This window comes from Protopterus annectens, chromosome 7.part0 (genome assembly GCF_019279795.1).
Source record: "Protopterus annectens isolate FY-2018-M chromosome 7.part0, PAN1.0, whole genome shotgun sequence".
Classification (NCBI taxonomy): Eukaryota; Metazoa; Chordata; order Ceratodontiformes; family Protopteridae; genus Protopterus; species Protopterus annectens.
Window position 1 is genome coordinate 151,604,811 of NC_056739.1, and position 72,089 is coordinate 151,676,899.

Sequence of the window (72,089 nt, forward strand, 5' to 3'; positions counted from 1 at the left end):
CGGTGTACTCTGGTTTCCTCCAACATTACAAAGACATGCATCTGAAGCGTTTCTCCCTGGGCCTCTGCTGAAAATTGGCTTGTTCCAAGTTGAACTTTCCCAGTAAACAAATGTTAAATAAAAAATAAAATATAACAAAGGGGAAAGAGGACAAGACTACCTGGTTCCAGTATTCAAATACAACTTATTAGAGAGGAGCCCTCCAATTTTAAACATCGCTTCTGATCCTTCATATCCTCCTAATTAAACTTATTATTGTGTCAGGAAATTAAATGCTTCCTTTGCCAGTCCCAGGTTACTCTGTAGAATACTTTATCTGCATCAAGGCCTACCAACAACAACAGTATTTTCTTGGATTCTGCTTCCTTGTGGGTCATCATTGTTCTGTTAATGTTGTCAAATGTTTGCCTTCCCTCCACAAAACCACACTGCTCCATATCTATCAGTTTTGGTAACACCTTTACCATTCTTTTCACTAATCTAGTCATGAACACTTTATAATCACAGTTTAAAATTGAAATGGATCTACATCAAGCTAGATCTGTTACATCTTTACCATCTTTAGGTCATACAGCCACCACAGCTTTCTTTCCAGATGTTGGTGCTTTCCCTCCTTTTCAAATGAAGTTAAATAAAGTCTTCCAGCTATTTATCGCTTATTTCCCTCTGAACTTCCAAATATCCACTGGAATATTACCCATTCCTGGAGACTTTTCTGAAGATTGATTATACAACACTACTATTATCTCATGTCCTCCTACCTTGATTATTAGTTGTTGAGCCTTATCTATCTCTAACCTTCACATAAATATTTAAATTTGTGCTCTTTCTTTATTTCCATATTTCTTTGCTTCATACAAATTTTCATAAAATTTCTGAAATATGTTTAATACCACAAGATCTATGGTTATTTTTCTGATTATAGGCTCCCTAAGTTTAGCAACAACCCTTTCTACTTTCTGTAACTTAATCCCGGGATTCATGAAGCTCGGCGAAGGACGGCATTAGCCTTGTGCCGACCGTGCAGAGTAGAGATGGTGCAGTAGCACCACATGCATATTAATGAAGGTGCGCTGCCACAATGTCTACGTGCACAGGAAACGTGCATGAGTGCAGAGGGCATGTCTAAGCACTGCACGGATGCGTGGACATGTTGGCTGTAGACGCTCAATCTAAAATGCTGACTAGTACAGCCTGCCTCTAATAATAATCACTCCTGTCAGTGTCCGTGGATACTGAAATGTATGCAAAGCATACAAGACAGTTTTGCGAACACCAAAATAATAAAGGCACATAGCTGAATATTGAGTCCCCGTCCCTCGAACAAATAACATTGAAAACCTCGTGCCCATATTCCATTGTAGTGTTGATTGTTATACCAAGTGGAAGCAAAATGCAGCGTGTTAGCGTGCCACTGCCCTTTGCTAAGCCTAGCCCAATGGTTAGGGTTACCACCTGTCCCACTTTGTGAGGGACAGTCCCTCTCTGGGCAGTTGTGTCCTTAACAAAACTATTAAAAATGTTAAATGTCCTGCGATTGTAGGAGTTAATTATGTCCCATATTTTATGTAATAGTTCCATAAAATACTTAATTCTGTATGTAAAATACCTAAATGTTACAAGAAACAGAATAAGCAACTAAACTGCTACAACAATAAGCTTTCATTTAGGCATAAAACGAAAGTACTGTCCTTTGTACTGACCGTGGGTATGTATTGGCCTGTAAAATCTGATATGTGTCCCGAAAATGTCCCACTTTGGCCATTTGAAAAAGTGTCAACCCTACCAATGGTCAGAGCAGTCGCTCAATATCTGCCCATTCACGGTCCAAGTCGTCCTTGTCTGGATGGCCCAAAGATGAACAGGTATTACCCGGGTCTACCTCCCATGTCATGAAAGATAAGTATTTACGTGTACCTATGTGAGTGAAGTACAGTATGTGGAAGATCAAAAATGCTAGGGTCGTCCCCACAACCATATTGGTACCAGAGATATGTAGTGTACGCAATGTGTTCTGTTGTCTGTGCCATGGGGCATCAACCAGAGAAGGGATGGATGATGTGTGTGTGTGTGTGTGGAATATGGGGGTGTGGGGTGATGGGTAATGTACTAATTTGCCAAGGGGAGACTGGGTCAGATGCACAATAGGTGAACTGGAGGTGTACGAGGGAGCAGTGGGTGAATCGGAAAGAAAACCAAAGAAGCAAACATTCACATCCGCAATACAACCTGACAGGCCATACTGTAGAACACAATCCCACAAACATATGAACATTAAAATGTGCGATACACATGTACAGAAACATTACCGGCTCACACACACATAATGGTCTGGCCTGAACTGAGCCATCCAACCCCAACACACCTGGATACTTAATTGAATACCCATCATCCCCTCCACAGCACACCCCCCCTTCCTGAACATCCACCAAAACCACCCATACTCGGGCTGCTAGCTTGGCTCAGCCATATCTGCACATAGTGACCCCTACCTCATATCTAGTAGGCTGTCTCACCCTAGGCAGTCTCAGGATTGCAATCTATGTATCCCATGCATGTATAACCATACCTCATTTTCGTAAATCCAAAAGAATCGAGGTCACTGGTCCCCAAAAATCTTTGGATATCCCTCATGGGATAAGTATCTGTTCTAAAGATTAGACTTGGTGACATGATATGATGTCCAGTCCCGTAGACATCTGGACACAAGTTGTATGAGCAGTAGTTGCCCACAACCCTGCTCAGCCTCCATCCGGTCCTGCAGAACCTACGACCCGGGATTAAACACCTGACCGTGATGTACATATCCCCACGTGCATTATCGGGACTATATACCTTTCACATTTGCATAGCTACACATCACACATACATGCATATAAGTAGTTGTCAAGTATGTGTCAAGTAGTTGACAAGTAGTTGTCAAGTATGTGTCCAATTCATAAATATGTATACTTGCAAATGTATACATATGCGTCTCAGAAACATATGAATAGTAACATGTACTTTACATATGTACACCACCCGAGTGTCACATTTGTTGCCAGCACTATGGAATGGCTGTAGTAAAGTCATATATCCTAATTACCATCCATAGAGAATGTATCACGGTTGGTTTAGGGGTAAAACCAGTGACTATGGTGTTCTTGTTCCCGGGTCCAAGCCATGCAAGGGCTAATTTTATATGATGGCCAGAATAATAGTAGTAGGATATAGGGTGATTAAGACACTTTAAAGCAGATATAAGTAGGGTTACCACCTGTCCCACTTTGCGACGGACAGTCCCTCTTTGGGCAGTTGTGTCCTGACCAAAAATATTAAAAATGGCAAATGTCCTGAGATTGTAGGACATAATTATGTCCCATATTTCATGTAATAGTTGCATAAAATAGTTATTTCTGTATGTAAAATACCTAAATGTTACAAGAAACAGAATAAGCAACTAAACTGCTACAAGAATAAGCTTTCATTTAGGCAAAAAAGTAAAGTTCTATCCTTTGTACTGACTGTGGGTATGTGTCGGCCTTTTAAATCTGAAGTGTGTCCCGAAAATGTCCCACTTTGGCCATTTGAAAAGGTGCCAACCCTAGACATAAGCATGAATGCATGCGTGTATGCGCGACATTAAGTGGCGGTCATTCAACAGTATGGGAAATGTAAATAAGCATGTAGGTGTATATGCATGTGTATGTACAAACATATATATATATATATATATATATATATATATATATATATATATATATATATATCAAGAATGAACATGGTCACAATATAGCAGTCATAACGAATGTGAAGAGAAACAGCAGCAGAACCCCCTGTAATATATACTGCTGTCATATCAGGTTGGCCAGAGGTGAGCACACCTCTGCATCCCCTACCACAGGTAGGATGCTAACAGTAGAACTAACTATGTCCCTGTGCTAAGTCTGACTTTCAAACAGGTACAGGGCAGTCCCAGTCAAAAGTCAGATGAGCCAAACATTGGAAGACTAATCGAACACCCTGACCATAATATGAACTTATGCCCCAGGACTATAAGCTTGGGACTTCTGAAAATACTTGGAGTGAGCCAACATACGGGGCGTGTCTAAAGCAGTAGGGAATGGCGCATGTGTAGTAGTGCGGTTTTCTCAACAGGAAAATGCATGCCTGCTGTGTTAGTGAAGTGTTGAGGCGTGTGTTCGGGTAACTATGAACCATGGGTATACATATAAATGAAGCAGAACACCAATAGTGTAGTGGTTAGAGCATCCAACTATCGTGCAGACGTTGCCGGTTCGACTGCAGCACACACCATTTATGACGCGTAATCTGTATAGAGCATATCTTACTAATTTTATGCTGTATAACAATATAATACCATTGAAATGTGAACTTGGGTGATGTATCACAGTAAGAATGTAGAAGGTTTTTGCGTGACGTGAATCGGCGGTTAAACGGAAAACCGCAGCTGAAAAGTGTTGTACTCACCCTTTGTCCAACGGCCCTTGTTCTGCCGAGCAACACAATAAACCACGTCGGCCAGGCCTGACAACAGGACCCTACACATCACTATCAATGTGATTTACCACTAAGCCACGACAGTTATACCTAACTTCGATGTTATCACAAACATAGCAGACAGCACAGTCAGTCAACAATATGATCAAAGTAATTAAATCATATAGATGTGTATGCATGCATACGTATACACACACACACACACACACATATATATATATATATATATATATATATATATAGAGAGAGAGAGAGAGAGAGATATAGATATATATATTTATTTTTATTTTATTTATTTTACATTTGTTGACCAGGATCATCCGACTGGTTACATGTCCATTTTCAGCGGAGGCCCGGGGAGAAAAGCTCCACAATGACAGAAGGTTACATACATGTTACAATATTACATATTATTACATTTAGTAGTGCAGTTAAGGAGAAAGATATACAGTATATATCGTAACAAAAACAGTCTAGCAATAGCTATTGTCAGGGTGTTTATATATATATATATATATATATATATATATATATATATATATATATACATATGTATGTATATGTATGCATATGTATATATATCTATATATCTATATCTATATCTATATATATATATATATATATATATATATATGTATATATATATATATATATATATATATATATATATATATATATATATATATATACATATATATACAGGGCAACCACCTGTCCCACTTTGCGAGGGACAGTCCCTCTTTGGGCAGTTGTGCCCTGTACAATTAATGTCAAATGGCAGATGTCCTGAGATTTAATGACAGCATTATTTCCTATATTTATGTAATAGTTGCATAAAACTTTTAGTTATGTACTTACCATAACTTTAGATGTTTGGGATCCATCTCGCCTACATTCTGTACTGATGGGCTCGGAGCCGATCCCTCGGCTCCGACTCGGCACGCTTATGCTATAGAGCGAGGCCTCTTATTGGCTGAGCTATCTTTATCCCAGGATGCACCACCACTAATCCCCCAGATCTTGTTTGTCCGCATTCATGCACACATGCACAACTTGTTTATATAACATTGTTAGATGTTTCAAGATGAAACAACAGGATTCGGACCTTCTGATATCCTCTGATCTCCAAGGAAGGGGGAAGGAGGGTGGGTTATTAGAATGTGAGATGGATCCCAAACATCTAAAGTTATGGTAAGTACATAACTAAAAGATGTTATGTGATCCTATCTCGCCTACATTCTGTACTGATGGGACAGCGTCCCTAGCACCTAAATCCTGGGTGGCTCATTGGAAAACACTCCTGAGCACTGTGGAACCAAATGAAGCTCGTCCTCTAGATGCCACATCCAATTTGTAGTGGGAAATAAAAGTGTGTGGGGAAGACCATGTAGCTGCAGCACAAATGTCACTAATGGCAAGCTTAGAATGAAATGCTATCGAAGTAGCCATAGCCCTTGTAGAATGAGCTTTGACAGAGGTGGTAAGCTCTTTGTTAGAATAAGAATAAGAATAAGCTTGAGTAATACAGTCCCTGATCCATTTGGCAATAGTGACCTTTGTGACAGCTTTGCCCAATTTATTGTCTGCAAAGGATACAAACAACTGATCTGTTTTCCTTGTTTGTTTGGTCCTGTCTAAATAAAAACGTAACTGCCTGTGGACATCTAGTGTGTGGAATATGAATTCCACTTTGTTAGAATATTTTGGAAAAAGGACTGGAAGTTCTAACGATTGTTGTAAGCAGAAACTGGAACAAACTTTAGGGACAAAGGAAGGATTTGGCCTGAGGGATACTCTGTCTTTGTGAAAAACCAAGTACGGGGGTTTTACTGACAAAGCTTGAAGCTCTGAAACTCTTCTGGCAGAAGTAATTGCCACCAGAAAAGCTGTCTTCCATGATAGAAACTTTAGATCACATGTAGCCGGGTTCAAAGGGAAGGAAGTCAAGGCGTAACACTATATCGAGATCCCATGGAGGTGCAGGATGAGAAATCGGAGGTCTTAATAGAGCAGCACCTTTCAAGAAGGTCTTACACAATCTGTTGCTCATTAAAGGTGGGTTTATGGATTCGTGAAAATTGGAAATCGCTGCCAATTGGACCTTGATGGTAGAGACTGAAGAGCCTTGATTGAAAAGAGAAGTTAAAAATTTTAGTACTTCTGCCACGGGAATAGAGATGGGGTCCAGGCCCCGGAGTTGAGCCCAAATAGCAAATATTTTCCATTTGCTAGAATACAGTTTCTTTGTAGCAGACTTATGGGCCGAAGATAATATGTGTACAACCTCTGGATCCAATGTATGACTCCTGACTATAGTTGGAAGAGGAGGAGCCAAGCAGTCAATTTTAAGGTGTGCAGGGACTGGTGGAATAGTCCCGACTGATGAACCAAAAGATCTGGGATCTGATCTAAGGAACCATGGACCTTCCAGAGCATATTTCCGAAGGTAGGGAAACCATACTTGACGAGGCCAGTAAGGAGCAATTAAGATCATTTTGCTCCCCAAGAGAGATGCCTTTTGAATCACCCTGGGAAGGAGAGGAACTGGAGGGAAGGCATAAAGCAAGCCGGTGGGCCAAGGACGGACTAGTGCGTCCATGGGGCTCTTCCCGGAGCCGGGTTAGAGAGAAGAATTCTTTGCACTGCATTCAGAGGAGTCAAGAGATCACAACACGGAACTCCCCATTTGCTGAAAATCTGACTTGCAACTGTCATATTCAGAGACCATTCGTGAGGAGAGAGGATGGTTCTGCTCAATCTGTCGGCTATCACATTGGACTTGCCGGTATGTGAGTAGCCACTAGAAAGCGTTTGGTCGAGACTGCCCATTCCCAAACTCTCATGGCTTCTCTGCAAAGAGGATAGGATCTGGTCCCTCCCTGTTTGTTCAGGTACCAGACAACTGACATGTTGTCTGAGTGAACGGCAATTACGCCCTGAGGGAGATAATCGTGAAGGGCTTGAAGGGACAGAAGTACTGCCCTCATTTCTAGGATGTTGATATGAAGTAGGGTCTCTTCTGGGTGCCATTTGCCTTGGACTGACCTGCCCAGGGAATGCCCCCCCCCACCCCATCTGGGAGGCGTCCGTGGTCAAAGTGGCCGCAGGAGGAGGTAGAACAAATGGTAGTCCCTGATCCAAATTGGAAGGCACTAGCCACCAGCGAAGGTCCCGTTTGCAAGATTCCGTGATCCATATGAGGTGACTGAGAGGGAGTTCCTGAAAGGACCACTGAGCTGAAAGAAGCCACTGGAGAATTCTCATGTGCAACCTTGCCAAGGGGACTAGAAGAACCGTGGCGGACATGGATCCCAATAGCTGCAGGACCATCCTGGCTGGAGCTTTGGACCTGGGAAGTAAGGCTCGAACTTGAGTCTGTATGGTTTGTATTCTGTCTGTAGGTAGATAGACCCGCATTCGGTTTGAGTCTATCTCTACCCCTATGAATCTTATTCGTTGAGATGGCAGCAACACAGACTTTGGCCAATTGAAGGTGATTCCAAGGGAACTGCCCAGTGATATAGTGGCTTGAAGGCTCTGCAGTAGTAGATGCCTGGAGGTGGCAGTTAGGAGCCAGTCGTCCAGATACGGAAACACCTGGAATCCTAGACTTCTCAGGTGAGCAGTCACGACTGCCAAACACTTGGTGAACACCCTGGGGGCTGTGGTGAGACCAAAGGGCAGCGCACGGAACTGAAAATGACTGCCTCCTAGGCTGAAGCGCAGATATCTCCTGGACGCTTGATGTATCATGATATGGTAATAAGCGTCCTTAAGATCTATGGAGCACATCCAAATACCCTTCTCCAGCAATGGGAGAATGGTTTGTAGGATGACCATTCGGAACTTGGACTTTCTGACTGAACGGTTTAGGATGCTGAGGTCCAAAATGGGCCTCAAGTCCCCGGTCTTTTTTGGCACCAAAAAGAATCTTGAGTAAGTCCCTAATCCGATCTGGTCTGCGGGGACCGGTTGGATGACTCCTTTTTGCAGCAGCTTTGAAACTTCTGAGGCTGCAGTATCTCGTTGACTGGGTGGCGGGTCCGGGATTTTTTTGGACTGAGGGGGGGAATGAGAGAATGGGATGGTGTAACCTCCGGCGATAATTCGAAGCACCCATCGGTCCTGAGTGATACCTTCCCAGGCTTTTAGGTGCTTCGAGAAACGACCCCGACTGGCTCCAGAGCTGCACAGTCGGGCAATCCCTCAGGGACTGTGAAAGGCTGAAGAGCCACGAAAGGACTCACTGTCTCCAGTGTTGCGAGGGCCTCTGCCGCCTCTGGGACGGCGCCTTCCGGAAGAATTTCCCCCTCCCCTGCCTCTGGAAGGGGAATCCTCCTGCTGAGAGGGGTAAGGCTTCTGAGATCTACGGAACCACATTTTCCCTCCTCTTTTAGCCTTGGGATAAGGCTGAAAGGGAGTGGAAAATCGTGCCCCTACGGCAGTCAGAGTCTTACCCTCCTGTTCACAGCGGGTCAGTGTGTCCTTTACCTTGGGTCCAAACAGGGAGGACCCATCAAAGGGGGCATCGACAAAGGAAGACTTAAAGGCCTCCGCGAAATGACACAGGTGGAGCCAGGCTTGTCTCCGTAGAGCAATACCTGTACCCGCCGCTCTACTCGCCCCTTCGGCCGCATAAGAAATGAGCCTCATGGACGAGTTTGAGATGGACGACATTGTAGCCAGCTGAGAGCCAACCGTCTGGGCCAGCTCCTCAGGCAGGTTACCCAAGAGGGTATCGGATAGTTCTTTAATCAGATCCCTCTGAAATCTGGTAAAGTGCGTAAGGTAGTTCAAGGACCTCATTGTAAAGGCCGCTGAACTCAGGGTGTGCTTTCGTGCGATCCATGCTCCTAGACTCCTTATTAGGAGGATGGACGGACGTCGAAGCCTCTGCAACATCTTGCTGGGTAGCAGATGCCACCACCAAAGCATCTACAGCCACACCTTTAGTTAGAAACTCTTTTTCAGGGGGTGCCGAGAGGAACTTATTCGGACGAGCAGGCACGGTTCCACAGAGTCTGGGTGTTCCCACGCCTTGACAGATCAAATCCAAGAGCTCATCAAAGGCGGAGACACCCAGGAGGCGGAGGGCTGAGCCCCGAAGGCCTTCAGGAACACCGACTCATCAGCAGAAGGAGGTTTGGACTGCCAGCCGCCTCGTTATTTTAGGGCTTCCAGGATGTCTGCAAAGGAGACATCATCCGAGGACAACTTAGGGGACCCCTCTGCATCATCGAGATCAGTGTCTGATGTAAGAGACTCATCAGGGGAGTCAACATGCTTCCTCTTGCACGATCTCTTCCTGGGGGGTTCTTTTGAAGAGGCTTCAGAAGGACCTCCAGGAGGGGGAGAAACCCCAGTGGGGGTAACCTCAGGCCCCGGGGCTCCGCTATCTAAGGACAGGGGGACTGCCAAAGACCCAGTCTCGGTATGCAGGGAAGGAGCTGGGGAGACCATGGAGGTAGCCAAGGAAGATTTGGCTAACGCACTCCTCATAGCCCTGAAGGCGGGACCACCAGAATCCTGGGAGGGTCCCACCTCTGTGACCACGACAGTGGACGGCACTCCCGCCACCGACGCACCAAGAGGGAGACTTGGGACCGAAAACATCAATCCCGAAGCCTCCCCCCCAGGGCCGACGGAAGAAGTCCGTGTACTGAACTCTGACTCAAGAGCCGGAGTTGGAGCAAGGGTCGGGCCCGACCCTAAAACCTCCACCGGTTCCACCAGCACCGGCTCCAATGGTGCCGAGGCTGTTGGAGGAGGAACCATAGTAGGGAAGTGGACCATCGGCTCCGAAGCCGAATGGGCTGGAGCCAAAACTAGCTTTTGGAACACCGGAGACTGGAAGAGTCTTAGGAGCACCCTGTCGATGTCTGAATCAGACATCTTGGATGATCTGGAGGATACCGATCGGGCCCGAACCGATTTCTCCATCGGCTCCAAAGGACTCGGGGACTGGCTCCGAATGGACTCTACCACTATCGGCTCCGAGGGAGATCTCAAGGCAATTTCCCTTGGTGCAGATAAGGACTTCGGCTCCGAGGGGGAAGAGTCTGAGCTGGTAACCCTTATCGGCTCCAATATCAGTGGAGCCGATGAAGGTGACCCGCCTCTCGATGCTCCAGTCCTCAGCTCCGAGACCAAAGGGGTCGAGGCTGGAGGCATCGAGGCAGACCGTTCCGCCCTCGGCTCCGAAGTCCGTGGAGCCGACGGAGAAGTCTGCCTAGGTTTTTTGGCAGTCAGTTCCGACTGACTGGTCGGAGCCGACGCTTTCTTCTTTTTTGAAGGAGAGGGTGACGAAGATAAAGCTTCCTCGAAGGATGGCTTGATTAATCCCTTAAGGATTAATTTGTTTTTCCTCTCCTGGAGGACCCTTGATGAAAAGGCGTGACACACGCTACAAGATTCTTGTAGGTGCTTGGCGCCTAAGCAGTAAACGCACGAGGAGTGGTCGTCCGTTATGGACATCTTAAAACCACACCTCGTGCATTTTTTAAACCCAGAGGGTTTATGTTCTTTGGACATTTTTTGTTTGTCTAGAGAAAACACAGTTATCAAAATAACAAGAAAAAACTAGCTAGAAGTTCAAAAAGTAAAGTTTTTTTTTTTTTTTTTACACAATAACAAGAAATAACACAGAAAGAGAGGGTCAAGACCCTCTAACTAAAACGGGTACTTGACCCACTAATAAACACTAGCCACAAAAAACGCTAGAATAGCAAAAGGGGAAGGCCCCTCTAACTAAAACGGAAACCTTCCCTTCACAAAAAATAACAATTTTCTCAACAGAAAAAGCAAATACACACACGTATCACAAGAATAGCCGTTAAAACAGCTTTTGGTTTGAAAACTAGGAAATTCCTAACAGGAAAAGTCTAAATAAATAGTACTTAGCCCAGCCAAGTTGAGACCACGTCTAAGCTTGTAAGCGGCAAACGAGATCTGGGGGATTAGTGGTGGTGCATCCTGGGTTAAAGATAGCTCAGCCAATAAGAGGCCTCGCTCTATAGCATAAGCGTGCCGAGTCGGAGCTGAGGGATCGGCTCCGAGCCCATCAGTACAGAATGTAGGCGAGATAGGATCACATAACATCAGTTATTCTGTATCTGAAACACCTAAATGTTATAAGAAACAGAATAAGCAACTAAAATGCTACAAGAATAAGCTGTCATTTAGGCATAAAAGTGAGGTTCTGTCCTTTGTACTGGCTGTGGGTATGTGTCGGCCTGCAAAATCTTTACGTTTGTACCAAAAATGTCCCACTTTGGCCATTTGAAAGGGTGGCAACCCTGCACCCACACACATATATATGTGTGTATATATATACAAGAAAGCAGTCATAACAAATGCGAAGGAAAACAGGAGCGGACCACCTGTATTATCTAGTGCTGACATATCAAGCTGTCCAGAGGCGGCCAAAATCCCTGCATCTCTAACCACAGGTAGGATGCTAACAGTGGGACTGACCTTGTCCATGTGCTAAATCTGACTTTTAAATTTGTACAGGGCAGTCCCAGTCTCCAGTTGGATAAGCCTAAACCAGGATGACCACATGAGCACCCTGACAATTAAGTGCACGTATGTGCCAGAACTATAGGCTTTGGAGGTCTGAATATACTGAGTGAGTCAACATGCGGCATGGGTCCAGAGTAGTAGGGAATGGCGCATGTATAGTAGTGCAGTTTTCCCAACAGGAAAATGGATGCCTGCTGGTAAGTGAAGTGTTGAGGCGTGTGTTCGGGTAACTATGAACCATGGGTATACATATAAATGAAGCAGAGCACCAATATTGTAGTGGTTAGAGCATCCGCCTAACGAACAGGCATTCACGGTTCAAGTTCAACTATAGCATATATCATTTTCCTTGTGGAATGAATGTCATTCTGCTGTAAAGCCGACATTAAAACAAGTAAAAGTGAACGTGAGTATCGCATGGGACTATTAACCAGATCCCTTCAATCAAAGTGGTACTGTCATAATGAATAAGGCACAAGTAAGCACAAATAAGCGGCAGTAAACATATGTAACACACAGTAAGCATATGAAAAGCGCCTGTCGGTGTAAGCAGCGCCCAGCATAGGAAATGTATATATGTATGTACAGATGTAATATATAATATATATATGTATATATATATATATATATATATATATATATATATATATATATGAAGAATGAACATCATAACAATAAAGCATACACAAGGGATGTGAAGGGAATCAAGAGCAAATATGGTATTATATAGTGCTGTCAGCGTATGTCATAACAAGCTGCCTGGGAGTGAGCAGAGCACTGCTACTCACACCACAGGCAGGGTTTTACCAGTGGGAGTAACATCGTTGAATTGCTAAGTCTACTTTACACAGAGATGGAAAGTAGTCCATGCTGGGACCACCAAAAATTGTAAAGGGCAAATGGCCGTAATCCATAACCCCAGGAAAGGCACGTATGTGCAAATATTACATGGCGGGAGAGCCTGTGAATACATGAGGCAGGACAAATATTTGTAGGGCCCCAAATGCTCTGGAGAGGGCAATGTGTAAAGGTGTGTCATGGCTGCGATAACAAGTGGATAATGGAAGTCATGTGTAAATTCAACACGGTGGGGTGGAGGAACTATGGGTATGAAATTATGGATCCAGGCGTGCCAGGGTTGGATGGCCCGGTTCTAATTGGACCGCCCTGTGGAGGTCAGCTACTTCGTAATAGGTATATATGCATACACACATGCAGACAACAATATGTAGCAGTATATTCTCTGTAACACATGCATTCCATTTGTTGACATAAATAATAGGAATGTGCACATACAAACATCAACAGTAGATGGAATAATAGGCTGTGCAGAAGAGGGACAGGACGAAACTGCTAGAACGCAGAAGCGAGTACAGTGTCCAAAGTCAGTGCTATGCTAACGATAATCCAATGTGAGGGCTTCCCCATACATGGAATCCTTCCTGTGATCTGCCCGGTATGGCAACGACAAGTATTTAACCTGTCTAATTGTAAAAGAAATAAGCTGAACACGTACATAACTAGGCTCCCATGTTGAACGTGTGCGATACCGCATAGTCATACATATTAATGAATTGTAGTGTCATGTTAACGGGAGTAAAGATGTAATAAAGTCTAGAGTCTAATCCTGCCATAAAAACTTACGTGTCCCATGTGGGTCAGCCCAATAATAGCAAAACGTATTCCTTTGGTCGCTCACGTCAACAATGTTTGTGGACTAAACGTATGGGAGGTCGGAGGATACGTGGAGTGAGTAAACCATTGGGATGGCTCTGTAGGAGTAGGGTGTGGCCAGTGTGTAGTGGTGTTGATACACCACGAATCCGACAGGAGAATGAATGACAGCAGTGTTAAGGAGGCGTTGGGGTGTGTTTGGGGAACCAGGAGCCATGGGTATATGGGTATATATGCATATGGAGCGGCACAGCAATAGTGCATTCGTTAGAACAACCCCCTAACGAACAGACATTCTCATACCAAATCACACTGTATCACATTCCAATTACCATCGGTAATACGTACATGAACATATTGCGACATCTGTCCGCTGTATAAGGTGATAAATACCGATTACAAGATAACTGGAGTGAAGTGTCAGTGTCATAATTAATAAGGCACTAGTATGCTGGTGAAGCATATATAAACACCCATTATGCATGTGTAAGTGCGTATGCACGGGGAATGTATTGGTTTACAAACACACACACACACACACATATATATATATATATATATATATATATATATATATATATATATATACATATATAAATACAGAATAAGGGTGATTTGCAGAGCTGTAGTAACTACAGAGGGATTATATTGATCAGTCACAGCATGAAGTTATGGGAAATAGTAGTGGAAGCTAGGTTAAGAAAGGATGTGATGATTAGTGAACAGCAGTATGGTTTCATGCCAGGAAAGAGCACTACAGATGCAATGTTTGCTCTGAGAGTGTTCATGGAGAAATACAGGGAATGTCAGAAGGAGTTGCATTGTGTTTTTGTAGACTTGGAGAAAGCATATGACAGGGTGCCTAGAGAGGAGCTGTGGTATTGTATGAGGAAGTCAGGAGTGGCAGAGAAGTATGTAAGAGTGGTACAGGATATGTACGAGGGTAGTGTGACAGCAGTGAGGTCTGCGGTGGGAGTGACAGATGCATTTAAGGTGGAGGTGGGGTTACATCAAGGATCAGCTCTGAGCCCTTTCTTATTTGCAATGATGATGGATAGGTTGACAGACGAGATCAGACAGGAGTCCCCATGGACTATGATGTTTGCAGATGACATTGTGATCTGTAGTGAGAGTAGGGAACAGGTGGAGAAGACCCTGGAGAGATGGCGATATGCTCTAGAGAGAAGAGGAATGAAGGTCAGCAGGACTAAGACAGAATATATGTGTGTGAATGAGAGGGAGGATAGATGAATGGTGAAGATGCAAGGAGTAGAGGTGGCGAAAGTGGATGAGTTTAAATACTTGGGGTCAATAGTTCAGAGTAACGGTGAGTGTGAAAGAGAGGTGAAGAAGAGAGTACAGACAGGATGGAGTGGGTGGAGAAGAGTGTCAGGAGTGATTTGTGACAGATGAGTACCTGTAAGAGTGAAAGGGAAGGTCTACAAGAGGGTAGTGAGACCAACTATGTTATATGGATTGGAGACAGTGGCATTGACAAAAAGGCAGGAGTTTGAGCTGGATGTGGCAGAGTTAAAGATGTTAAGATTTGCACTGGGTGTGACGAGGATTAGGAATAAGTATATTAGAGGGTCAGCCCAGGTTGGAATGTTTGAAGACAAAGCCAGAGAGGCAAGATTACGTTGGTTTGGACATGTGCTGAGAAGGGATGCGGAGTGTATTGGGAAAAAGATGCTAAGGATGAAGCTACCAGGTAAAAGGAAAAGAAGAAGGCCTAAGATAAGGTTTATGGATGTGGTGAGAGAGGACATGCAGGTGGTTGGGGTGACAGAGCAAGATGCAGAGGACAGGAAGAAATGGAAATAGGTGATCTGCTGTGGTGACTCCTAATGGGAACAGCCGAAAGAAGATGATGATGATGATGATAAATACATAAATATATATATACGTGTGTGTGTGTGTGTGTGTGTGTGTGTGTGTGTGTGTGTGTGTGTGTGTGTGTGTGTGTGTGTAGATATATAGAGATATACAGCTATGATAGGAAAAAGCACACAGGAATGACATTTGTTCACAGGCTATGGCAATGGAAGTGAGGAGCCCAGGCAAGACACATGACACACGCAGCATGCTCTTCCACCCCACCCCCTACAGCCAGACACGGGAACTATACACGCACGCAATGTAAAGTGTCCACTGCTCCCCAGACCACAGGCAGGATACACCCGTGGGGGGACACAGTAAACCCGTGGATTCTAATCATGGAACACATACTGGAGCGTCCCTTGTGGGACACCCCAAAAACCGGCCAAACCATAGGAATGCGATAGATCATCCAGTTTGTCCACGGTGTATACAGACTCGGAATACAAGGGAGGGTAACCCAGATTACCCATGGGCTGAGCCAATTGTATGAAATGGGTCACGTGAAGTGAAGAGTGGGCAGCATGTAGTGGTGTGTCCAGAACCGACCCAGTCCCAGAGTAAAGATGAGTGGTTTTGGGAAGGCTAGGGTGGGGGAACTATGGGTAGCTACTTATGGGTCTAGGTGTGCAGGTGTTGACTGATGTTGGCCAATATGGACAGCCCTAGGGATGCAAGCGAATGTGTTCATTGGGCAGAGGCGTCGCCCAATGAGCAGCCACACCCACTGCGAGACCCACTAAAGCAAAGTGTGATCTATACAGCATGGAATGGAATAACCAGATGTAGACATATATAAGTAGAGCTATGTGTGTGTGTATATGTACACATAGCAAGATAGAGATATGCTTCTTCCTCGCCGTAGTACGAATGTATACATACAGAGAAAGAATACAGATACATACCCACATATGAATCTATACATATGTAGACAACCACAGACCCATATGTCGTTAGACCATATATATATATATATATATATATATATATATATATATATATATATACATATGCAGATATGTCTGTATATATTAATGTAAACAGATATATATATATATATATATATATATATATATATATATATATATATATGTTACAGTAAATATGCACATGTATATACCTAGGATATGATACAACAGTAACGGGTAAAATATGTTCAGTCTGGACATATGCTGGTGGGAGGTCCAATAAACAAACGTCTACCCCCCACCCCCCCAGCTATGCCGGTGAGACATACAGACACGCAATAAAGGTAAATACACTACCTCTTCCCAGGCCACCTGCAGGAAACTACCAGTAGGAGAGATCTGCAAGGTCTACACTTGAAACATGGACAGCGATGTCCCTTGTGGGACACCAACAATTTTGTGATTGGAGCCAAGCCCTGTAATGATTGATGTGACCAGGCTGTAGATGTACACGGACCAGTAGGGTGTGCAAGCCTGATAACACATGGGTTGACACAACGTCTGACATGTGTCCCAACATGGGGAGAGTGGGCAGTGTGTAGGGGTGTGTTTATACCCCACCTGCGCCCCCAGTAAGGATGAGTGCTGTAGAAGAGTGGCAAGTAGGGGAACTATGGGTATGCGATTATGGGCCTAGGCATGCAGGTGTTGGCTGTCAGAGCCGTATTAGGACTGCCCCATAGATGTAAGTAATATTCCGATGTGGGCATAGCAGATGCCCATACCTCCCAAACCTTAAGAGCACATCCACTGGATAGTCCGTAAACCATTGGGGAACATATAGGGACCATACCATTGAACTGTCCCCGATTACCAGGGATGTCCATGATTACGACTCAGAATCTAACTCTGTCCCACATAAACCCTCCTAGAACTAGTGATATTAGGAGGAAAGGTGGCAGAATACACGTAATGAATAATGACAACATGTAAGAGTCATAAACAGCATGTACCTCAGACAATGTGTACGAATACATATGCTCTGGGTCTGTCAATGTGTCAGGTTAATAGCACCAAACTTCTAAATGTGTCCTTGAGGTTGTTATGCAGTGTCTCTGATTCAGCGTTCATTCTTCCCCATTCGTATGAGAGGTGTGCTAGTGACAGAAAACGCATATTCCACCGACTACCTTAGAAAAATGATAGAATAGTAGGGCTGGGGTTACCACATGTCCACCTTTGCGGGGAACATTCCCCTTTGGGAAGTTGTGTCCTGCAAAATAATTGAAATTATGGCAAATGTCCTGTGATTTAGGACAAAGATTTCCTATATTGTCTGTAGTAGTTGCATAAAACAATTATTTTGTATCTGAAACACCTAAATGTTATAAGAAACAGTATAAGCAACTATAATGCTACAAGAATAACCTTTTATTTAGGCAAAACAGTGAAGTACTCTCCTTTGTACTGGCTGTGGGTATGTTTTGCCTTGCAAAATCTGACGTTTCTACATAAAGGTCCTATAGGGTTGCCACCTTTTCAAATGCCTAAAGTGGGCCATATTTTGTAGAAATGTCAGATTTTCCAGGACAAAATATACCTACAGCCGTGCATAGTACAGAAAATAGAAGTTATGTTCTTACCATAACGTTCCATGTTAGTTGTCTTCTTCTTGCCTTCTTCTTGCTGGATGGGTTCGGAGCCGACCTCGGCTCCGACTCGGCCACTCTAAAAGCTCGAGAGTTGGTTCCACCGGCTCGAGGTTCCCCTTATATCCCACAATGCTAGGCGTGAGTTACCTCAGATCTCGTTTGTAAGCTAGGCCCAGCTTATAATAGTAGCAGAATAACTAGAAACAAAGTCCACCTCTATAAACAAGGGTGAAGAGAAGGGTGACCTACATCCTGATCTAGGAAATATGCACAGCAGAGCATATACCTAAAGTAAAGAGGTGGTAGAAAGAGAGGTCACAATCAAACTCCTCTAGGTCTGTCCAGGCCAGGGGAAGGAGGGTGGGACGCAAGAAGAAGGCGAGAAGAAGACAACTAACATGGAGCGTTATGGTAAGAACATAACTTCTATATGTTAAGTTGTCTATCTCGCCTTCATTCTTGCTGGACGGGACCGTCCCTAGCACCTTGTCCTGGGTGGCCTAACGGAACAGACTCTTGAGAACAGTGGAACCAAAGTTAGCTCTATGCCTAGAAGCTAAATCCAACTTATAATGAGAAATGAAAGTGTGAGGAGTAGCCCAAGTAGCCGCTGCACAAATGGTGTCAATAGGCAGTCTGTCTTGGAAGGCTATAGAAGTAGCCAAAGCTCTGGTAGAATGGGCTTTAGGTTTGTTAGGCAGCTTTTGGTGTCTAATTTCATAAACAAGGGAAATCAGAGATGTTAGCCATCTAGATAATGATACCTTTGAAACTGAAAGTCCCTTTCTGCCTTCTGCATAAGAGACAAACAGCTGGTCAGATTTTCTGAATTGTTTGGTTCTATCCAAATAGTACCTTAACTGACGATGAACATCTAGCCAATGCAATTTTGTTCAGACCTGTTAGAATATTCTGGAAAAAACACAGGAAGGTCAATGCTTTGATTTAGGTTAGACGCCGAGGCTATCTTAGGTAAAAAAGACGGGTTGGTTCGTAAAGATACCCTGTCCTTATGGAACAACAGATAAGGAGGTCGACAGCTGAGTGCATGAAGTTCTGAAACTCTTCTAGCTGAAGTAATAGCTACCAGAAAGAGTGTCTTCCATGATAGCAATTTTAAAGAACAGGAGGCTGCAGGTTCGAAAGGGGGAAGAATCAAAGAACTAAGAACTAAATTTAGGTCCCAAGGAGGAGGAGGATTTCTTATAGGAGGTCTGAGTAGAAAAACTCCCTTCAAAAAGGCTTTGCAAAGCTTGTGGGACATTATGGCAGACTCTGAAATGCCCACATGAAAGTTAGAAATAGCTGCCAATTGAACTTTAAGAGTAGAAGGAGATGAACCTGCATGGAAGAGTTCAGCTAGAAAGTCAAGGACCATTTGGATGGAGGCAGTGAAAGGATCTATGTCCCTTCCTTGAGCCCAATAGGCGAAACGTTTCCACTTACTCAAATAAATCTTTCGAGTGGAAGATTTATGGGATGCTATCAAAATATCTCGAACAGAGTGAGATATTTGAGGAAGCCTGGCTAAGGTTGGAATTGGAGGAACCAAGCAGTGAGGTTCAGAGAGGGAAGGGAGCGATGAAACTGACCCGACTGATGGATCAAAAGATCTGGAACTAGGTCCAGATGCCAAGGTCGCTCCGACAGAAAGTGATGTAGAAAGGGGAACCAAACCTGTCGAGGCCAGTAAGGAGCAATGAGGATCAACGAGGCCTTCTGAGTGATAGCTTTCTGTATCACTTGAGAGATTAGTGGGAAGGGAGGAAATGCATACAGAAGTCCCCGGGGCCAAACTTGGACTAGAGCGTCTCTGCTGGGCTGGCCTGGTAAAGGGAATAGGGTGAAAAAATCTCTGCACTTGCTGTTTTGGGGAGTAGCAAAAAGGTCGCAGCAAGGCTGACCCCACTTGAAAAAAATTTCTCTCACAACAGAGTCTTTCAGAGACCACTCGTGAGGCATGAGGATAGCTCTGCTCAACTTGTCCGCGATTTGATTGGACTTTCCTGGGATGTGCGTTGCTATCAGAAACCGCTGAGAAGAAATCGCCCATTGCCACAGTCTGAGTGCTTCTCGACACAGGGGGTAGGACCTGGTTCCGCCTTGTTTGTTGATATACCACACTACAGACATATTGTCCGTCTGGATTGCTATCGTTCCCAAGGGAAGAGAGTCTTGAAGGGCTTGCAACGCTAAAAGCACTGCTCTCATCTCTAGAACATTTATGTGCAAGTGGCATTCGTCTGGTTGCCATGTGCCCTGGACAGTTCTGCCCTGATAATGCCCCCACCCGATCAGGGAGGCGTCCGTTGTCAGAGTAGCAACCGGAGGGGGAGGAACAAAGGGTCTTCCCAAGAAGAGCTGAGGAGAAGACATCCACCACAGAAGATGATTCCTGCATGTTTGCGTAATCATAATGGTGTGGGACATCGGAAGTTGCTGGTATGACCATTGTGTGAAGAGCATCCATTGAAGGATTCTCATGTGGAATCTGGCTAATGGAAGCAGAGGTATGGCAGCCGCCATAATCCCCAATACTTTCAGAACTAACCTGGCTTTGACTCTGTTGCTGCTGAAGAGGAGCGAGACCAGTTTGTGTATGTCTGTTATTCTTTGATCTGTTAACCTCGCAGACATGTTGACTGTGTCTAGAATTGCGCCTATGAAGGTAATAACACGACAAGGCGACAAAACAGACTTTTCGCAATTTATTGAAATGCCTAAGTTTTGACAAATGTGAAAGGTGTAGTCCCTGGCCCTTAGAAGAAGATGCTTGGTGGGAGCTGTGAGGAGCCAGTCGTCCAAATATGGAAACACCTGGAATCCCTGACGTCTCAGGTGAGAGGCTACCACTGCCATGCATTTGGTAAACACCCGGGGGGCAGTGGTGAGTCCAAAGGGCAGGGCTCTGAATTGAAAATGACTGGTTCCCAGCCTGAAGCGGAGAAATCTTCTGGAGCGTCTGTTCATTTTTTATGATAGTACGCATCCTGAAGGTCTATAGAGCACATCCAGTTTTTCTTCCCAATAGGGAAGGATGGACTGTAGCATGACCATCCGAAATCGTGTTTTCTTGACTGACTTGTTCAAGATACTGAGATCCAAAATTGGTCTCCGTCCCTGTTTTTTGGAACTAAAAGAACCTGGAGTAGATTCGGATCCTTGCTGGTCTGCTGGAACTGGCTGAATTGCTCTTTTGCAAGCAGCTTTGAAATTTCCAAAGCTGCAAGATCCCTTTGAGCGGTGGAACATCTGGAAGGGATTTTTGATCGGTTTGGAATGCAAACGAAGGGAATGGAATAGCCTTCGAAATGATGGACTGTACCCACTTGTCTCGAGTTAGGGATAGCCAGGCTTCTGGGTACAGTGACAATCTTCCCCCGACTGCCTCCGAAGGTGGACAGTCGGGCAACACCTCAGGGATGCTGAAAAGGCTTATCGGAGAAAGTTTCTCGATTGCCCTGGTTCTGCGGACCCCCCCTGCCTCTAGGGCGACGTCTACCATTGTTGTTCCCCTCTGCCTCTGGCGGGAACCGACTCTGTCGCCAGGCGAAGTCCCTTGAGATTGCTTATGAACCACATTTTCCCACTTTTCTGGCCTTTGGGGTAAGGCCTAGAAGGAGTAGAAAAACGGACTCCGACGGCAGAAAGAGTCTTGCCATCCGTCTCGCACCTAGTCAAGGTTTCTTTCACTTGAGGACCATAAAGAGATGATCCATCAAACGGGGAATTAGTGAAAGACGTTTTAAAGGGGTCCGCAAAGTTGCATAGCCACATCCAGGCATGCCTGTCCCTGCGGCCCTGCTCGCTCCATCAGCCGCATACGAAAGGAGGCGCATGGAGGAGTTAGCTATGGAGTTCAGGGTAGCCAGCTGAGTGTTCATCTTGTCCTGAAAACCCGCAGCTGTAGGATCCTTCAACATGTCACTCGCTTCTTTGATCAAGTCTCTTTGAAGACGAGTAAAATGGCATAGGTAGTTCAGCGAACGCATTGCAAAGGTCGCTGATGAGAACATCCGCTTCCCGTACCTGTCCATAGACCTAGATTCCTTGTTAGGTGGATGGACAGGCACTGAAGGATCAGCTAGTTCCTTCTTAGTGGCAGCAGCAACCACCATAGCATCCACAGAAACTCCCTTGGTCAGAAATTGTTTATCCGCTGGTGCCGTGATAAATTTTGAGGGTCTCCTGGGAGTGGGGTCCACTGAGTCAGGAGCCGTCCATGCCTTTTTTGCTACCACCTGCATGAGGGGTCAAGGGAGACACCCAGGAGGTGGAAGGGCAAGAGCCAAACGCCTCAAGGTACACAGATTCATCCTCCGAAGGGTTGAGGGCTGGCCAATTTCCCCTCTGCTTGAGGATTTCTAGAATGTCTGCAAATGAGACATCTTCAGAAGGGGAACGGGGGGAATCCTCTAAATCTGTGTCAGAGGTGACGGACTCAGGTGAGTCTATGTGTTTCCTCTTACACTTTCTCTTCCGAGGAGGCTCTTCTGCCAATTCAGGAGAGGCCTCGAAAGAGGATGAGATCCCCACAGGGGATTCCTGAGGAGCTGGCTCTCTGCGGTCTGGGATGAGGGAGTGAGTCGACTTGACCTGAGACACCGAAGAGGGAGGGGCGGACGGAGCCGACTGTGGAGTTGAACCAGGTTCCAACACACTCCGCATGACCTCGAACGCACCCCTGTCAGGCAGAGCCAGAGGTCCCCGCCCGAAGCTAAAACCTCCCTCGGCACCGACAGTGATGGCTCCGAGGCCGATGTCGGAGCCGATTCACCAGCGCGAAGCTCCGAGAGGGAGGCGGGTCGCCCAAGGGTCCGATGCCACTCACCCCCTCCGAGCCGACGAGGGAAGTCTGGCACCGAGATTCTTCTAAGGAAGAAATCGGAGCCGACGATGGAGCCAAAGACATTTGTATTGGCTCCGACGCTACCACAGTCTCGGTTCCGAAACGCCCGGCTCCGAGCTCAACAGAGTCGGAGGAGGAACATAATGAGGGACAGGGTCAGGCATCGACTGATGAGTCGGGCTCTGAAGCATTTGGGCCAGTGCCTCGGACTTAAGAAGTCGACTCACTACCCTCTGAAGGTCATGGTCCGAAAGCCTCGATGACCTAGAGGAGTGAGATCTATGGCTCCATTCAGACAGCAAGGGAGATGCTGGAGCCGAATGAACGGAGCCAAGGGGCGGTGACCTGGACCTCTTTCTAGATGTCGGTTCCGAAGGTCTAGTCGGAACTGACACAGGAATTTCCAATACCTCGGCTCCAGCGCGAGCCGAGGAACCCACAGAAACTGCAGTCTGAGACTCATCGGCTCCAGCCGGAGCCGATGTAGACGGAGGTTTCGAAGCCTTAGGCCTCGGCTCAGAAGCTGGAGCCGAGGACCTAGAAGCCTTGGAGGGTTTTCCCGAAGGAACAGTAAGGGAACCCTCAGGCTTAAGTAAACCTCTCAAAATAAGTTTTTTTTTCTTTCCTGCAGGACTCTGGGGCTGAAGCCATGGCATACAGCACAAGAGTCCTGCAGGTGTAAAGGTCCCAGGCAGTAGACACAAGAAGTGTGACCGTCTGTCAGAGACATTTTCTGACAGCACGAGTCACACTTCTTGAAGCCTGAGACCTTTGAGTCTTTAGACATTATTGAAGAAAGTGTAACCACACACACACAGTCAAACACACTGATTACACCCTATACAAGTTTAACTCAAAAAATAAAACTCACTATCAAAGTTTTAAATTCCTGAGAAAATCACACACACACCACTAGGGGATGGAAAGGCCCGAAGGCCCGAGGGAAGAACTTATAAGTTCTTTGTGGAAAAGGGATAAAAGAAGAGAAAAGGGACAAAATCCACTAAACTAAGGGAAATAACTGTTAAGAATTAAACTAAAGGGGTTTAAGTAGACTAAAAATTACTCTACAATAACTCACCAAGAAGCCGGTAGAAACCAAACACCTCGATCGCTGTAGCGGCAAACGAGATCTGAGGTAACTCACGCCTAGCATTGCGGGATATAAGGGGAGCCTCGAGCCGGTGGAACCAACTCTCGAGCTTTTAGAGTGGCCGAGTCGGAGCCGAGGTCGGCTCCGAACCCATCCAGCAAGAATGAAGGCGAGATAGACAACTTAACATCTTTACTTTTATTGCACAAATAAAAGCTTATTCTAGTAACATTTGAATTGCTTATGCTACTTCACATAACATATAGAAGTTACATATATAAAATAACTGTTTTATGCAACTATTAAAGAAACTTACGTTATAATTTTGTCCCGTAATCCCAGGACATTTGCTATGTCTTGATTATTTTCGCAGGACACAACTGCCTAAAGAGGGACTGCCCTCGCAAAGTGGGACAGGTGGTAACCCTAAAGTCCCACCTTGGCCAATTGAAAAGGTGGCAAAACTATAATAGGTATGCGGTAGCATGACTCGGCCGATGGATGTGGCTCCCAAAACCCAATTACTTGTCTGTATTGAAGAGTCTCGGTTCCCATGTATCAGCCGGACGGGAGCAGATTGTATTAAGAACACACAAATAATATGATTAAATCACTGGACAGGCCGCCGATTCCGTACAGTCAAACGCCATGCCATTGCCTAATGGGCAACCATTCCCGATACTGTAGGCATGTAATCCGATGTAATAGGCATCACAAGGTAAAATTGTGGTCCTCGCTCCCACCCAGGGGTGTGAGTGTCAGATGCAAGCACCAATGTCGGTGCATTTGCAAGTGTGAGAGCAAGCGGGTGTAAGACTGTTTGGCTACCAGTATGCAAGTATTGCACTGGTAAAGCAATGTAGAGGCTAACCGAGAGTAAGAAGCTGTAAACAGAGGTCAGCATTGCTTAACACCGCACAAACCCACGCACACCTGCTCCCAACTGCTTTAATGTGCATTACTCCCTCCATATCCAATGGCCTTGTTCTGCCCTGCAACCAAATAAACGTCCTCTGCAAAGCTCGGAACCAGGACCCTGCACACACAGCTAATGTGATTTACCAATACGCCATGGCAGATATACAGACAACGGACAGTACCACAAACATATCATACAGCGCAGTCATTCAACAGTATAGGAATGTATCCCATCATGTAGATGTATATGTGAGTGTTTATGTCCAGCATATAGGTACATACATATATAGAGATATGTGTGTTGTGTGTACAATGGGGTCATCCTCATCACGTGTACCTGGACCATTTAGGAGTGATGTGCATACCAGGATCGTGTGCCTGAGGGACAGGGGTGAGGATAACAGGAGTATGTTGTGATGCATATTACAAGGGTTACATGTGTCCAGTGGGCACGTGTGTGAAATGGACAGCTATGTATAGGGCAGATATCCTAGGAGCCGATTGGCCTTATGTTTCTGTAGGTGAGGGTCGGATGTAGGGGAAGGAGTGTAGGTATGGCCGTAGAGGCTAGGTAGGGTAGGATCACAGACAAGACAGCATACAGGGTTGGTATATGACACATGTGGGGGGATACACCCCAGACGGGGATGGGTGTTCGGTATTCACAAGCCCATGGGAACAGTGGGATGGAGGTCCCCAGCCATGGGCAGCCGCCACTGCACCTAAACAGCTGCAAAGGAGGCAGTGCTGGGGGCTGTCCAGGAGGGACAGCATCACCCTGTAAATGTGACACTCTGCCCTTGAGCTTGTGTATCTGGCTTCGGAACCCCTTAGTGAGCCCCCAATGCAACATGTCCGGGACCGCACGACAGCAGACATGTACTTGTCTGGTCCTGCTCCTAGGGGGGACATGCTCTATCCTCAGTGGTGGTACCATCAGAAGGTGGTGTAGAGCCAACAGAGGTTGATGTCCAAGGCTGGGCCCCAGATGTGCTAGTGCCTGGTGCCATGGTCAGCTGAAGTGGGACAGGAGGTTCTGCCAGGACCTCCCAACCCATTCAGCCTATGGTGTTGCAGTTTAAACCCACATATGGCTTAATAACAGACACCAGCATACAGGATTACCTACAACAATATGCACATATATCACCATCAACCCAACACAACAGATGGTATACATTTGCAGAGGGAGCACAACACATGCATATATACTGCATGCCATCTGTACAATGTGTAGTAGACGTGTGACCGCAGCTATGAACAGTTTCCCATTATTGGTTTGTCACTGGGAACCCCAGACAGTGTCTGTCATGCCACTGTTTCATGTGACACATGTCCAGTCAGGGATGCGATGGCAGTAACACATCCCTATCATCATGTACTGTCTGCAATTCTCACACTATGCTCCTGCTGTGCACAGATGTGTGTTCGGTGTGTAACACAGAAAACAAATGGTTGCACACACTGACCAGTTCACAGATGGCCCTACAGATGGGGGTCCCTCACGAACAGAGTACTGTCATGTCTGTATTAAAACATGCAGAATAGCCATGATCACACACATGTTAAACAGGCAGTAGTCTCAATGCAGCATAGCTACAATTACATGCTGTAGTCATGTGTGGCACATCACCCTCCTGTCTTTAAGCTATTTCTCACTGTGTATAATGCTTGAGGTACATCCAGATATCATCTGTGATGCCGTGTAAGAACACCACATCCAGGTACCACTCACAGCAACTGTCATGTCCAAATACCAACATGTTTTCCCTAGATAGTGTACTGTGTTTATCATACGAATGGCTATGGGAACACCATCAAAGCTGTTCCACATGTAATCAGTTAGAGGAGGACTGCAATAGGTGCAGAGGCCATCACCTGATCATGTCCATCACTTACAATACACACGCTACTGCTGAGCAGGTGTACACCTTCACATCCATCAGAGAGTGTGTGGGTGGGACAAGCAAAGTACACCAGAGAAGAGCTTGGAGACTTAACCCTAAGCATCATCTGCCACATGCCTAACAGTACAGGGGTCAAAACCCTGACTGACTAGTCATTACTATTACATGTGCATGACATTACTACATGTGCCACAAAGGCGACATGTTGCTGTGCTATATGAACATATATGTGTGTAGGTGAGTGACATTTGCAACAGAGATATAGTAGACATACATTGGGTGTGGCACACATGGCTGTCCACGTGAACGGATGCCATTGTCACCACAACCACACTCTCTAATGGACACACATTGACATTCTTTGCCAGGGCCACAAATACACAGCCTAACTATTTAGTTTGCCACACTGCAGTAATGTACAGGACTACATGCATCACAGAGGATATCTGGAGGATCTATGGGCTAGGGCATGTGAAAGTGTTTGACATCTGTTGGTATGCCAATGAGGGTTATACTGGGAGTGACTGTGGATGGGAGCATCATAGCTCACATGCAGACACAAGGTGCCAGGACTGATATGCATGTATGCATTGCTTCATGGGGGTGTAGTGTTTGGCTGTGCAAGATGGCTGTACAAGGCTGGGTGAGGAGTAATCCTTGGCATTGTGTCACCCAACAATGGTATGCAGTGCAGGGGTGTAGTGTCTGCAATGTCCCACACAGATGGGTACTGCATGATCTGGCCTGACATCCTGGTTACTAATGTGTATGGCCATAGCTTTGCAATGTATGCCATGTCTGTGTTTGATAGTCCTTCACGTGGACATTGCCTCGGATGTGCATGTCTCACAATACTGTACAGTGACATGTACAGGTGTACCTGGTTTGGCAGGCACATGTTGTGTACACAGACTGTTATCCCCCGATATGCCAATACTGGCCTGGTGTGGCGAAACCTGCTTATAGTGAGCAGGTCGACCCTGCATCTGTACTGATAGTATGATACAGGTATTCCCTGATGTCAATGGCATTGGTCCATACAGGACACATGTGTATGGCATTGTATGGCCTCTGTGGATCACATTTGATGGCACCACATATGTTGCAGGCATCCAGTGGGGAACACAGTGAAGACACAATATCCGTATATATGTGCATGTTATACCGCTGTACAGGATGCCATGCCCTCTGCATTCACACCATGCCTACTATCTGTCATCAATGTGCATAGTACTAGCAACATAGCGAGATATCCTAGGCAAGTGTGTTTGTGCATGGCACATGGGTGCAGGACATATACCAGGTACTAGTCGGGTTGCATAATTTGTTCACCAGGCCTTTTGCCAGATGTAGGGGTATGACTTGCCAACACAGTCCCGTGGCTGACTGACAGCTGTACTCCTCATGAGGTGGCCAATGTGTCATAAGATGGACACCATATAGGAAAACTACAAAATCCACTCCCCAACACGCCCAGTGGTAAGACATTCACAGCCACCTCTACACAGGCTCTCTCAGACAAACACACACTTGCCATGTCCTGTATACGAACCCCTACCTACCGTATCACACTGCAGCAATATGCTTTTAGGGCACGCGCTATGGCGAATACTGGGTTACAGCACACCTACGCGTGTATACCTAGCTGGGTGACAACAGCAGGAATGACAAAGGTGGTCATGTGATTTGTACAGAGAGTGCATACTCTACAAAGCACTGTATTTGTCTCACGCAGGCAGACACACACACACACACACACTTGGCATGTCTGGGATTAGAACACTGACCCAACTACTTTAGCACACTACAGCATTACGCAGTTACAGAACGTGCTACCCAGATTACTGGATTACAGTACTCCCAGAGGTGTATTTCTAGGTGGGTGACATCATCAGCCTTGCCAAAGGTGGGTATAGGAATGGTATGGAGTGTGAGCAATCTAAAAGTATTATTCAGTCCTCAGGCAGACAGGGACAAACACACACACATATACACACTTGGCAAGTGTGGGATTAGAACACCGACCTAACTATTTTCTCACACTACAGCATTACGCAGTTACAGAATGTGCTATCGAGATTACTGGGTCACAGCTCTCCCAGAGGTGTATTTCTAGGTGGGTGACATCATCAGCCTTGCCAAAGGCAGGTATAGGAATTGTATGGAGTGTGAGGAGTCAAAAAGCATTATTCAGTCCTCATCCTCAGGCAGATGGGGACAAACACACACACTTGGCAAGTCTGGGAGTAGAACACCGACCTAACTACTTTATCACACTAAAGCATTATGCCGTTACAGAATGCGCTACCAAGATTACTGGGTCACAACACTCCCAGAGGTGTATTTCTAGGTGGGTGACATCATCAGCTTGCCAAAGGTGGGTATAGGAATAGTATGGAGTGTGAGCAGTCTAAAAGCATTATTCAGTCCTCAGGCAGACGGGGACAAACACACACACACACACACACACACACACACTTGGCAAGTCTGGGAGTAGAACACCGACCTAATTACTTTATCACAATACAGCATTATGCAGTTACATAACGTGCTACCGAGATTACTGGGTCACAGCATTCCCAGAGGTGTATTTCTATGTGGGTGACATCATCAGCCTTGCCAAAGGTGGGTATAGGAATTGTATGGAGTGTGAGCAGTCTAAAAGCATTAATCAGTCCTCAGGCAGATGGGGACAAACACACACAAACACATACACACACAAAAACTTGGCAAGTCTGGGAGTAGAACACCAACCTAACTACTTTATCACACTGCAGCATTACGCAGTTACAGAATGCGCTACCGAGATTACTGGGTCACAGCACTCCCAGAGGCGTATTTCTAGGTAGGTGACATCATCAGCTTTGCCAAAGGTGGGTATAGGAATTGTATGGAGTGTGATCAGTCTAAAAGCATTAATCAGTCCTCAGGCAGACGGGAACACACACACACACACACACACACACACACACACACACACACACACTTGGCAAGTCTGGGAGTAGAACACCGACCTAACTACTTTATTACACTACAGCATTACGCAGTTACATAATGTGCTACCAAGATTACTGGGTCACAGCACTCCCAGAAGTGTATTTCTAGGTGGGTGACATCATCAGCCTTGCCAAAGGTGGGTATAGGAATTGTATGGAGTGTGAGCAGTCTAAAAGCATTATTCAGTCCTCAGGCAGATGGGGACAAACACACACGCCAGTGGTGGGAACAGAGATCTGCCTATCTACAGATCACTTTTACAATACTACATAGTTACAAGTTGCGCCACATAGACTACACATTTCAAGGCTGTCATTATGACCTTCTAGGAATGCGGACATCAACAGGGATGCTGCCAGTTAATATGTGCATACCTGTGAACCTGTGTGTTTAAAGTAGGAATCCATCCTGACCTGGAGTATGCCCATCTGTGTAATGGACGACTACTATCACTATACAGGATTACAATGGCCATGCCCATACACATAGAGACACATAACCGACACAAGGTGTCACTGGGCATGCTCACACACTTAGTAGCACAGGGCTGTTAGGAATGCACTATGTGTCCATCTACACAAGGTTATACTGGGCATGCGCATACACTTAATAGCACAGGGCAGTCTAGGATGCACCCTGATTATGAACACGGAAGGTCACAGTGGCCATTACAGTTAGACGTAAAGAACACATTGTGATGAACTCTGGTGTTAGTAGTTGTCATTGTTAGCAGGAACGCTCCTTTACATATATCTGACACCAGTCTTATAAACAACATCTGCTGCTGTCCGTCACCTTAGATGTACCATTCTATACCAAGCACAAAACTACCACTCGCAGTGATGTCTTGCTAGGAGTGGCAACTGCTTGACCAACACAATGAGCTTTGCTAGGAGTGGCAACTGCATGACCAACACAATTAGCCAATGTCCTGCTGTAATTACGAGGATGTCCAGTGTTTGTTATTCTGGGATGACATGACTGAAAGTAGACAGGCCTTTGTCACATATCATATGCATCCATGATTCAAGGGAGTGGGGATAATACCTACTTCGCATTCGCCCGTATAGTGCCATTCCAAGGCAAATGTCCCAGGATAACACCCTGACACCAAGAGGACAACTGCATTGTATGCTTATGCTAACCAGTGCTAGATGTGTAGTGTCCGTAATCACAGCTGCTCACTGTAGATCCACAATGGGGAGTACTGATATCTGTGCAATGAGGAACACCTGGCTGAAGGCTCTGTAGTGCACAATAGCACTACCACCATATACCTTAGAACCAGACATGTGGCCCATAACACAGGTACGGACCGCTCCAGGTGGTGGTGTCCCCACATACATAGAGGCCACTCACATGTACTGACCAGTACTCCCACAAAAGGCATCACAGATGAGTCAGGTGCAGGACACAGTGTCAAATGCTGCATTCTAGGATGTAAACCTCAGACACCACCATGCCTTTGGACCACCAACATACATCCATACATGTGGTAGGACGTATAATAGTACACCACCATGTGACCCTTGACCAGTGGACTGTACCAAGCTCTACATCAACTGTGCAGAGTACCCATGTACTGACACAGTTGCATCATGTGTTATGCAATGCAATGATACTACTGTCTGTAACCAGGTCAGCTCTACACATACCAGGGGCCCTCAGTTATTTACAGCATTAGCAGATGACTGTTGCTGTACACCAGTAAACACCCTCATGTTTGAATATGACATACATGTACCTGCCCTGGATATGTACATGCCACACACACACACAACATATATGTAAATAGCATAGCTGTTGTTGTCCTTTGTGCAGACAGGTGGCTACAGCAATTACACACATTCACATTGAATGTAGGTCTATGGCTGCTGAATGCTAACAGTACATAAGGTGTGATAACATTGTTGACAGAGGTAACATTCCTTCTGTACCGATCACCCATTACACCTATCATATCATCTAACAGTCCACGTCTCATGTATGTCATTACACATGTCCAACAATTGCAATGCCTACAAACATGCCCAAATGACAAGATTGTAGGACCTACACACATGTACATGTAATGGTGTGCATTCAGATACCATGCGTGTGGAATTGCTGATGTATGCAGGTGATGTGTATCTTAGTACATCATGCGGTTGCAATGCAGCCTCAACATTGCCAACTGTATATGGTGATATGCTGAATGTACGGAAAGACGTACCTCAGGTATGGACAGATGTGTGGAAATAACTAAGTGGTGCGACATCCTTGCAGATGGATGTTTGCTGAGGACAGCTCACAGGTGTGTCACAAGCGGTCCTACAATAACCTGTGTAACTGGTAAGCAATGGTTTTGTTAATTGAAGGGCAACACACACAACATAGACAGCGGTCAGGGTGACACCGAAGGTAAATCACTTGACACCTGTAACAGTTAAGACCTCCCGTGTGCATATATCAGCACTGTTGCCAAAGGAAGCATCAGTACACTTTGTAACATGTGCTATACTGATGTAAGTCTGTCATACATATCATGAGCTAGGCAGGTGTTTGATTCACAGTACTGGCATGTGTGGTTGCATGTGTGCCCGTATATGTCACGTATGGTGGGGAATACATCTCAATTGTTACTCACTCTCCTGTACACTGTTGTAGACATCTGTACAGACTGCAATGTAGAAAGCAGGACATAGGCAGGGGTGTGTATTTCACACATGTGAGGTATCTGTATGTGCGTGACATAGGTGTGTTCAATAGTGAATGCCACAGTGTGTGTGTGTGTGTGTGTGTGTGTGTGTGTGTGTGTGTGTGTGTATGTATGGCTGTCTGGTCCCTGGAGTGAGGATGTATGTTACCATACTGAACTGATAAGACCCCTCCCCCCATCCAGGTGATGCCATCTACTATCCATGTTGATGTCCCCGATCTTAGCCCATACTGACTACCTGTACATGTGTATTCTCTGTGGTGCGTCATGTAGGTACACAGTACTGTAATGATGATTTGCACATAGGCAGGGGTCCTCACCTCAACAGTAGCAACTGTGTGTGAGTGTGTGTGTTACTGTGTCAGTGAATCCGTGAGTGTGTGGGTGTGTTACTGTGTCACTGAATACATGTGTGTCAATACCTGAGTGTGTGGGTGCAGTTGTGTGCTGGCATCCTGTCATGGGAACGTGTATTACTGCTTCCCAATGAGGCATCCCACTTCCCACTGGCCTCTACCCTTGTCATCATCTAGACCGCTCTCTCACCTCACCACTACATATACCTGTACCTGTGATGTCACCCAGTATGGATGTCATGTCTGTAGCCACAGTAGCTTAATACACAGCTATCATGCTCTTGGATCAGTAGACGTATTTGGAACGTGGGACATTCTAACTGTGATGTGGAAGCTACAAGGTGCATGCTGGTATATTCATACATACCTGTGAGCAGTCCACATTTACATATGGGACACTAACAGCAAACACTGACATCCACTTGCACGTGCAATTAGACCTGAAGGAGGAAAGAAGACATCATGTCCAACATGCAGTTACTGTTGTTACACAAGACACATACTATTAACAGTACGAAATATATTGTACACCTGTACTACATGGTATGTCTGCTGCCTGTCAACAGTACACAACAATTGTAATCTACACTTATCTTCCTAGTCTGTTCACTCTGTGCATCAGACCATATGAGCATGTCCCTGCACCGATGGTGTGGGATGACAGGGATGCAGCACAGGCATCATCATATGCACAGGGTGATAATGTTTGCCAGAGGCCTAGGCTGCACCATTGGATGACATCATGTGTGTGGGTTAGGGCCTTTGATCTAATTGGGCGTGTGTAGATGTTATGCATGTGTGTGTGTTGCGGTGCCCTACATATGTTTCCGGTGTGTGCGTGTATGTATGCACATAGTTCTGGCATATGTCTGGCCTACACAGGGGTATTATTGACAGCTGTGGACTGTACAGGCCAGGTTTTACAGTTCACGGTGTCCGGCCACAGCCACGTGACCTGTGCCTGCCAGGGTTGCACGGGCACTAACAGGCAGAGGTGCAGATTGGGTACTGTCTGATGACACGTCCACTGGAACTGTGTCCCTGTTGGGACTGTCCAGGGCCATGTGCACATGGCCTGCTGTGTCATGGTGAGGACAGCACAGCACCAGCTGCACTGCTGCTGCTCCCGCCACTATGGGAGCAGGCATGTGAGGTAGCTCGTTCACGTTGACTTGAAACAGGTGATGTAGCAGGCTTACATCCACGTGACCGACGCCTCACTTCTACCAGATGTTCCAACACAGACAGCTCACACTTGCGGATTGTCATGCCATGGTCAAGGACTCCAACCATGCCACCTAATCATCTATCCAAAGCTTCAGCAATCTGCTGTTGAGCATTTACCATTGCCTGGATGTTGTTGATTAAAGAACGGACAGCAGCCCTCTGTAGCCTCTGATCTTCTCTGTTGTTCCATTCAGCACGTGCCAGTGCCCCCATTACAGCCTGAAACATGCGTCTGGTGACACCAGCTGCTGTGCTGTGTCTTGCAGGGGCATGTTGGCCAGAGGTCCTCCTGTGAGCAGCACTGGCCACGTGCCTGTGTGGGGCATCACCAGTCAGTTGGTTGACACCATGGTGTGTAGGCACACCTTCCATAGCCCCCATAATTTCCTGTTCCAAGCTACCACAAGCCAACTGTCCTTCCTCTATGGCCACTGGTGAGGGGGTATGTGTAGGCATGCGATCTGTGTGCATGGATGAGGGGGATATAGGCGGAATGGCAGCCAATGGCACAGATTCAGCCCCTGACAACCCTGCCTGTGCCTCAATCATACATTCATCATCACTGCTAGAGTCTGTAGGGACACTAACATCAGATGGACCACAGGAGGGGAACGCACCTACATCATCTGTGAGGGGCAGACAAGAACTGTACATTACAATCTATGCAATAGACACACAAACGCAGACACACACACATAGACACACACACACACACGCTATGGCACCCAACATGCATGTGATATGGCAGAAGGCATGCAACATGCATGTGATACGGCAGATGGCATGCAGCGCAGACAATAATAGGGGTAGTTATCATACATCCCTGGGTTGCACACAACAGCATGCATGTGTCATAGCAGAAGGCATGCAGTTACACATTCGTAGTAGTAGTTAGCATACATCCCTGTGTTACACCATGTAGACCAGCACAGGTTAACAGAACACCTGCTTGAGGTGTGGCATATGACCTTGGCAATCACATTTAGTATGTCATGTGGTCTGCTGACGTGTGCAATGACATGCATACATGTTTAACACAATGGTGTCCTGTCAAATATACAGTGGGGTAATGGTGTCCCAATGCAGTGTTGTCTGACCGCCCTGCAGATATATTGCACATTTAGCTGATGTGCATGGCCATTGCAGGGAATCATGAGGCATCTTTATTGCTATACAGTGTGAGTTACAGACACAGTTCATAGCCTTGACTGTGTTCAGATACAATAGATATATACTGTGGAATATGACCCATGTCACTGAAGTGTATACACAGTAAACCATGATGTGGAATGTGTGACACAAGTCACTGAAGGGTATACGGATGACACCCCTGCACATCTGCAACCATATTGCTGCTGTCTGGCAACTATGGCCAGACATGGCAAACTCGTCGGTACACCATGTCCCACATGACATCTGTGTACCACACGCACACACACACACACACACACACACACACACACACACACACACACACAGACACACACACATGAGGAGCAAGGATGACATTGATGTCCGACACAAGCAAGGGGAATGTACTGTATCTGTGGGCTGATGTGGATACTGTACAGATGACTGTGGTCATGTCGTGACACACTCAAGATGTTCAACACATCTTATGTGGTGGATTGATGTCACGCCTACACAAGATGTGCACAGGCCTGCAGGATGTCTAGTGTTTCACATCTGCAATGTAACCATTACACAAAGGCTATAGTTGGACCATGTGGAGCCAATGTATGACAGGGTGTACACACAAGCACATCACGTCTACTGTGTGTCTTGCTTCATGTCTCTGGCCATCCGCCATGGCCATGTGTGTACATGTGTTGGCCAAATTATTGTGACGGGTGTCTATTTCACATGTCCGTGTTGTCCCATATGACAAACACTCATTAACCCTCCTGCAAAGTTCCATCCACAGGGCATCCCACTGCTGTGCATCCTGTGGCACATGGCTGAACAGAATATCATGATTGTCATGTAGGTATGGGATGAGGGCCTCATCCACCAAGCGGGTATAAGGGGGTAGCCTTGCACGCGGCATACCTGGAAGACATAATGATGGAGACAGGTCACAGTAACTCACAGAGACCTACAGAGCTACAGCTGAACATATATGTGTATTGCATTTATTACGATTAAATAGTTGTCTTTGCAAATCTACATGACACTGACACCACTGACATGTTTTTGTCACACACGTGACACACAATGGTGATTGGATATTATCACCATATATGTGTGTGTGTCACCTGATTACATTGCTCATACTCCATGTGGATGCTGTCTTGATGTGGGCATGTCTGTTTGACTGTACTGGTGTGCCTACCTATCAGCACATGGCTGGATGTATCCACATTAATGCAGTTGACCTTGATGGTGTGTATATGTCACATATAAAGACTTACACTGGCTTAACGGACATCACCTGTGACCCTGCAGACTTGCTCACAGAAGGTTTTACATGTATGTGTTTTGCCATATACATCAACATGGCACTGTACAGCAATTCAACATCCTGCCATGTATCACCTGTGTTGCACATGTGATACACATGGGAGACTGGCTAGCCAGATGGTTTTTGCAAGGATGGATATAAACTATAGCATGTACAGTCAAAGTCAACTATTAGGCTATATGCCCTGGGCCATGTATGAATCTAGGATGAAAGGTTACCTAGCTATAGCCGACAGGCGGGTCTCTGGTGCCAGGTGGAGCAGTGCCACATAACTGATCCACAGGGTTAATGATAAATTTACCATACAGTCATCACACCATGTCTGAGAGGGGGCGATGTGCAGCTTTGCTGGACAGGAATGCATAGTATGGCAGGACTATGTAAAGTGTATGGGACAAGGATCTGTCCAGCATGTGGTGATCCTAGTACTAGGTAAGTGGATGTCCATGAAGTATGTGTTTGAGATCAGGTTGTGTACGTGTAGCATTTCCAACATCACTGGGTTGGACATGGATTTATTCAGGGTAGGCATCATGCTACATAGTGGAGATGGGGAACAAGAAGGCTGGTGTAGGCCATCTGAACATGGCCAATACCCCTTAAAGGAAATATGTGATCTGATATGGGTCACTTGAGTGTTGTGTATGGCTGGACAATGATCTCTATATTCATGGATGGCACCCTGTCATGATTAGGGTTGCCACATACAACTACCTGACAGGTGTGGTGACGTAACTATCACAGGAAAGACAACTGCCCAGCTGCATCCCTTACACACAGTGTCCATTATGCTGACCGCTGCCTAGATGGTAGTTCATGGGTACAGGGTTATTAGCATAGGGGTGACAATGCAATGTCAGATTGTGGCCATATGTCACACACCTCACCCACAAAGCCCCTTCTGTATGTGGTCCACAACACTCTGAATCAGCTATTGCTCCTAGGTCATAGTCATTCGCATACTTCAATAGCCTTCTGTTAGTCTGTGTGGTATGGACTACAATGAGGGGGAGTACAATTAATTAACCCTGTCGCTTACTGTAGCTGGCACTGGTGTGATGTACATGTATTATTCAGACACCTTCTGCAGTGCTGATTCTGCCAGCAGTCCCATTGCAAAACACTCCTGTGACATAGGAATGTACATCTAGTATACTAAGTGTAGGTGGAACACAGTATGGGTGCTGATGTCCTATGACCTGGCATGGTTATGATATGCAGTGTGAAATCAACCTTACTGTCATCTACATCTGTACTGCTGACATCAGATAATTTAATCAAGGTTCATGGCCTTTCAGACCAGACTCAGCAGGGTAGTAGTGCAGTACCTCCCATTATCAGTGGTGTCTCCCCCTTTGTGGGTTGTGATACCTGTTGGTGTGCACCATTCAGTGTGTACACAGCCTGACATGAAGCTGTGTTGTACATGATGTGTATGTGGAGAGCAACTTGTTTTGCCATATGTGCAGGATACAACCTGTGATGTGGACAGGTCCCATGCAGCCTGAGTGCAGCTTGTACCTTCAAAGTTGTGGTTACAGGGGCTCTGTAGTGTACATGGCTATATGATTGTGTACCTGTTGGGGGGGGGCAGTGTGTTTATGTTATCCAAGACCCATTGCTTATTCATGCTCAGCACTTGTTCAGAACTTGTAAGCACTACATATGCTACTAATTACTATACCACTCAATCTTCCTCATTACCTAGATGTAAACAGTTTTTGTACATACAGACAACCCTCTCTGCCTACCACCCAACACTACAACCTGTGAGAGATGCACTTATCTAGCCAAACTGGAGGTAAAGCTCTACCCAACCAAGACTGACCCTGACAGTCATGTGGAGAAGGTAAACATTCGCACCACACCACACTCATGACATAGTCTCACTGAATCTACACCACCATAATCCACACATAGTAACACAAAAACATTCGCGGAGGCTCTCAATAAAAATCTGTATAAGCAATAGAGACCTCCAAAGCAGAAATGCAAGCAGCCTCCATCCCCCAACACAACCCCAATGGCACATAGCCCACAGAGTCAGTGTGCCACTCAACCACAGCCAATAAGACAAATCAACGTACCCAACACACTAGTCATAGGTGACTCTATAATTAGGCACACTGATGTCCCACTCACCAGGCTAAACAAGGAGAAGGTTACTGTCAGCTGCCTGTTGAGTAACAGGATCCGCCACATAACCCATGCACTCAGGTCACTCCACAACAAGTACAAATATGACTCTGTTATTGTCCATGTTGGTGTGAATGACCTGAGATGTACCTCCCTGGACTACATGAAAAGAGACATGGAAGAGCTCTCCAAACTTGTAGGCCAGGCAGGTATGACCCTAGCCCTGAGTAGCATTTTGCCATCGCCCAGAATGATACCGCAGTACGAGGACAAAATGATTGACTTCAACAATTGGCTAAGCTTCTGGTGTCATTCAAAGGGGATCCAGTATCTGTCTGCTTGGAATGACATGGTCGACAGACCACGATGCTTTGCCATAGATGGCCTGCACCTGTCACCCCTGGGATTCCAAATACTGGCTAAGGCTCTTGCTGCCCCTATAGTGCCTTCTTTAGGCAAGGTTCAAATAATATATTTACCACCATAACAGGAACAGGCAAGCACAAACTGAGGGTAATGCTACAAAATGCTGGAAGTCTAAATCTCAAAATGCACTCACTCGAGGCACTACTTGTAATGGAGAACATCGATATCTCTGCAGTGACTGAGACCTGGTTCAAGGCTCCAGAGAGCACCCCTGCACTAACAGGCTAGAACTCATAGCACACTTTTCTGCCATGTAACCTGGACCGGAACACCCAAGGCAGAGGTGTGTCCATATTCATTAAGGATATCCACCCCTCCAAGCTAGTTGCTTAGCACAATGCATCCGAGGTTATCCAAATGCAACTACCTCTGGGCTAAACTGCAATCCAAATCGTAGCTTGCTACAGATCCCCCATCATGCCCCAAGATTCCCACTCCTCTTTTCTTGATGTACTGGATATTATTAGGGTTCAACCAAACACCCTTCTAATGGGCGACTTCACCTACCCCACCATTAACTAGGAAAACTACTTATGTACCAACTCATTAGCGCAGTGCTTTCTGGAATTCATAAACACCAATGCCCTGGATCAACTTATGCATACACCCACCAGGGGCAACAATATCCTAGACCTAGGCATTACCAACATGAGTGACCGGTGTTCCACACCTGAAGTCAACTTCTCGTTGGTCTCATCCGACCATAAGCTAAACACCCTTGATATCCACATCCCGCCCGCACCCCCCATTAAGGGAACCACAGTATACTATGTCTACAAAGCCAACTTCATGCTTCTTAAGACAGACGTGGTGAACTTCATGACACCCATGCAGATGGACGATACAGTTACAACTGCTGAATTCTTCACAAATGCACTCTATAAGCACTTACACGGGTGCATGGATCGTGCTATCCCAAACAGAACCAAGACGCTATACTCCTAATTAAGGAAGCCAATCTGGTGGTCACCTGCCATAAATAAGCTATACAACAGAAGGAAGACACTGTTGCAAAAGAGAGTGCAATCCCATGCATGGAGGAGCTCCCTGGTCAGCCTCAGTAAGAAGCTGAGATCCCTTATAAGATCCTCCAAAGCTAGCTATAGAAACAAAACCGCCACTAATTCCAATGACAACCACAAAGCATTCTATAGCTATGTCAAATATCTCAATGTCAACACCGAGATCTGCTCTGAGTTAAAGCACAAAGGCACGGACATTACAGAACCAACTGATACTGCCAACATCCTGGTTTCAGTGCTACCTTTCCCCCCTCTCACCCCCTAAAGGGCCCATATCTATACAGGAAGAATGCAGAGTCCCTGTCATGACAACTACGCAGGTAAAAGCTGCAAACTCTAAGGCCAGTATCACAGCATCCATGGGACCCGACAACATCCCAGGCTGCGTTTGACACGAACTTCAGAATGTATTGGCTTCCCACCTACTCACCATGTTCAATAATAGCCTCGCATCAGGCTTTGTGCCTCCTGAATGGCACACAGCAACAATTATCCCACTCCACAAAGGTGGCGCCACAATGGACCATGGGACCTATTGCCCTATAGGCCTGATTAGCCTGGTCTACAAGGCTATGGAGTACATCATCATGGATCTCAGTCACGGAGGCATTGGGTACCTACAAACCTTTGACCCCTCCCAGTTTGGCTTTGTTAAGGGCAGACCATGCCTCCTAAACCTGGTGGACTTCTTTGAGACAGTTACCAAGGCATTAGATGAGGGTAAGGAGGTCCACACAGCCTACCCTGATCTCTCAAAGGCTTTCAACACCATTCCCCATTCTGGTATTATCGACATACCCATCCACCTGAACATTAACCCCTATGTCATGTGATGGTTTGCAAAGTGGCTCATGGACAGAACCCACACAGTGGGAGTTGCATACCCTAGGTCCGACTGTAAACCAGTTACAAGTGGCATCCCCCAGGGCTCAGTTTTAGGACCCCTCATGTTCGGTATATACTTCTCTATGGTACAGGCAAGCATAGGTGGGCTTTGGCTGAAAAGGTTTGCAGACAACTGCAAACTAGGGGCCATAATTGTTTCTCCAGCTGATGCAGACACCCTCCGGAAGGGTCGCACTGAGACAGATACCTGCTGTCAATATCATGGCCTCAAGCTGAATGCCAAAAAGTGCATAGTCATTCCCTTTGCATATAACTAATTACCTGTGGACTACCACATAGATGCTAGTCCCCTATATACAGAAAAGGTAATAAGGGATGTGGGAACCCAAGTAGATAGCAATCTCTCCTTCAATACCCATAATGACAAGGTGGTTAAAATATCCTTCTACGTGGCCCCCCTAATCTCTAATGGGTTCGCATCCAGAACAAAGGAGGCCATTGTGCCTCTCTACTTATGACTTATTAGACCCAGTAAAGGATACAGCACCCCATTTGGGATGTACCTTACAAGACAACTGCAACAGCTTGGAAGACCACAACAGTACCACACCAAGAGGATTACTGACCTCAAACAGATGACCTATGCAGCCCAACTAAAGAAACTCCAGCTGTACTCAGTTGCATACTGCATACTCATAGGTAATCTCTGCTTGACATACAAGGCCCATGTCCAACCCAGTATTGCTGGATATGCTCCACCTAAACAAAAGCTCCTGAGAGCCACATGCTCTAGGGATATACACCTAACCACAACGATGACTAGGATGTGCTGGACGGATAGATTCCTGACCTGGAGACTCCCCATGCGTTGGAACATGATTCCAATGTACATCAGGCAGGTCCCCTCACTAGCACTCTTCAAGAAAAACCTTGATAGGTGGATGGGAGACAGACATGTACCCCGGGGATCACTGCAGTGGCTCTGCTGGACAGAGGCACAGGGAACTAAAGGCTCTGCCATTCAGAGGCACAGGCAACTAACCTAAGTGGGTGGTGGAAGACAACACACTCTAGCTAGGCTTATAAATACCCTTGGGAAGACAACCTAGTACCTACCTTTGAACTTATGACATGTCTTATGTGCATGGATAGTTAACTAGCTCTTCCATTTTACTTTGCTGTCATGCTGATAAACTGTTGGGTGACTACAAGTCATATGTATCCTGTTATTGTGTATTGTAAATGCCAATATACATAACTAATGTTTGCCTAACATAACAGTAATGCTATGTAACTTGTAATACATATCTGCCTACAATACTGTACATTACACAGTTATTGGCACAATACCCACAATGCAAATCATAATTGCACAGTAGGCCCACCTTCAACATGTTATTCTCAGTAATACACTCCTACATATGCCTACTGTTACAATATATCAACATATACTATCCCCTGTTATAGCACATACTTGTTGGACCAACCCTGCCACTGACAGCAGCTGGTAAGGAATTGTTGGGTTCAAAGCCCTTATATAACATCCCTTGTGGTGTATGCAGTGTTTGCCTTGTGACCTACAGCAGTACACACGTAAATACTACAAGCGTTACTATGCTCAACAATACATCACTACAAGATAACTGTTTCCACTATATGCATTGCTTACACTTTAAATATTACAGAACAGGTACTACATACACAGACATACCTTATTAGTAACCCGAGGTGTCGACTGTTATTTCAATCCTTTTCAGTTTGTGTTTCAATATTCTTAGTAATGTTCTGCTGGTATATACAGATGGTTTGAATGTGTGATAAGCCATCCTTTTATAGTTAAATATCGGTAACATGTGCTATCCTGACCACCAATTGGTGTTCCAAAGTAGTTAATTAGATGCACATCAGCTGTGCAGCTACTCCATTAGCCAATACCATGGCAACAGTGGTGTATAACTGAGTGCTCCACTTGGACGTTGTCCCTTTGCCTTACTTTCAAGGAAGACAGCCTGGATGTGTTGTTTGTGATGTATTTCAACAGCTATATGGAGACAAACGGAGATATATTAGCTTCATGACTCCCGTGGATTGTGTGTAATGGCTATAAAATGTTGTGCTACATGTGAGTACAGCTGTTATATTTCAGAACATTGCTACTTATGCAGGGTTTGTTTGTACCTAATACTTCTGCAGATGTTTCAGTCTGGCAAGGATGTATGGGCAGCTCAAGGCTGTATGGCTATGCATGAAATGTTAGGTGGTTTACAGTATGCTCACCAGACATCTTTGGTTTGGTGTACATATGTATCATACTGTGCTGTTAATCAGTAACTGGTAACACTTCATGGTGTACACACAACCCTCTGAAACGGGATTAGTGCAAACACACCCTGTAACATCCAGCAGCTGTTTCATTGTATAACAGCAACTATTTCACATAGGGCCATGTTAGTGTGTCTCTGACAAGGTATGTTAAGGCTTCTGCAGATGTTGTACAATGAGGGAATGATTTGTGATGTTATTACAGTTTGTATTGTAATTTGTTTGGGTGTGGGGGAGATGTTGGTGGGTGTACATAGCAGATGCAGGTGCATAGGTACTGCTTTTATACATAATCGATATGTGCGTGAGGGTTCCTTCCCTATTTGAACACCTATCCTTTAGTGGACTAATACTATGGTAATTGCAGGCTGATTCATTAAGGCACTGTTAACTGGTTCCTGTATAGCATGCAGGTGATGTTAGTCCTTGAATCCTTTCGGCAATACATCGGAATGTAATAAAGTGTTGCTACATGAAAGCTGTGTATTTCTGTCATAGGTATTTGCAGTCATTGGAGTTGTGTTGTTGACTGACCCTCTTTGGCTAGGGTTGCCACCTTTTATAATGGCCATAGTGGGACATCTTCGGGACACAGATCAGATTTTACAGGCCAACACAAACCCACGTTCAGTACAAAGGATAGAACTTTCCTTTTTTGCCTAAATATAAGCTTATTCTTGTAGAGGTTTAGTTGCTTATCCTGTTTCTTGTAATATGTAGGTATTTTAGATACAGAAAGAACTATTGTATGCAACTATTACATTACATATGAGACATAATTATGTCCTACAATCACAGGACATTTGCCACGTTTAATATTTTTGTTCAGGACACAACCGCCCAAAGAGGGACTGTCCCTCACAAAGTGGGACAGCTGGTAACCCTATCTTTAGCTCATGTCCATAGCGCATATTTGTAATAGTGTATAGGCATATACTCTCCATATCCTTTGTTCATAAAGTTTGGTCATGGCGGAATGTGTGATTGCTATGGTCCATGTTATACTCATATATGAACACTTCAACCGCTGTATACGGGATACCTATGGAATCCTGAACTCACACAATTCCGATGCCCACAGTACCGGGCCCAGACTCCCATACCCCACATTACTGACAGCGACAGTCAAACTCGCGAAAGTAACACAAACATGGAACACACACATGGGCACACACACACACACACACACACACACTGCTACCCACCACATCCAAACAAACCATCCTACACTATGTATGAGCAAGTGGGCAAGCCCCCCTACACCCCCCATGTGGGGTGGCTGTGACCCCCACACCCCCCTACTTTAATATTCTACCTCCTAGAATGCACAAACAGACGCACAAAGCAAACCCACACCCACACATTACAGTCCCCCAGGAACACACACCACACTCAGAACATACACTTACACACACACTACAGCCCTCAGAAACACACTTACACACAGTAACCTACCTGAATCGCAACACCAGAAACACTGATTAAATGTCCCTTAACATCGAGATTTTAAACCTCGTGCTTCTGGTGTTTCGGTACTGTGGTCTTTCAGTCTTTAAGCCTCTTGATTAAGCACGTCGGTATGTCAAGCATTCGGTATTTGGTAGGTGTCCCATTTATATGTACCTCCATGGTTATGTAGATGTTGTTAATCTATCTGTATATCTATATATATATGTATATCCCCATATATCGACATCTCTCTCTCTCTCTCTCTCTCTCTCTCTATATATATATATTGATTTATATATATATATATACATCTTTCATTGGGTACATGCCAGTTTGTCCTATTTCCACACATTCCTCCCTTTTGTGTTTTAACCTGTCAGAATACACAACTGCCGTTGGTACATCTCAGGTAGCTTAGTGGTAGGTTATTGTGAAGATTGAGTACATGGATGCATGTTCTAATCCTGGCAGTGGTCATTTTACCTCTCAGAGCAGGCACTGGTAGTGCAAGGGTAATTAATGCACATTTCAGCAGTTGTGTGTCCCAAATGTTTATTATTCTGTGGAATACTACCTATATATGCAAGCTGTGGTTAAGGTATACTATGCAACATGTAAATCATCTCTGACTTTATTGGGATTTGAACCAGGACTGCACAGATATTATGCAAATGCTGTAGCCATTACACTATTGGCATTAACGTTCCTTCTGCCTATTTCTTATATCCATGAATCCTATGTGTAAGCTTGGCTACACAACAGGCGGAGCCACCCACACCCAGTGAGCTTCTCGAAATATTGACATGACACATGGATTGAGAGACTATACATTAACATCCTAACGACATTTGCCATAGTCACTCACTGACACACTTCAGGGGAAACCTTGACATGTGACTGGCTAACAGTATATACACCCCTGGAATCATATGCCCCAGACACATACAGCCAGGGTGCGGGGTAGCCACTCCAGTTCTACAGCTGCAAGACCTGTAGGGAAATTGAATGCTGTTGGTTTGTCATGTTAACATGCCCTTTTGAGATCACTATGTGCCCCTATCACCCTACAGCACACCAGTCTTCAATAGCTTCCAGCAACTCTGCCTGGAATCACTTCATTGGCTATGCTTGACAGAGGCTCAATTACTTCATCAATGGTGCAGGTAAACCCACCACACTGTAGCTATGCTTCTAAATGCCCTTGGGCAAATAGCCTACTACCTATCTGTGAACCTCTACAGTGCAGGCCATCTCCAACAACATATGTGATTATATAGAGTTCTCTGATCACAGTATACAGTGTAAATTCACCATGTAGTCAGACAACAGTTAAGTACAGCAATAGCATACAGACTACTGATACATAATCACACCAAAAGTCTATCTTGGAAGCTAGTGGACATGTATAGGTTTCAGGGTCTGTATTGCTTACCAGTAGGTTACCTAAGGAAAGATGGGACACAAGCACAGATGGGATACATGCCTGCAACAATGCCATACCAACTTGCATGTGTCAGCCTAAGGCTTTGGAATGCTGGCCAAGGCTATTGGCGCACCCATGGTGCTGTTTTTAGGCAGGTCTCAGAGGTGGATCTCACCTCCATGAACTGCACAATAGCGAAACCAATGAGAGTTAGGCTACTCAACACCAGGGGTAGTACTCACAGCATGCACACACTCACAGCACCCCTCAGTATGGACAACATCTGCATCTGTGCTGTGACTGGGACCTGTATAAGGCTCCTGTGAGCACACCGGCACTACCAGACTACAACCCATAATACACATTTCAGCCACTGTACATGAACTGGCACAGACATGGAGGGGGTGTATCCATATTCATCTGGGATACCTACACCTCCAAGTTAGTGGGGCAGCATGATACCTCTGTGATCATCCATGTGCAGCTAACATCAGCCATGACTGCAATGCAAACTGTGAGCTGCTACAGATAACCCCCCATGACCCAGGAGCACCACTACAACTATCTGGAGACAGTGGTAAACATGACAGACCTACCAGACACCCTGTTATAGATCAATGTCGGCTACCCTCCACTTAAACTGGATAACCTACTCATGTATTCACTTCCAGGCCCAGCACTTCCTGGGAGTTATCATCTCATATGGCCTGTATCAGTTGGTAGATGGACTAACAAGAGGTGAAAACATACTAGAAGTGGTAATCACTGACATGTGCAACAGGTGCACTACAGCAGAGGTAAATCAGTCACTGTTTAGATCTGACCATGAACTATTCACTGATGATTTCTACTCCCAACCATCTCCCCCACCCAAGGAACACACTGTGAATATCTTTCCTACAACTAAATTCACAGTACTACTGACAGAGGTGGGAGGGTTAACAGCCCCCACGCTGAGGGATGACACTGCTCAAGATACAGACAAAATTACAAATGCACTCTATAAGCACCTACAAAGATGTACGGGTCATGCCATCAATGGTAAACCAGTACTAGCTACTCCTACACAAGGACACCAGTCTGCTGAACCCCTGCATTATACAAGCTATACAACAGAAGTAGTACAGTAGCCCAGAACAGCAGCAAATCCCAAGACATGCAGATGTCCGTGACCAGTATTAGCAAGATACTTATGTTACTCATGTAATCATCCAAGGATGACATCCACAGGTAAATAGGCATGGATTTGGAATATGACCACAAAGGCTTCTTTGGCTATGTCAAGGATGTAAGCAGTAACATACAGATTTGCACTGTGCTGGTGCAATATTGCACTGAATATACTGACCCTACTGATATCACCAACACACTTGATGATACATTCGGAGCAAGCTTCACCCCCTACTGGGCCCACAACAATACCCAGCATGTACAGTATCCCAGACATCTGAGACATACAGGTGGTAATGTCCCTTTCAAATGGCATGACAGAGCATCAATGGAGGCAGATGGTGTCCCAGACTGCATCCTGCAGACACTACAAGACAAAGTGGCCCCCACCTAATATAGCAATTCAACATCAACCTCTACACAGGCCACATGGCCATTCACTGGCGCATGGCAACAGCTATCACACTCCACCAAGATGGTGACACAACTAAGCATGGTAACTACCACCCCATAGGCCTGAGTAACCTGATCTGCACGGCTATGGAGTGGATGCTCATGGCACTCATTAACATAGACAATGGTAACCTCCAGGCACTTGACCCAACCCAGGTCACCTTGATTGAGTGCAGATCATGCCTACTGAACCAGTTTGACATCTTACAGCCACCTAGACTTTAGGTGTGGGGTGTGGTAGTTCACACATACTACCTGGACCTTGCCAAGGGTTTTGACAACATTCCCCACTCAGGTGTTATTTCCACACTCACCAGCCAGTACATACACCCATACATCACAGGTTGGTTTGCCAACAAACTTATACACAGAACCTGCATGGTAAGCCTAGCAGCCTCCAGGTCCAACTCTTGACCAGTCACAACTGGTTTCCCACAGGACTCAGTCCTGGGACCCCTACTGTTTGCCATATACTTCTCAGAGGTATGGGCTAACACAGGTTGACTATAGCAGGCCGGGTTTGGCGATTTCTGCAGACTGGGAGCCATAACTGACAGTTGTCACAGACAACAAGGGGCCTCACATAGACCAACACAGGGTGTCAGAGTGATGGCCTCCAGCTAAAGGCCAAATACTGCATGGTCAGTCCATTTTGGGAAACTACACACACACACATATTAACACGAGTGGCAGACAGTATAATTCAGACGATGTAATGGGTATGTGAGGACTACATTACATAGTGATCTCTCCTTTGATAGTCATATGTGTGAAGTAGTTAGGACATCCATCTATGTAGGCCATCTGATTCCTTAAGGGTTCACATCTAAACAGACTTCGGTTATTGTGCCCCTTTACTCATCAGTCATCAATCCCATCATCGAGTATGATAACCCATTTTGGATGTACCTCAGAAGACACATCTGAGAGCTGGAAGGGCCACAAACGTGCCTCGCATAGAGGGATAATGCCCTCAGACATGTGTCCTATGCTGCCAGACTGCATAAACTTATGCATTACTCAGTGGCATCTTGTTTACTCAGGGATGATATTTGCTGGCCAACAAAGCCGTGTCCAAGTCAGGCTTAATGGATATGCTCCACCTATGGGCATCCATGTCACAGTGAGCCACACACTGTAATGAGCTACACCTTGCTACAGCCGTAACTGGAAAATGCTGGAGTGACAGATTCCTGTCATGGGTGCTCCCCACTATTTGGAACTACATCCCTGATTACATTATACGGAACCCCTCAGTAACACTCCAGGGAATCCTTGCAGAGTGGGTGGGGAACAGTGGATACACCCCAGAGATCCCGCAATTGGCTCTGCTCCACAGAGGGACAGTTAGTTAATCAATGGGGTGGCGATAGCAGACACATTTTGGCTATGCTTATGACTGGCCTCGGGCAGTTAGGCATGTACCTACCTAGTTATCAATGAACCTATACATACAGTATCGACACATGCTGATAGCTTAATTTACTGTTCAGGTATTGGCTTACCTTATGCCAGTGGCAGTTGTGTGTAGAATAGTTGAGGGCTGCCTATGTAGGAGGCACACAGTAGACCACCTAGACATGACAATTTACAGGTGGTCATGTGTGTGTGCCATCTATGTTTGCTGTGCGTGCAGGTGGAGAAGGGTGTCAGTCCATAGGTGCCTACACTGTCAGTGTGTGTGCTATATGTTCCCTCTTTGCCAAGGCATGGGCATACTGGGCACACCTCCATCTGCCTACTGGGGCTGGCACAGGGTGTTCGTGGTCTGAGTCCCTCTGTGCCTGTGGTGCCCTTGGCAATGGTGGTAGGCTGTGAGGGCCTTTACCATTCTGTCCCTGCTGCAGCTGTTTCCACAGGATCATATTGTGTAGCATGGCACATACTATGAAGATGTGGGCACACGTGCCTGGAGAGTACTGCAAGGCTCCACCTGATATGTCCAAGCAACGGAACCATGATTTCAGCATCCCAAACACATGCTCTATGATGATCCTGGTTTCTGCTTGTGCCTCATTATGGTGTTTTTGCATGGCTGTGTGTGCATTTCTGATGGAAGTCATCATCCACGGTTCCAGTGCATAGCCAGCATCCCCCACCAAGTGGCCATATGGGATGTCCCCCCTGGCAAATATCTGATACAGCTGTGAGGCATGCCAGATGTGGGAGTCGTGATAGCTTCCAGGGCTGCCAGCACACACATCCATGATAATGCCCTGGGCATTGCACAGGACCTGGCAGTTGATGGAGGGGTATCCCTTGCGGTTTATGTAGCACCTACCCTGCTCACTGGGTGGTGTCATGATGTGTATGTGCGTGCAGTCTATTGCACCCAGTACCTCCGGATATTCTGCCACATGGTGGAAGAGACGCATATTGCTGGCCAACTCCTCCTGCGTTCGGGGGAAGTATATGTGCTAACTGGCATGTGGTAACATGGCATCCAGGAACTGGTGGAGTACCCTGGATGCTGATGCCTGTGAGATCCCCATGATATCCCCTGTTGGCCTTTGAAAGGTACCTGTGGCTAGTATTCTCAAGCTTACACATACCTTTGTGTCCACTGGGATGGGTTCCCCTCTGTTATTTCTGGCTCTGAGGCATGGCCGGCACAGCTCAACAAGTTGTTGTAAGGTGTCCCTGTCCACCCTGTAATGCTCGACTATCTCCAGATCATGTAGCCCCTGGCCGGTTACCCTGGGTCTGAACACGCTTCTCCTCCTTCAATGCCTGAGATGGTTGTCAGCATCATCCTTCACACCACCGTCAGTCTCCAACACATGCTGGTGAATCAAAGCTATGGCAGCCCCTAACATGTACATATTAAAAGTTCCCTGTCTGTATACACCAATGGTGCAGAGTGTCTGGGAATACACAAGTGTGTGGGGGGGGCTTTCACACTTTATACTATTGTGCAATGGATGCTGCTGGTGTAATGTGGTGTGTATGTGCAATTCCAGCTGCAAGGTATCTTAATTATGGGTTTTACAGCAAGTACTGCTATTGTGGGGCCTTTGGTGTTGATTTACACTTGGCTGCCATGATTCATCTATTGCCCTTTACTTCACTTTTCAACCCAATTCTCCTCCCATTGTCAGGCATGCATCCAGCTGCCTGATTTCTTGTTTTGTACTTTCCCAACCCAGGATTGTGTTGTGAAATGTGTTATGTAGCTGATCTACTGCAAGTTTGCTTTGTTCTGCTGTGACAGTTCTCTTTTCTTTGCAGTACAGCACCTCCCCTTTCCTGTTCTGCAGGCAGCTGCTAGCAGCCTTGTTAACTATTGTCAATGGCCCACTGTGAGTTCCTAGGTGTTAATTACACATTTGTACTCCAATTACCATGCTGCAGCATTTCCTTATTGTCTTCCCATATCCTTCCTGTTTCAGCTATGGTGCGCGCCGCGCACAGACGTTTACTGGGTTTCGAGCACATTTTCATCCACGTTCACATGCACTTTTGGTTACCTTGTGCACTCTCAGCTAAGCAATGCTATGGCTACTTCCACACCCTGCTTAGCAACAGGCAATCTGGATTAGCAATACCCCAATGTGCTTACATCTAAGGTGGCACACCCCTCTCTTGTTGTCATGTTTATCTCCAGGCCACACCTCGGTGTTGTACCACTACGCTGTGTGATACATCCTTACGCTGTTGGGGATTTTGCGATTCAGTATTACTTGACTCATTTGCATGGCATTGACTACTAATTCCTAGTTACTGCGCAGAACACTGTCACAGACCCTTAGCAACCTTTGCCCCATGGTTGTGGTGGAGCATGCGTGTCATTGACTATTATGGGGAATTCATGAATTGTGTTACATTGCAGTTTTATGACATATAAATATATTTTCATTGTGATCCCGTTTGCACACCGATGCACTGCGATTATACTTTACGTTAGTGTGGCCATGACATTAAATGTTATTTTTTATGTGTTATGCATGTTTTTTATGCCATTGGCTATATATTTAGCCATTGGCATATATTAACATTATAATATGTAAGTTTGGTCCGCTTTCATGGCTCCGATTTTATGTTTGAAAAATGTAAACCATTTTTTTTTGTTTACATTTCTGCATGCAGAGAACACAATTTACAACCAATAAAAAATTCCTCTCAGTCCTCCAAGAGTGAAGGTTGGGGGAAGGAGGGTGGGACAAGAATGAAGGCGAGATTATGGACAACAAACATGGAACATTATAGTGAGTACATAATTTTTTAATGTTATGTTGTCCCATCTCGCCTTCATTCTTGATGGTTGGGACAGTGTCCACAGCACCTTCTTTCTTGGATGGCTCAAGGGAATAAACTCTTCAGAACAGTGGAACCAAAGGAGGCCCTGTTCTGGGATGCCACGCCTACTTTGTAATGAGTGACAAAGGTATGAGGTTTGACCCATGTGGCTGCAGCACAGATTGAGTCCATAGGTAATCTGGCCTGAAAGGAGGCCCAAGTTGACATAGCTCTTGTTGAGTGGCCTCTAATCTTTCCTGGCAGTTGTTTATGCTGAGAATCATATGTGTAGTTAATAGAGGCAGTAAGCCATTTTGACAAGGTAACTTTTGATACTGGTGCACCTTTCCTGTTATCTGAGAAGGAGATGAACAACTGGTCAGATTTTCTAAATTCCTTTGTTCTATGCAAGTAGAAGCATAACTGCCTGTGGACATTCAGTTGGTGTAGCTTATATTCTGCCTTGATGCCATAGTTTGTAAAGAAAACAGGCAGGTCAATGGACTGATTCAAATTGGTCTCAGAACATACTTTGGGAAGGAATGAAGGATTTGTTCTAAGAGAGACTCTGTCTTTCTGAAAAACTAAACAGGGAGGACGTATGGACAGAGCTTGAATTTCTGAAACCCTCCTAGCTGAAGTAATGACTGTTTTCCAGGTTAGAAATTTTAGTTGGCAAGAGGAAGCTGTTTCATATGGTGGGAGAATCAGAGTAGTTAGTACCAAATTGAGGTCCCAAGGAGGTGGTGGTTCCCTTATTGGCAGACTTAATAAAAATGTACCTCTCAGGAAAGCTTTGCATATTCTGTGAGACATTATTTTTGATCCCAGGTTTCCTATGTGGTAGTTAGATATGGTGGCTAATTGTACTCATATGGTAGCTGCTACTGTGCCTTCATTAAAATTTTCCGCTAAGAAATCTACAGTTGTACTTACAGGATCTGTGAAGGGGTCTATGTGATTCTTGGAAGCCCAACAATACAATCTTTTCCATTTGCTAGCATAAAGCTTTCTAGTTCTTGTCTTATGAGATGAAACTAGAATGTGTCTCACTGCAGGGGATATGTCTGGAAGCCTGGCTAAGACTGGAAGTAGAGCAGCCAAACTGTCAGTTTGAGGGTTTGGATAGAGAGATGGACTGTTCCTGACTGATGAGTCAGAAGATCTGGTACCAGGTCCAGAATCCACGGCTCTTCTCAGAGATGGGGCCATAGGAAAGAAAACCAGATTTGACAAGGCCAGTACAGAGCGATGAGTATTAAAATGCAATGCAATGATCTGGCTTTCTGTAGAACTTTGGGGATTAGTGGAAACAGGGAAAAGGCATAAAGGAGTCCTGGGGCCAATCATGAACAAGTGCATCCCTTGGTGATTCCCCCGGAGGGGGATTAGGGCAAGGTAGCTGCTGCATTTGGTGTTCATGCACATGGCAAAAAGGACGCAGCAAGGTTGGCCCCATTTGTGAAAAATCTGGTTCGCAATTTCCTGTTTTAGGGACCACTCATGAGGCATTAGAATTGCCCTCATCAATTCATCTGCTATCACACTGGATTTTCCTGAAATATGTGCTGCAATCAGAAAACGTTGAGAAGAGACTCCCCATTGCCATACTCTTTGAGCCTCTTGACACAGGGAGTAGGATCTGGTTTTGCCTTGTTTGTTGACATACCACACTACTGACATATTGTCTGTCTATATTGCAATTGTAACTGGTGGAAGAGAGTTCTGGAATGCCTGCAATGCCAGAAGCACAGTTTTCATCTCTAGGACACTGATGTGCAAGTGGTACTCATGTTCGCGTCAAGTTCCTTGGACGGTCTTTCCCAGATAATGCCCCCCCCCCACAACCTATCTAGGAAGCATCTGTGGTCATCGTGGCTACTTGATGAGGGAGAGTGAATGGCCTGCCTAGAGGTACCTGTGTGGACTGAAGCCACCATCACAGGTCTTTCTTGCAGGAGTCTGCAATGAAGATCTTGTGGGACATGGGTAGCTCCTGCATAAACCATTGAGTGAAGAGTAGCCACTGTAGGATTCTCATATGTAGACGTGCCAGAGGTACTAATGTTATAGCAGCTGCCATGGTGCCTAAGACCTTTAGAACAAACTTCGCCTATACTTTTTTTTTCAAGAGCAAGATGGACACTTGATGGTGCAGTGTCTGTACCCTGTCGTGAGGCAGTTTTGCTACTATGTCTTCTTTGTTTATGTCTGCTCCTATGAATGTAATATGCTGTGATGGCAACAAGGCAGAAGTTTTGAAATTTATGGTAATGCCCAGTTCCTAGCATAGATGAATGGTGGTGTCTCTTGCTTTGGTTAGTAGATGCTCAGTGGTGGCGGTCAGGAGCCAGTCATCTAAGTATGGAAACACCTAGAATCCTAGACACCTCAGGTGAGCCGTGACTACTGCCATGCATTTGGTAAACACTCTGGGGGCTGTAGTGAGACCAAAGAGCAGAGCTCGGAATTGGTAATGACTGGCTCCCAGCCAGAAGCGTAGATGTCTTCTGGATTACCTGTCCATTTTTATATGGTAGTAAGCATCCTCAAGATCGATTGAGCACCTCCAATTGTCTTGTCCCAGAAAGGGGAGTATAGACTGCAGTGTCACCATCTGGAACTTTGATTTTTTTATGGACTTATTCAGCCTGCTGAGATCTAAGATGGGTCTCCAGTCGTGTCTATATTAGAACACCGAAGTTTTACAACATTGAATGTTCTAATATCGATCCTAAAACAGTGAACGCTGAAAACAGGGAAGCTGCAGAACACCAATTTTTTTCCTAGGGAAAGAATTCCATTGACCGTTTCTGTGGCTTTGCTATTTTCAGCACTGTGATGGAAAGTTACGGGTCGGGTTCAGGTAAGTGTGCGATTGTGTGGACATTAGGGTTAGGGCATGGGTTAGGTGAGTTAGGGTTAGGGCACGGGTGAGGTGAGTGTGCGATAGTGACAGACGTTAGGGTTAGGGTGGGGTAGGTGAGTTAGGGTTAGGGCGCGGGTCAGGTGAGTGTGTGGTAGTGATGGACCTTAGAGTTAGGGTTTGGGTTAAGGTAAGTGGATAGATAGTAGTGTATGTACAGTTTAGTGTAGGGTTAGATGTAGGACTTTAAGTGTATGTGTGTGTGTGGATTGCTGTTTTTTTTGGTGTGCTTGTGTTGTGTGTGTGTTTCCTGGAACAGAAAATTTTTTCCCAGGGAAAAAAATTTGCTGTTCCGGGTGTTCATGATTTTAAGCTTTCGCTTAAAAGGGGTCGATGAATTAGCATTCGCTTTTGTAAGCTTTCACTAATTCAATATAGACCGCTCCAGTCCCCTGTTTTCTTTGGAACTAAAAAGAACCTTGAGTAAGTTCTGGATCCAATTTGGACTGCGGGGACTTCTTGGATGACTCTTTTTCTTAGCAACCTTTGTATCTCAAGGGTTGCTTGATCCCTTTGACAGGGTGGAATGTCTGGGACTGATCTTGTTTGTGGGGGTGGGGTGGAGGAGGGTATGTTGTACCCCCTTGGATATTATTGACTGTACCTATTTGTCTTGAGTGATGTTTAGCCAAGCTTTTGGGTACAGTGATAGCCTGCCCCTGACTACCTCCAGAGGTGGACAGGCGGGCTTTCTTTCAGGAGCACTGGAAGGGTCTGCCAGAGAACTTATCTCTGTCACCCTGATTTTGTAGACCCTCTCTGCCATGAGGTCTGCATCTTCCATTGTTATTTCCCCCTCTCCCCCTGGGGGAAGATTCACCAAGTGCATCTGGCGAAGCTCTTTGGGATTTACATAACCATATTTTCCCACCCTTCTGGCCTTTGGGATAAGGTTTGGTAGGGAGGGAAAAACATGCTCCCATGGCAGACACAGTTTTGCCTTCTTGTTCGCACCTGGTCAGAGTCTCTTTAACTTTTTCCCCAAACAAGGACAAGCTGTCAAAAGGGGTGTTAGTGAAAGAAGACTTGAAGGGCTCAGCAAACTTGCAAAGGTGCATCCAGGAATGCCTCCTCAGAGCGATTCCTGTGCCAGCTCCCCTACTCGCACCATCGGCTGCATAAGAAATGAGCCACATAGAGGAGTTGACTACTGAATTTAAGGTAGCAAGCTGGGTGGTCACCTTGTCTGGAAACCCTCCAGCTGTGGAATTTTGGGGGGTATCACTTAGCTCCTTTAAGAAATCCCTCTGAAGTCTGGTAAAATGGGTCAAATAGTTCAGTGACCTGAATGTAAAGGCCGTTAATGAAAAAGTAAGCTTTCCATACCTGTTCATTGTTCGAGATTCCTTATTTGGTAGATGGAAAGATGAAGAAGTCTCAGCTAACTCCTTTTTGGTGGCTGCTGCCACCACCATAGCATCTACTGGGACACCTTTGGTTAAGAAATCTTTGTCCGATAGTGCGGTTATGAATTTGTTGAGCCTCCTCAGAACAGATTCCACGGATTCTGGAGAGCCCCATGCCTTTCGAATGACAATGTTAAGGAGCTGGTTGAAGGGTGGAGACAGCAAAGAGTTGGAGGGTCAAGAACGAAATACCTCCTGGTATACGGACTCTTACTCAGAGGTCTTCCAGCCACCTGTCTGCTTCAGGATCTCTAGGATGTCTGAGAAGGAGACATCCTCAGAGGGTGACCGTGAGGACCCTTCTGAATCATCTAAGTCTGTATCTGAAGAGAGAGACTCCTCAGGGGAGTCTAGATGTTTCCTCTTACAAGTTCTCTTCTGAAGGACCTCTCCGGAGAAGTCCACTGGCGAGGTTTCAGAAGAGAGCGACTCACCCAATGGGGCATCCTGGGGCATAGGTTCTCTATGCCTTGGGGGGAGGGATGATAGAGAGACAGACATCGGCACTTTGGGGGAAGAGTGCTTGGATCCGAGAGTGGAGCCATCAAGGGTGACAGCACACTCCTCATGACCTTGAAGGCACCACAACCTGGGCTCAAGGGAGCCTCTGGATCCAAAGAGCCAGGGGACTCCTCCTGTACCAAGGAGGTGAGGTCTGAGGCTGATGTAGGCGTCAAGCTCACCCACGCCGATGCCCCAAGAGGCAGATTCAGATCCAACAAAGATCCAATCCGACTCTCCTTCCTGGACCCGATGGGGGAGTGTCGGCTCCCAGACCCTTCAACAGAAGATGGCATCGAAGAGGTCAGAGCGGAAGTCAGGACCAAAAAACCTGGGGTGGGTGTCGGACCCGATGGTTCCACCACAAACACATCCAAGCACTCCTGCTCCAAAACCACTCAGGTCGGAGGAGGAATAGAAGAAGGGGCAGTGGCAGTTGTCAGTTCCAATTCCTTCTGGGCTGGGCTTAAAAGGATCTTGGCCAGAGCCAGAGTCCGAAGCAACCATCTGACCACTTGCTCCACATCGTCATCTGACAGACTCCTGAAGGATTGAGAGGATGGTGTCAAAGATTTGATGCTTCCAGACACCAATTGCAAAATAGGTGACTGTGGAACTGAAGAGACCAGCTGCAAGGGTAGGGGACCAGCTCCATGTATGGCTCCTAGTTGGTTCCGAAGAAACTGGTGGAACTGAAGGAGTTGTCTTTTCGGGCATAAAAGCCTTCGGGTCCAAAGTTGTGCCTTTTGCTAACTTCTTTACCGGCTCAGAAGTAGGTGCCAAAGAAGGCACTCTTTTGATTGACTTATCCCATTTTGGGGATTGAGAAGATTTAGAGGCATTCTGGTTCCCTTCCAGTGTCTCAGAAAATGGAACTTTAAGGAATCCTCTGAGTATAAGCTTGTTTTTGCATTCCTGCAAGACCCTGAAACTAAAACCGTGACAAATGGAGCATGAATCTTGAAGGTGTACTGCACCCAAACAGTAGGCACAACTAGTGTGCCTGTCAGTTAATGACATTTTTTGTGAACAGGAATCACACTTTTTGAAACTGACTGCTTCACTTCTTTTCCTTCATTGGACATAATGGTAAACAACAATAACAACAAACACTGTCCAGGGAACTAGATTAATAACAATAACAAGGTTAACTATGAAAAAAACTATCAAAATTATCTAACATAGTACACTAGTAAGAGAATAACTGTAAATATATATCTTCTACTTCACTTTTTTTTTTGAACAGTCACACAGGGAAGAGAAGAAGGCTAGAGGAGAGGTCTCTAAAATGACGATCTCCTCTAGCCAGAGAAAACATCTCTAATTTAAATGAGAAAACCTCCTTAGGAAGGGGAAGTAAGTAGAAGAGGAGCTGTCTAATTCAAATGGGCAAGGAAAGAAAAGGCAAACCCTCTAACTTAAATGGGTTTGTCAAAAATAATAGAAAGTTTTTAGTAAAAACAGGATAGGGGAGGAGCTGTAGGCCTAACGAAAGCGATGGTCAGACACAAACCAACACAACAAGCAAAAAAACTAGTAATTCACCACAAGGTGAGACCTAAAATACTGTAACTAACTACAAAAACAATATTTATCCAAAAATTATTATTGAAAAACAGAATAATATTGAAAAATTATTTCCACTTAGCTTGAGCCTAGTGAGAAGCACCCGATCTAGTTTTGCGGCAAACAAGATCTGGGTAATCTTCCCTAAGCATGATGGGATAGGGTATTGCCTCGAGACAGTGGAAGCTCTCAAGCTTTAGTAATAGGCTGAGTCGGAACTGATGCTCGGTTCCGAACCAACCAGCAAGAATGAAGGCGAGATGGGACAACATAACATCAGATGATTCACCCATATCAGAAGAAGGCCCAGCTGACAGGGATTGTTACAATATGTAAGTTCAAAATTTTCCTTATGTCTGCAGTGTCTTGCCTAGTTAAAGTCTTGACAGAATGCAAACCTAAAAGTGTTATGACCTTCACTCAATCAAATTAGACACCAAGTCTGCTTTTCTGCCTGCAGAATAGCCCTATTACAGGCAGACCTGAGTCTATTGTCACAGAATTGTAGTAGTAGCCTAAGAGAAAGAAACAGAAAGTTGTATGGCAGTTAATGCAGAAAATAAATTAAGACTGCAAGCTGGTAATGAGCTGCTTCCTGTGCCCTGGTTTTGATTCCCTCAGCCTGCATTTGTCTCCTGTGTGATTCATTTAACCAGACAGTCCTCCTACGCTGAGCCTGAAAAAAGGGCCATTGAGTCCCCAGTTAGCAAATACGAATAAAAATAATAATAAATCAAAGTCACTCTTAGATGAGAATCACTTGACAAAAATGTCAAAAAAGGTAAAGGCAGCGGTGGCAAAGAAGAACAGGAGAGGCTAGCATGCATGGGGTATGATGGGAAGAAGGTTTCCTGGCATTCTGGGAAAGTGTTATCTGCTAAGTCATCTCCTCATGTCTTCAGCATCAGTCACAATGTTTACAGAGGATGGGCTTTTTATCAGATCTTTGATTTCTCAGACCATCACTGCTAACATTTTTGATCTGCAGACAGAGTCATCCAGTTTAAGTATCTGAGTGTTGCTTTTAAGATGGTCTTCCAGAATAAATAACTGTTATGTTTCAATGTTCTCCATCCTTTTATCTTCCACATCGTTTCTTCATCAGATTTGCACATTATTAACTAATGAAGGGCTACTGCATAAAAAAATACTACATTCTGATTAGTGACTTTTCACTGTGATTGACTAAAAACACCTCTTATCCTGGAACATTATTTGTGTTTAACTATTAGCTACCTTTTCCTCTTTGCTAGCAAATGTCATAGCATTTTATGTTCTATCTTGTAGACCCCACTTTTAGATGGCCAACTGCTTCTGGTATTTGCAGCTTTAATAACTTGAACTTCTAAGTTCACAGATGGCCTGTTGTCAGTCTTGAATAATGTTACTGTGACCCTAACTTTTCCCCATTCTGTCCAACTCTCAGAATTTCCACATACCATTCCTATCCTATTAGACTTTTCCACAAGTCATTCCACTGGTAAGATGAAGCCCTCTGTGGTTTCTGTACCACTTCAGAATTCTCTTCTTTTATTAAGATACCCAATTGCTAATGTACTTAGTTCCTCATTAGAAATTGCTTATTTCTGGTAAGCATGTTTCCTTTGTATGCAACATCCTTTGGAATCTGCTTTCTATTTAGCTCTAATATTTATAGCATAACTATCCTTCTATGCAACCAATAGTATTTTATGCCATAACTGCCCTTCTGTATAGCTGTAGTATTTATGCAGTAACTGCCCTTCTGTATAGCTGTAGTATTTATGCAGTAACTGCCCTTCTGTATAGCTGTAGTATTTATGCAGTAACTGCCCTTCTGTGTAGCTGTAGTATTAATACAGTAACTGCCCTTCTGTGTAGCTGTAGTATTTATGCAGTAACTGCCCTTCTGTGTAGCTGTAGTATTTATGCAGTAACTGCCCTTCTGTGTAGCTGTAGTATTTATGCAGTAACTGCCCTTCTGTGTAGCTGTAGTATTTATGCAGTAACTGCCCTTCTGTATAGCTGTAGTATTTATGCAGTAACTGCCCTTCTGTATAGCTGTAGTATGTATGCAGTAACTGCCCTTCTGTGTAGCTGTAGTATTTATGCAGTAACTGCCCTTCTGTGTAGCTGTAGTATTTATGCAGTAACTGCCCTTCTGTATAGCTGTAGTATTTATGCAGTAACTGCCCTTCTGTATAGCTGTAGTACCTGTATAGCTGTAGTATTTATGCAGTAACTGCCCTTCTGCGTAGTTGCAGTATTTTCTTCATTGCCTACTTCTTCAGTATGTGTTTCTGGTTACCCCCAAATACATCTGCTGCACTTCAAACTTTCAAATATGTCAACTGGTTCCTAAAAATAATTTGATGAATGATTATTTATTTGCGCAGTTGTTAAACTGGGAAAGAATTGCCTTCCACAGAGGTGCCCCTCATCTGGAATTGTATCTCACCAAGTATTACATAGAGCTCTACCTCTGCATTAAACAAATATAGACATAGTACATTAGCGTTCATGTCCTTTTTACACTCTGTAGGCTTAGTATTGGGTAAAATGGTTCAGCTTTACTGCCTTCATCTGATAACATCAAATCTGATAAGGTTCTTAAAATCTTTAGTGCAACAGGAGCTAAGGTAGTCTGTATTGTAGAAGCACTTCCTCAAGATGGAACATTCAAAGAGCTATACTGGGATGACACATCCTGGATAGCAACATACATTGTTTGGGTGATGAAAGTCTCAAGCACCGTTACTTCCAAGGGTAGATCTTCCTTACGTAATGTGACTTTTTAAGGATGTGACCAAAGCCAGTGGCTGAAGTCATTCTGTACATGGTGCTTATTTCAGTCTTCCTAGGGCATTCAATATGATTCTCCATGTAGGCATTGCTGATAAACATTCCAGATTAAATGTTAACCCCTATATTACTCCATGGCTTTCTAATTTTCTCTGAATATGCACATAGGGTGAGAGTTGGTGGCATCTCATTATCTGACCAATTAGTCATTAGTGGGGGTCTCTGAGTTCCATGTGCTGAGTTCCCTTCTCTTGAGCATCTTCTTTGATGTCAAGAAAAATGTCCAAGGTTTGCAACTGACAAACGTTTTCAGATGACTGCAAAAGGGATACCATTATGGATTGCTCAAGAGAGTCTTCCATTCCTCAGAAAGGGCTAGATAATGTCAGCAGACAGTGTGCTGACCACTACCTTACACTTCATGCAAAAAAAAGGTAGTGTAATCTCACTTTGGGGAAATAAACTTCTCACATAAATGTAACGTTGCTTATGTTCAGCACAGTCATTAGAGATCTAGGCACTGTTGTTGACAATGAACTGCTCTCTGATTATCATCAGTTAAAGTAAGAATCCTTTTTAATTGCCCAGTAAATTATCAAAGCTATATTGTTAAGATCCAAACAGGTTTTAGCCACTCTATGCTCCTCTATTATTAAGCTGAGCACTGAATACAATATGCTACTTGGCATGTATCTTGTCAAAAACAAATCCCAGCTCGAAAGACTCCAGCAAAGTCAAAGGGTTAGGCTCCTTTAGAAAACCAGATACATTGTCTTTTTTTTCCCAAAATCATTCAGACTCATATGGAGATTTCTGCCCTGTCTTTTAGGCTATAATAGACCTTGTTTTATTAAAATGTGTCCACCTCAGCAACACTGACTTTACACTGCAACATATGGACATTACCCAAATGATTTCCTACCTGTGGAACATACTTCCTTTGCATGTAAAATAGTATAACAACTTAGCCTCCTTCAAGATATATCTTGATGACTGAACTGATTTATATAAATTTACTACAGGGATTAGAGGTATGACCATTATAAACACGGTTGGCAAATCTACCAGCTATACTTTCTAGGATGCATGGCTAGGTCATATATGATTGCTCAGACTGCCTGCCCAGCACTAATCCATAAACCTATTATTTGCATCATCTTCTCTCTTTTGACTTTGGGGATTAGTGAAACCTCTGAGCAGTAGAGGATGTTCCTCTGAAGCAACAAAGAATTTGTTGTACAACATATGTTGTCATGACTCCTCCGTGATATCCCAACTTGTATAAATTCTATTTTCAGTAGGGAAATTCATGGTCATGTTAACCCTATTACTGCCCTGTCTCCTGAGGTAGAGGGATGAAACCCTTACTATGGTCCAGGTAACTCACGCTCAATTAGCAGCACTCATGTCTAAAGTATCAGGAAAGGGAGGATAAGCCTGAGTGCTGACATCAGCTCAGTCATCTTGGGAGAAGGAAGACTACTAGTATGTGGCACTAGCAACCCCTAGCTGTAAATGGATGCATCGAATGCCTGCAGAAGCTGTGATAACTTGCGCTGCATCAAGTAGAGATGTCCTTGTTTAGTCGAAGAAAAAGGAGGCTGGTGTAGGACACAGGTCTCCTCTTCCTGATCAAGCAACTATAGTGAGCCTGTAAGCAACCTAGAGAAGGAAAGGGTTAGACCACGTCATAGGACTTGCAGCTGGCTAAATTCCTACTGCCTCACACTCACTGTGGGGGTGAGGTGGGGTGGGGGTAAAATGGATGGGCTGATAGGGCTTCTAATGCAAGAATAACTGAGTCATATGGCTCTTACCTAAGCTCCTGGTTCTGTAGAATAAAACAAGTGATTGGGTACAGTTAATATTGCCATCAGGCAGTGTCCTGCAGAGGTGTTGAGGGCAGGTAAGAAAGATATACCTTTCTTGTTCTGGGAATTTCTTTTTCATTATGTTGCTTCTTTTGTTATGCAGTTTACGAGTTCCACCAGTGAGATGTATTCTTGAATTCCCCATTTTATTTAGGGTGCAAAGGTGATGACATTTCTATATAGCTGTTTAGCTCATGGTAAAAGTCAGAGGTGAATGTGGAGTCCTATCAGCTGGGACCAGTTGTGCAGATTGATGGGAATTCTGAATAGGACTTCTACAAGCTGAAGTAGTTTCTTCCTGGAGAAGTCATTAAAGATGGTTGCATTTTTTACACAAACCAACCATTACACCTTGCCTCTTGAGCAGCAGTAGATGGAAAGGTAACACAAGGAGCAGCATCTGTAATGAACCTAGCTTTGCATATACCAGATCAACTGTAAAAAAAAGCCCAGCAAATTTTTCATCACATTTTATAACCTTTTGTTTTGTTATTACACCAGAGACTGAGGACAGTGCTCACTCAAGTTGAACCCACAAGGATGTAGAAAAGCAAATCAATCTTTTTGAGACACTACATAAAAGCGGTATAAACATGATCCTATCAGTTCCATAGTAAAATCCAACGATTAATAACAAACTGCTAAAATATAAACTGTATAGTACAAAACTCAATTCAAGTGCACAAATTGTTTATTCAAAATCTTTTGTAAAAGAACTCTGTTCTTCAAAGGCTGTGTACATATGTCTCTATATTTTCTGCAACTTTAAACAAAACCATCATAGCTTGAATTCTATCCTGCCCTTTAAGAAAGTGTATTGATAGATATACAAAACATATTCTCATATAACTTAAAAGTGATCACAGTTTCAGTGAGCAAAAAAAAAAAATGACTGTGCATTCACCATCACACTCTGCCATGCATGCCCAACACACAGTACATTCAACTGAAACACACACAAACACATGCACACAGAAGCTCTCATTGAAACACCATACACACCAACACAGTTTTTTTCAGTGAGACAATCCCCCTTACACTCCCATGTGGGGGAGCCGAGCCCTCCACACCTCCGCTACATTATATATACCCTCTCCAAGATTACACAAAAGCAGAGAAAGGGCTTATTCCCCATCTGCTCTGTGGTGTGATCTTGTGTGAAAAAATGATGGCACCTACAATCCGCAGCTGTACCAAACAGTTTGACATCTTAGCTCAGAAATCACAAACCAAGAAAAGAAAACACAGACAAGAACTAAACAGCATAGAAATATTACAAATAATGTAATGAATTACTTTCTAAACTACTGACAAGTTTTGCAAGCACCTCACAAAAAACAGGGCACACACTGCTAACATCTTTCAATGAACTGTGCACTCTTTTCATACACTTCCATTCAGCTGAAAACATTTGCTGGTGAATTCACATCAGTCCCAATTTGCTGTTATCTGCAAACTGTTAACTAGAGGTATTTGTTCTCTGTTTGGAGATCTGCAAAATAAGTGCTAAAAAAGAGAGGTTTTAGCAACGAGCACTGAGGAACATCTCTGGTCACTTTCGTACTTTCTGATAAGGCATCTAACTCACACTGTGTGGGTTCTGTCTTTCAGTCAGTCTGCTGATGTAGTGCTAACTGTATCCCATATACTTGTATTGTTGCCCCATATATAGATTCATTTTTAAAATATTTAGTTTCTTTATGATGCTAGAATGGGGGATGGTGTCGAAGGTCTAGGCTAAACCAAGATACTCCACGTGTATCACATGTTCACCATCTACAGCTTCAGTAATCTTCTCATAGTAGTTAAGCAGATTCAGCAGACATGATCTACTCTTCATACAGCCAAGATTCTTGACATTGTAGTTTATGAACTCAGTTATAATACATTCCTTGGCTTATATGTATATGTCAGCCTTCAGTGAGATGGTAGATAAGGCTTCTTGTTTTACCTGGGATGGCTTACAGCTCTAACACCAGGGCTTCAGCATATTAGTTAAAGCCGTTGCTGCCCCCACAGTGCCTAGAGTCCCACTATGAGACATTCTTGCGTAATAAACTTAAATTCAAATTTGGACAGCAACATGGTTGCACTACTTTATGCTAGGAATCTAAACAGAAAAATGACTAAACTTGAGACCCTCCTGCAAATCAAACACATATTTGTGTAGTCACTTAGCCATGGTTTCAGTACAATGACAACACTCCCTATTTACCAGAGTTTAGCGCCTATAATGCCCCAAGGCCCTTGAGGATGGCGAGTATCAGTATTTGTCATGAACATAATCACGTCTCATCAAAGTTGCCTATGACCCTAACATGGAGCTCCTGGAGATCCAAATCACAAATCCAACTGTTACTTTAGTGCTAGCTAAAGATCTCCATCAATGTCCTACAAAAGTTGTAGAAATTACCTTAATACCATTGAAGGGTTAAATATCAAACAAAATGTCTTCTTGTTAGGGGACTTCAATTACCCAAGCATTAATTGGCACACTTACACCTGCAAAACAGATATGCTCAGCATTTCCTAAACTTTATTAAGATCAATGTACTGGACCAAATTGTAAAACAACCTACTAGAGGGTCTCGTACTTACCAAAACAGCCCTCCACACCCCACCCACCACCACACCTACCCATCACACACCTCATTATCACTGATTAGATCTGACTACAAATTAATAATCTTTTCTGTCAGGCATATTGGTATTATGCCACCACCAAATGAGACAATCTTAGTGACTTCTCCATAACAAAACTATTTCAGCTTGTAGAAGAACTAACCAAAATTCCCATCAAGCTTTGCAAAGGGACCTAGCTGATATGATTTCTGACATTTACCAGTAACAAAACAGCTGCAAAGAAATGTATTTACCTGTATACCCTAAATAAAATGGTAAGTACAGGAATAAACCTCTCTGGTGCAACTGCTAAACTGCATAACAAAAGTAAAAACGTAATGAAAATTTGAAAGAAATTCCTCATCCTCTTATCTCAGGGACACAGAGTAACATGCTCCACTGAAAAATGTAAACAGGAGTACAACCTCAAGGTCTCTGCACATACCAAAGGAAGTTACAAACCTTTATTTCTGGAAGTTAATGCGTAATGTCCAAAGATGAACTGAACTCAACCATAATATCACATATTCTGATGACAAGGATATAACCAATATATTATTAGACAAATGTAGTGATAACTGTATACAATCTACCAATATTGTTGCCCCCCCCCCCAGTATCATTGAAAATGTACTTATCCCTGAAATAAACTTATAATAAGTCTTATAATCTCTGTCAAAGGCTAAAAGTAATACCTCTGTTGGAGCAGACAACATACCAGACTGTATTTTCATCAGTACCACTTATGCACTCTCCAAGCTGCCACTTAACTAATACAACCTCAGGTTTCTACCTGATGCCTGGAGAATAGCCACCATGACTCCTCAACACAAGGGTGAGCCCTCCACACATCTGGGTAATGATAGGCTCATGAGGCTCACCAGCCTTATATAAAAAGTCATAGCACATAAAGGCCTCTTAACAAATCTAGACCCCACTCAGTTAGGTTTTGTGAAGGTCAGGTCCTGACTCCTGAACATAGTGAACTTCCTGAAAAAAATTAGAGACACTGTGGACAGTTGTCAATTCATACTGCTTATCTCAACCTGAACAAGGCTTTTGACACTATCCCCCATGCTAGTACTAGTGAAAATTTAAACAAACTTAAACTCTTACAATGTCTGCTGGATTGCAAATTGGCAATACCACAGATTCCAGGAACTGAAAGTTGCTGATGCTTTCTCTGAACAATGAAACCGTAACTAGTATGGTAACGCCTAGATCAGTAGTGGGCCCTCTCCTGTTTGGCATGTAATTGGCAGACACCGAAGCCAATATCCTAGAAGTGCAGTTGACTATGTCTGCTGGTAACTGCAAGCTCAGCACTAGTATCTGCAAATCTACTGATACTAAACAGCCCTGGCAGGTTCTAGAATATGCACATACTTGGTGTACCAAACAAGGTCTTAAGCTAAATACAAAAAAGTGCAGCACTGTCAGTATAACTTTGGCAAAAAAGATGCTCTTTTTTAGCAAGATATGGTCATAAGATGCCTTGGGTACTTATGTGGACAACTCTCTCTCTTATATTCAAAGATTATGTTTCTATCATAGCAAGGAAACCCTTTTATATAATCCAAATAATTTCCAAGAGAATATTCAAGATGCAAAGACAGGACTTCCAAGAAGGCTGCACACTGATCAATAGCTTAATTTCAGATATCCCAGTATGAAAAAAGAAATGGAGAGATAAGGGCCAGGAACTATGCCACTTTTAATAAATTCAGTTATCAAGTTGAAAATGTGAAAATAAAACACTGACTGGAAAGAATACTGCAGCTGTTCAGCAAAAAAGTAATTCCAACTCCATCTTTGGTGCTAGACAATGCTTCCTGTAACTTAGAGGAAAAAATTATGTCACACGTGCTCAGACCTGATTAAAATATATGAAACAATGAAGGAGTATATCAACTCAAAGAACAGTGGGCAGGAAAAAATAGAAGACGCATTAAACAGATATTCAGAAGAACTGATAAAAATGCAAAAATCAGTGGCTGAAATGAAGAAAAGGCTGGCTGAGTATAAAAATACTCAAAATAAGATGTTTCAAATATGGTAGAATTAATGGAAACAGCTTACAGGGAAAACCTGAAATGTTCTGCTGTACCAGAAAAACTGGTAGGAGCAAACTGTATTCATTTTATGAAGGCTCAAATAAGCAACTGGACTGGTATTCCACCACAGGATTTGTTAACTGAAGGGTTAAATCATGTGTATGCTCCAAATCTGGCCATGAGAAAGCAGCCAAGACTTGTATTAGTAAAGATGCAATCCTGCCAGCAGTTGATCCTCACTAAACTATAGCAGAAGGACAAAGTATTAAAATTTGGAGACAGTGGAGTGTTTGCAGAAATTGATTATTCACTGTATACCAGGCAGAAGAGAAGCACATTTATCACAGCAATCAGGAAATATCAAGAGGAGGGTGTGATATTAAAGCTGCTGTATCCAGCTGTCTTCAGAATATTTTTTTCCTGGAGGATCAGAGTAATTTCTGATGTAGAATATTAAGGATGAAACATAAAAGTGTGTCTAACAAAAAAAATTGAGCCACTAAGGAGAAGGGGACTGTGCTTCTTATTCTTCTGATTATAATGCTCATAGAGAAACTTTGCCAGTGAAACGTTTTCCAATGTTCCAAGGGAAAAAGGTTGACAGACAGGTAAAAGCAGAGGAGTTCACTAAAAAAAAGTAGGAGAACCTTGGAACTGAACTGGAGTCTGAAGTTGGGAGAAGGAGATGAATAGCAAGAAGACCAGCAACACAGAAGTTAGTGAATAAATTCAAAATTACAAAGCATTAATCCCATTTGTGTAATATGGGTGTATAAGAAAAAATGGAAAGAATGCACTTTGGTTGACTCTGTGAAACTTTTGAGGGACTAAAGGGCATTTCCCTCACTGTTTGCAAGGGCACTAAGGGGAAGGGAAGAAGGAAAATATAACTGTAAGTAAAATGGAAGGGGAAGGGAAGAAGGAAAAAGTTAACTGTAAGTGAAATGACTTCTGTTCTTAACAGTATTTCTGTAAAACCTTATTGTATAATATGTAATTTATATCGTAAAGTACTCAGTTATTGTTGCATAACATAAAAATACTAAAGTAAACAGATTTATTTTTCCTTTTTTCTTTCATATCTTCTTTAGTATTTAGAAATGTAGGCATTACACTGCAAAAAAGATAAAAGCTGTCCAAAAGCATGATTAAGTTAATAAGCTGTAATCTTGGGTTGTTGAGGTGGGATGAAAAAGTACACAGATCATACTACATGTAGAGCTGATATGTTTTCACTTACCTTTTGCATAGGCAAATGTCTGGATTAAGAACCTTGGCTTAGTCTAATCACAAGTTTTAAGTGAAAACAAGTAAATAAAAGAATGCTGAACACAATGGAAAGTTTTCCTTTAGTTATAAAAGTTTAGCATTGTTTTTAGGAGCCTGCAGCTGAGGGCTACATTTTTTCTTTTATGTTTCCATGGAGACAAGCTCATTATAGGGCAACAGAAAGCCAGAACACTAAGGCTGGAATGTACTGTTTTCTGAAAGCATGCACATTGTTTTTCACATCTGAGTGGGGAATAAAAATAAAAAAAGAAATAGGCAACAATTAGTGTAAGTGGGAGCTTAGGCAGTAAGATGCATATTAGCATGGATAACATATAATTTACATCAGATAGTGCCTCTGCTGGCAGGTTTCCAGTGGGACAATAGTTCCTACTTGGAGGGTTAGTCTTCTTTGTATGAAGGTGTACACATTTCTCTGTGTTTGCATTAAGTTAATGGGTTAAGGGAGTGGGTTATTTTTTGAGAGATTTCATTAAAACAAGTCTTGTAAAATGTGATATAGGTTCAAATGTAGATGACAAGAAAAAAAGAGTTATGTATTTACCATAACTTAGCATCTATGTTATCCTATGTCACTATTCATCACTTCTGAGTTGTAAGATCCAACATCAGATCCGAAACAGCAACTTTTCAGACAGATCCTAGGCTCAAACTCCTCCCACTCCCATAATCCCTTGCTGCCCTCTAACCCCTCAGATCAAGTTTGCCCCAGAGCTAGAAGACAGCCAGAGCAGATCTGAATCACCAAACAGGACATCTGTACTTCCTCTAGAAACAACAGCATGGGGGAAGGAGGGAGGGATAGTGATGAATAATGACATAGGATAACACAAATGCTAAGTTATGGTAAGTACATAACTCTTTATCTGATGTTATCCATGTCACTTTCCTCACTTCTGGGTCAGAGTCGCCAACTACCATACAATTCTGGGTGGCCTCATGGAAGGACATGTGAAGAATTGTGGAGCCAAAGGAAGCCCTGTTCCTGGAAACTAGGTTGAGCTTGTAATGAGTAATGGAGGTGTGAGGAGTAGACCGGGTGGCTGCAGCACAAATCTCATCTAAGGAATGTCGGGCTAAGTAGGCCATTAATGTAGCCACAGATCTAGTGTAATGAGATCTGACAGGTCCTGGTAAAGGCAATCCCTTCGAAGTATAAACTATAGAAATACATTGGGAAATCCAATGAGATATTGTAACCTTGGACACCACCCGACCCAGTCTGTTAACAGAGAAGGTCACAAACAGTTGGTCAGATTTGCAAAAGCCATTTGTCCTGTCTAAATAGAATCGTAATTGTCTATGTATGTCAAGCATGTTCAGCAAATATTCTTCTTTATTGAAAGGTTGGGAAAGAAAGCTGGCAACTGAATGGTTTGATTCAAATTTGCTTCAGTGGTTACCTTGGGCATGAAGGAGGGACTAGTCCTGAGAGCCACTCTATCTCTATGAAAAAGCATGCTTGATGGAAAGAGCCTGCAATTTGGAAACTTGTCTTGCTTACATTATAGCCACCAAAAAGGCAGTCTTCCAAGACAAAAACTTAAATGTTGCAAGGTGCAGCAAGCTCAAAAGGACTCTGTGTAAGAGACTGCAACACAAAAGAAAGGTCCCAAGGAGGAGAAGGATCTTTGGTAGAAGGCCTTAGCAGGAGGCCACCGTTCAGAAAGGCCTCACAAAGATGAGAAGAAAAGATAGGTTCCTTGCAAACATGAACACTAGAGATGGCTGCCAGGTGCAGATTAATAGTGGAGAAACTGGCCCCATCCTGAAAGAGAGAACACAAGAATAATAAGATGTTTGGAATGGGAGTTGAAAAAGGATCCAGACTCCACTGCTTGGACCATAGAGAAAATATTTTCCATTTGCTACCATAGACCTTTCTGGTGGAAGTCGTCTGAGAGGCCAGAATGATGTCACTGATGGGAGAGGCAAGCCTGGACTGGTTTAGAATTATGTGAAGTGGACAAACTACAAGGTCAGACAAAGAGTATGAAGGTTTGGGATTGGAAGATGAGAGGGATGAGATATCAGATCTGGAAGGGGATCCAGTACCCAAGGGGGTTACTTCAGATGAGACCTGAGGAAGGGGGAACCACACCTGCCAAGGCCAGCAGGGGCAATGAGGATCAAGGCAGTATTTAGGCATCAAGCTTTCTGAAGCACTCTAGGAATGAGAGGTATAGGAGCGTCAGCATAAAGGAAACCCGGTGGCCAATCATGAACTAGAGCATCCCTGGAGGACTCCCTGTCTGGGGGGATCAGGGTGAAGTACTTGCTGCTTTTGTGATCAAGAAGGGAAGCAAACAGGCCGCAGGTCGGTTGACCATAGTGCAGGAAGATGTCTCTCACCACTGAGGGATTCAGAGACAATGAGGATTCAAGATAGCTCTGCTGAGCTTGTCTGCTAGAAAGCTGGTCTCCCCGGGAATGTGCATTGCAAGGACAAAGCGCCCCGAGGACATCGCCCATTCCCACACTCTCATGGCCTCGCAACAGAGCAGATAAGAACATCTGCCCCCTTGTTTGCTGATGTACCACACAACTACCATGTTGTCCAAGTGCACTGCAATGTTACCCAGAGGAAGGCAGTCCTGAAAGGCTTGCAACATGAGAAGAACTCCTCTCATCTCCAGTACATTTATGTGCAGTTTGGTCTCTGCAGGGGACCACATACCTTGGACCGTGTTTCCCTGGCAATGCCCCCCACCCCAGCAGGAAACCATCCGTGGTCACTGTGGCAATGGGAGGAGGAGTAGGAGAAAAGGGTCTGCCCACAAGAAGATGGGGAGATTGAATCCACCAAAGAAGACGATGCCTGCACACAGGAGTGAGGCGGATGGAAACTGTCATGGGATTACATGGAGAAGATCATTGGACCACTAAAGTCCACTGTAAAACCCTCATGTAAAACCTGGCTAATGCCGCAATGGACCCAAAGGCCCTGAGA